This window comes from Poeciliopsis prolifica, unplaced genomic scaffold (genome assembly GCF_027474105.1).
Source record: "Poeciliopsis prolifica strain line A6 unplaced genomic scaffold, Auburn_PproV2 SCAFFOLD008, whole genome shotgun sequence".
NCBI classification, from domain to species: Eukaryota; Metazoa; Chordata; class Actinopteri; order Cyprinodontiformes; family Poeciliidae; genus Poeciliopsis; species Poeciliopsis prolifica.
In genome coordinates this window covers 9,592,853-9,664,941 of record NW_026562383.1, presented here as the reverse complement: position 1 = coordinate 9,664,941, position 72,089 = coordinate 9,592,853, and the positions used below count along the sequence as shown (strand labels likewise).

Sequence of the window (72,089 nt, the reverse complement as noted above, 5' to 3'; positions counted from 1 at the left end):
TTTTTTGTTATTTTGACTATTTCTAATTTTTTGCAATTAAGTACTAGAGTTTCGCTTGGAATTTCGGAGACACGTTGTGCATAGTTCATAGAATAAACGGACAATGTTCATTTTACTCAAACATATTCCTATAAAAAACAAAATCAGAGAAACTGATCATTTTAAGGGCTCGCTTATTTTTTTTCCAGAGCAGTTTGTTGTGGTTGACACATGTTTGGGAGCATAGACAAGACCAGAGCATACTTACTTACTTATACTTATCTACCAACCCTGAATAGGAGTATCTAGTTTATTTAGTTTGGACCAACATTATTAGCTTTTTCTTCTTTTGCTCTTTCCTTTGGTTTGTTATTTTGCTTGTATTTCCTTTTAATTTCTGTAAAGAACTTTGTACTACCTTGTTGCTGAAAATGAGCTATAGAAATAAAATTACCTTTTCCATTCACCTTTACTTTTACCATAGAGTAAAGCACGTCTAGGAGACTCCATGCTATTTATTTACTGAGCAAACATAAGCAAAAAGTGAACGATCAATAAAGCACCAACCTACAACTTAAAGTCACAACAGAAATTGGTACTTTCCGCTGAGTATCAACATTTTATTTGACATAATGACCAAAACTGACACATAATATCACCTGTTGGCTGCTCAGTCAGCTCAATCTTCCTGTTGTGGCTCATACAGCTGCTGCTTCACAGCTCATGAGACTTAATGACAGCATTCATGTTCTCCTCGGTACTCCATACAAATCATGTCGGTATTCTGCCCGGGATTCTCCTCCTGGCTATCTTCATCACAGGAAGTCAATCATATCGCTGTGTTTGTCTTTCCATCACAATGTTCAGAAATTTCTGTACCCAAGTCAATTTTTTTTTAAATCCACCACACTAATTGTTCAATTAGTTCCAAGGTCTTATTCAGAACTGGAAAATGAACAAAGCGTTGAGAAGAGATGTGTGGCGATGGGGCCTGTCACACCAGACCGAAGATTTTGAGTAGAGTTGCAATCAAGTCTATAAAATATTTAGAACCCCAAAATGTAAACGTGTGTCTGACCATGTTAAGAGACACATTATCTTTCTTTTTATTAGGGGAGTTTTCATTTCCTGCTTTGGTTTCACATTAATTTCTATTACACGTTTACCAGAATCTTTCAAATCATGATGAGATCACAGTAACGAAGCTTGGTTTCTCCTTGCATATCATACGCAGGGTTGTATGATATGCAATTTTAGAGCTTGTGCATGATATACCTATAATGTACTGAAGGAATTAAAGTGCAAAGAAACAAGAATAATAACACTGATTAAAGTGCAATCATTTACAGAAAAGCCTGCAGCCAGTAGGCTTCCCGGCTTCACTTGGCCGAGCGTCCCAGCAGTGTACCGCAGGATTAGTTTTCTTCTCTAAAATCTTTCAATAAAATCATTACCAAACAGGAGGACAAGTGTTGAGGGGTTGTGAAGTGCACTGAATGAACCGTTCATCATAAGTATCTGCAGCAGAGCGTGGCTCTGGTATAATAAACTGCACTGTGGTGGAATAATCTCCCTATTTTTCAGGCCTGATTTCACTTCAGCTAAAGAGGGAGGACAGGGGTTAGTCAAAGACACAGAGGCAAAGAGTGATGCCACAGACTTCACGCTGGAATCGAGAGCCAAAGCGTTTCTATCGTTGCTTAGAGATAAGCAACGACAGAAATTTCCTTTGTTTCTCATCATGACCTTGCCATTTTTTTGCACATTTCTTTCAATTTCTGGTTTTGCAAACATCATGTTTCTACCTTCACTCTGTTCCACACCAATTTCATACCACATCTCTCCCAAAGCCTCCATTTTCTCATCACTTCTACCCACTCACTTGTCAATCCTCTTCTATTTCTCACTTTATATGTTCCTATTTCGCCCTCCCTCTTTCGGCGCAGTTAATCTCTTCCTCCCCTGTACCAATCTATGTTTTTTTTCCACACTCCTCCTCTTCTCTCATCATCCCTCCTTGCCCTTCTTCCTAACCCATTTGAACTTGCCTCTAAGCTTTCCTTCAGTAAACCCTGAGACTTGCCACAAGTGCAAATAGCAAAGAAATGTAGCGCTTATCAGAGGGCTGGCAGAGCTTCAGGGTGTGTGAGGTTTAGTACTCCCATTTTTGTTTGCATTTCAGAGACTGTCTGGTTGGGTTGGGAGGAGTATTGATCGTGGAGCTGTGGGAAGTGGGACAGCAGGGAGGAGAAAGTAAGATATAGCAGAATTATTTCTGCAAATTTTAGATAAGGATTGTGAGGGTGTATCACTGATAAATCCTTCCTGCACCTCACTTTGATCGTTATGGCAGGGCATGCCAGGATCACAAGCACAACACACAAACACATTTATAAAGAACAAACCAAGCTTGTTTATCTTGTTAAATAAGAAAGAGTTGTGTTAATTAGAATAACTTTGAATTTCACACTTTAAACCGTGTTGCCAAGAAAGCATTTATAGCTTTACAGAAACCCAATTCAAGCATCTTTTTGAAATTTCTTAAATGAGAGAAAAATACTGGGAATTACAAACTAAACTTTCTCATTTGGTTACGTTACATCAAGACATATCCGCTTTTTTAATTCGCTTTAAACCTCTAAACACTTCTCAATTCATTTTTTACAACCTGATGGGCTCATTAAGAATAAACACTGTTCACCTGTGAAGTCTTTCCACAGGTAACTCACTTACATTCAGGTCCCTACTTTGACTGGGCCATTCTAACTCACTACTGTGCTTTGAATAAAAACTTTTAATTGTAGCTCTGGTCATCAGGAGGGTATGGTCATGGAGTTAGTTAACAGCAGGGCTACATGATATCAGAAAAAATATGTGACGGTGATAATACTGCTAAATACTGAGGAGATGATACCCTGATGGTTGATGCACATTTTAGGACTTTTTTCCTTTTCTTTTTCTTTTTCCTTTTCAATGTCCCCGCCTTTTTGTTTTAGCTTCAGTGTCTCATCCACTGGAACTATATTTGTTGTAGGAATCAAGGGGAGTTTGAGCCCTTCCAACATGCCAGGTTTTGATCACATAGTTTAATATTCTCACCAACAGTGCACCCAATTAGCTGACTTGGCATCTAATTGAAATGCCAAGTCAAATTACAACAACAAGTGTAATTTGATATTGCTCTTCTCTAGTTCACAGCCATGCAATGTCTTGCATTCAGGCTAAACAGTTTAGTTTTGGTGTCATCTGTAACCATAGCTCCAACTTCCACATGCTTGCTGTTTCCCCTACTCCATTCCAGGTGATTTTCTTTCTTGTAATATAAAAATAATGCTCTAGATGCATTAAATAACTGTAAAAGAAAGTCCAGCTGCGTGTTGGTAAGCAGATTATTTTCTCACATACGCAGACGAGTGAAAAGATTTGAGGGTTTTTACATCCAGTGCGTCCGATCATCATTTTTTAGTAGAAGACAATAAATGGAGCAGACTGAACGGCTGGATATGGTCTAAGAAAGGGCCACTGAGGAGGTAATTGCATCTGTCCTGAAATGAAAGCTTATGTTTGACTCCAGGGTACATCCTGTCTGCTTGAATTGGGGAGCAGGTGGACACAGAGAAATATGGATATGGAAATTAATTAAAATTCCCCATCCTCTTCCTTTGTCTTTTGGTGCAACTCTGTGCTTGTGACCACAGGGTTGAAAGATGGCCACCTGAGAGGAGAGCAGACCATGACAAGCTAGGAAATAGGATTTGGGAGAAACGATAGTAATGACATTGTTATGCCCTAAAAAGCTGTATTTTACAAAGTCGTGATTATTTGTGCACAAACGGAGGACACTCAAGCTGTGGCTATATTTTATGGAGAAAATCGGATATCATTTTGCTTAATTATTAGACATGGTTTTTACAAGAGACATGGACGTGTGTTTGTTTTCCAGCACTTGATCTTGATTCACAATCAGAAAAATGAATTATGAGCTCATACACTGAATCCCTCTGTGGCAAATGAAATTATCCTTGCTTTGCAGACAAAGTAATGTGATCAGTCAACTGCAGCAGAGCATCTCTGTCTCTGGCTGCGAGTGCACGCAGGCAGGTTAATAACCGTGGAACCTCCATCTGATCCGAACCAGCATCCAGAAGAAAGGAAGGGAAGAAGTCCAACGCTGAGCATCGCTTGGGGGGGAATAACATGCAGGCAGTAAAAGCAGGTCTGTGGCCAGGTTCAAAATAGAAATGTTGCTTCGGATCACTTGAAAAGTGTCGCATTTTGCAGCGGCTTGAAACACCTGATGCCACAGATCATCCTAAATCACGTGGGGTGTATTTGTAATGTGACAACAAACAAAAGTTTTTGCAAATCAGGGCCAAATTAATTTAACTGAAGCAATACGAGCAATCAACCAACACTCACCATTTTACCAGACCACTTTACTCTAAATGGTATGTGTTTTAGTCAATTCAAAAATACTGTATTATTCCAAAAGAGAAATTAGAAATCAATATGCTAATTCGCTAATTAGCATTTGTATTTCCAATTTCTCTTTTAAATAATATTAACATTTTATTGAGGTCTGATATAAATTTTATGTTTTATTTGGTGCGTGTTATTTGTTAATACACAGCCAACACTACACTATTTTCTTCCTGTGTCACAACGTTCAAAAAGCTTTTTATCCAATTCTTCCAGCAATGACACCAAAGACACAGTTTTTGTTGTATTCAGCAGAAACACATCTTCAGGTGTTTTGATCCTCGATACATAATGAAGACCACTAACATGGACAGGCTGAAAAAAAACAGAGCCCTCTTTTATTCAGGTTGTTTTTTACAAAAGCAAAAAAAAAAAAATTTCATGTATTTGAAAAAAATCCAAACAAAAACATGCATGTTCATTTAAGAAAAAAAAGGGCTTTCTAAATATTGCTAATCAATGGTCAGAATGCATAAAAAGGCTATTTCCAACTTCCCACAACAGAACTGCAGACGCACAGATGCTTGGCGCTTTCTGAGGTCATTGGACAAAAGACAGGATACATCCTGGTCAGTGCGCCACTCCATCACACATCCATGGATGCACACACTCACTCCTAAGGGTAATTAAGAAAAATCAATTGATCTAAAATTCATCATGGGAGGAAGGATGCACACCCTTAAATATGCATATCTTATTAATTCTACATTTATTTCCGTTCCTCATTCTTTTTAGTTCAACTTACAATATCAAGAGTTTTTGTACGATAAATTAAAGACAGAAATCATGTGAAACACCAGGATATATAATTTTTTTTTCAGAGTGCACATGTGCCACATGTGTGTGCGTGTGTGGGCGTGTATTTGCGTGTTCGCGTGTGTGTGTATGTGTGTGTGTGTTAGAGAGCTTTCATTGGGTTCTTAATCAGGACGTCACGCTCTCAGTTTCGATTAAGGACAGCAGGCAAGGCTCTCCAGCCAGCTGCTGCTGAACATTGCCTCTAAAAAGCAGATAATGCCTCCACACTCACAGGCTCAAAGAAAATGAACAACTGTGCCACTTTCATTCTTTCATTTCCCCCCCTGCACATTAGCCGTCCAAATCAGATCAATGCTGAGAGAAAATGAAACTACAAAGCAGAAGGAAGGTGTGAATGGCCCAAGGTATGTCGCTTGTCATGTGGTAAAAAAAGAAAAAAAGAAAAGAAAAAGGAAAACAAGAACATCTAATATGAGGAGCAACCAATATGATTCACTGTTTTATCCTCTGGGCCTTCACATGTCATGAACCATTTCAAAGATCATCAGATGCGAAGGCAAAAACACTCACACACACACAAACGAGCACACGCAGGCGCTCAAACGACCAAACAACAAGCTACAAGAGATGCACAGCCATAATGACTGTTTTTGTGTTTGTGCATCTGCAGTGACAATATGTGATCCTCACAGTTAATTCCACATGTCAAAAGACATTATTCTTGTTGCCTCTCATTAATTGACTCATCTTTCCTTCATTTAGTCTTTGAGCCAGTGAGCGTAGATCGGTCTGTGGGCCCTTTGGACAAAACAAGGAACAGAAATAGGGGAGTAATGAGGGTAAATATGTGCATATCTCACCGTTCCTCGCATGTGTCTTTTACAAATCCAAACATAAAAACACTGACAGCCCTGCTCTGTGAGCAGCTTTTTACCAGGTGAAACTGGTCAAACGACATGCAGGAGTGTCCCATTTAGGAGCAGAGAGCAGGTGACTGGTTTACTGGTGCTCCATTGTCTTCACAGTATGATGACATTCATGAATAAAATTCAGCAGCAGCCACAATAGGGGCCCCCTGCACCTGGCCACCCACACAGCCCCACACAGCACAATCAGTCCTGCTTTGAAAAGAATAATGTAAGAGTGGGATTCATGTAAATTCATGGATGAACCGCTGTTCTTTTTCTCTTTTTTTGCCATCTTATTACACAGATTTATTTTAAGTATGCTTAATTTATGCTTAATCAATGACCTATTTTCACTCATAATTATTGACAGTACCCTCTACATTCTGCTGCCAGTGGAAAAGAAGAAGCCATGAAATAAATAAATAAAAATTTAGCAGTAGCGTGATCACACATCCAATCCCAGCCTGGGGTGTTTCTGCATGTATTTTGCATGTTCTCACCATGGATGAGAGGATCCTCTCTGGGTACTCTGGCTTCCTTTTGTTTGAAAAGCACGAGTTACTCTCAATCGCCCTTCCCTGTGCGTGTGTGTATGTGGTTGCTTATCCTGTGTGTTTCTGCGTTGATTGATTCAGGATGTAAAGTCATGGCTTATTTATACTTCAGCTATGTGTTTTAGCGTCTTGTTTCAGCATTGTCAAGCAGCTTCATTTTTGCATTTTTGGGCTGTGAGGAATCCATAATCTAATTTTACACCAAGATTAAAATTTTAAAGAATGTTCTTCTTACAATGATAAATTATTTCCAACAGCTTTTCGGGGAGTGATGACATTCACTTTTTCTTTATTTATGAGAGAGCTGGCCTCTCCGAGCTGCTCTTATTTCACAGCTCTGCTGCTATGTAACTTAATTGACTGTGAGATGTGGGAGGGTGTTTTGTACATGAATCCAAAACATATATGCAAACATACATATGAAACGACACATTTGGAATAGTTACTATTGCTTAAATCTCAAGGCGAGTGTGGTTTTGTAGAGAAGCTACTTGCAAATAATTACACTTTATTTAAATGTTGAGGCACAACACTGGACCACCAGCACCGTTACTTCTGTTTCAGACCCGATGCACTGCAACAAAATGCTTTGTCACAACCCCAGGTCCTCCTGTCTCCCATATGCACCACAGCAATTATGCGATGGAGTACTGCACAAGAAACTATGGCAGCTGTCCCACTGTTCACTCTGAATTGAAACTTTTGCACAGTGCGAGGCTCCTGTTTATCACGCTTCGTTTATAGAGATGATGCACCAGAAGGCGATGCTTGGCAGTCAGTCATAGCTTTACAACTTGGTTTTTCACACCCACATTTTAAATGTCATGGAGGTTGTTTCATTCTCAGGACTTGCGAGGTGAAACATGACGCAAGCACTATTCTCTCTTTGGCTCCACCAGTTGGACTCGCCGATTAAATCTGGAAACATATCAGATAACACCTCTTTCTGCTGCGGCCTCGAGAGAGTTATCGGTTTGATAGCCAAGTTTTAATTATCCCATAAAAACCTTCAGAGGAAGCGGGAGCTGTCTCGGTTTCTGAGCTGCTGTGTCCTTATCTCAGTCAGACGGGTCTTGGTTCTCTGCAGGAGTCCCGACCATTACGGCCGACATTGAAGCCAGGACACTGCTGCGTCGTTCTCTTTGGGTCTGGAACTAATAGAGGCTGTAAACTTTTGTGTTAGAGGCGAAATGAAGTGATTGAACCAAAGAGTGTATTTGTTTATATCTCAGTTGTAAGTATATGAGCACCCTATCACATTTCACTAGTAGATCAAGAAATATATCTTACCTCTGGCTGGAGCACAATTATAACAATATTTACTGAGTTGACATCAGGACTTTCTGCAGCAGGCAGTTGCTGTTATGAAGGAAACACTTTTCATTATCAGTATGCACTGATACTTTACATTGTAGATGATGGTATACTGAGGCTGTGTAACCTCTGAAGTTTACCTGATAGCATGTCTCTTTGTGGGAAAAGATTACATGAAAAGAACCATTGAAATGAAATAAGAGACAGAGAAAATTCTTTTTCAAGTTGTCCTGAGATTCTATTGAAATACTTCTAATATGCGTCATATGCCGCATTCTTTCTATCTGTGTCAGAGAGAAAGGAAAAATGATGTGATTGACACCACTTTGAGCTAAAAAAATTCAAATTTAAACACAAATTACACGTCAAAAGACGCCTCATGATTTTTGGAAAACATTATGTTTGATCATACTGCCTTGATTATCAAAATCGGTTTCAAATACAGATTCATGAAACCAGTAATTAATTGGCCAATCCCAGTGTATGAAGAATAAGGTTTCCCTTCTTGAAATGCAGTTCTTGACTAATTTGCATTCCATAATAACATACTTAAGATGAAAATCTGTGCATTTTCTGCATAAAAATGTTTGCTCCAGAAAGTTCTTCCCTCCCACGTGCAATTATTCATGACAGGAGTGGAGCCGCAGATTGTTTACAGCTCCTTACAAACCGGTCATGCTCTTTTGGTATTTAATGTTCTACTAATATGGTCAGCAATTAATCACATTCAGTCCAGACTTACACAATAACAAAATTCCTCCTTCAGAAACTAAATGCTCCAGCATCCACAGCCCTGTCAAGATACGTAAACAAGTATATTATTCATATTTTCTGCAACTTTTAGATCTGAATTGCTATGTAAAGTCCTGTTAATGACCTCATTGATTGATTCAGGTGTGTTGAGGCAGAAAGCTGTCTACAAGTTGCAGGATAGCAGTCCTGGAGGACTGGAGTTGAACGTTTCACACCATTTTGGTCTAAATATTCTTGGACACGGCTTCCTGTTCGGCACGTCAAATTCACACTGATATAAACCTGTTTTAAGGTTTTCCAGCAAGGTGTAAGATAAAAATGAACCTTTCGCTCACTGCTAAACACGTTCTCCAATGAATGCTAAAATGGTTGTTATGACTGAAGAACCAATATTTGTCTCATTTGAAATAATAAAATCAGTCATTAAGTTTATTTTCTTTCTTTCCGAAAAGTACACGCATAAGGCTCAACAGGAAGTAAGCTTTTCAAAATAAAGCCAAGTTTTATAATAAAGCTGACATGAACTAATATTAAACTTACTTGCTAAAAATGACAAAAAGTAAAGACAAAAACCTTTTCACAAATAATCTAAATAATCACATAAACCAAATACTTCTTATTTATGGCTGTAACAATGGTCAGTTTCGGCTTCTTGCATTCCAGTCAGTGTTGTAGATAGTTTACCCTGGCCCCTTTTTGGATGCCATAATTCCAGCTCATTAGTTAACCTGGCCCAGAACTGCTAAAACACCACAGCACATGTTGGATAGTAGACGGCCACAACCACCTGCTGTGGATGACCCAAACAAATATAAAATTAAAGAAAGTTAAATGAAGAAGACAAAGATGAAATAAAGAGAATCATTTGAGAAGTGAGAGACGAGTGAAATTTAAAAGGACAACACCATTATTTGCTCACAGAGCACAGTTGGAAAAAGAGAAAATACCCCAGGAGTTGCAGTTGTATGAATAAAAATGCCTTCTTGATCTCAGAAATCAAGGAAGATATGTACAATCAGTAGTCAATACAAGCACAAATCGATCAATCAAGTTTATTTGTATGTCACATTTAAGCAGCAAAACAGTTCAAGGTGCTTCATGTCATAAAAATACAAAGCCATGGAAGACACAATCAACAATTGAGAAATCAAAGAAACATTACATTTTGCCAAGCGCATCAAAATGTTAGTCAGTGTTTTATTTATTTGGTTCAAACAGGTGGGTTTTCAGTCTAGATTTAAACAAACTCAGTGTCTCAGCTGCTTTGCATCTTTCTTTGTTCCAGATTTGTGATAAATAAATAACCCCTCCACTATAACTATGAAAAGTAAAGTAACATCTTTGAAAGTTCACATTGGATGAAACCCTGGCCAGATAAGAACAAGGAACTGGGGCAGAGACTCACCAAACTGAACAATCTCAGATTTGAAAAACATTGGCTGATCTGATGAGTCTTGACTTCAGCAAGCAGCTCAGATGGTTGCGTCCTAATTTATCTGAAACAAGACATGTCTTCATCCTGCCATGTGTCAGTGATCAAGGATCCAATGGTTTGCTGGATACTTGATTAGCAGACTAAACACCTTATCCTAGCTGAGTATTGATGCTCTTTATGACAGAGCATCATAAAGTGTATCTGTCTTTTGACAGCATCTTCAAGCAGCATGTTGAAACATGTCACAGAGCTCAGATCATCTCAAAATGGTTTTCATTAATGTCCAGGCATCAAATCTGCACCAGCATGTTATGCAGTCATGTTAATGTAGACCAAAATCTTTGAAGAATGTTTCTGACTACTAACTGGGTATATGAAATGAACAATTAAGGCATTTTTGAAGACAAAAGTGGTCTAACTTAGTTGGCTGATAAATGTGAGTCAAGTTGGATTGGGGATGTCATCATTCTTTTAGCTGGTAGTTTGATGCTGGAGCTGAATAAGCATCAGTTTGCAGATTATGCACAACCAAAGTAGAATTTTCTTATTACAGTGAACATTAAATGAACTAAAAAAATAAAAATAAAAAAAAAAACAAGCCAGCAAGGTAATCTATCTGCAGAAAATTTATGTATGGAAGATTGAAGCTGTTACATGACAAAAAAACTGAACAAGATGTGCATGCAAATTAAGCTCCAGTGAAATGCAGGCCCTCTCCTGCCTCATTAAAATGGCTTGTCAGTCAAATCAGAGCAGGCAGTCAAGCAAGTAACACTTCCAGATACACCTCAGCAAGGACTAACATACGCTCACTGATCAAATTAGTAGCTAAACCACGAGCGCTAAACTGATCAGAGACAGGGTGTTTAGTACTTGAGCTGAAAATTAATTGTGGGGAAAAAATATATCCCTTGGTGGAAGTGAAGTCCAGTCACAATCTTGTAACTCTTAGCTTCATTCAATTTCAAGCATCAGTGCCCTCCACAATAACTGGCACCCTAATGATGGTGAAATAACCTAAAAACAAATTTATTTTGTTGCAGTCATTTTTATTGAAAATAATGCCTCCAGATTTCCAACAGTAATATTTTGCCTCTTTTTTACCTCCCAACATTTGTCAGGGCGCTAATCCAGTCTTTACTGCAATACCTGCCATCTTAAACTTTTTAAAAAACTGAAACAGATTTTTGTTCGTACTCTAGTCACGTTTGTATGATATAAATTGTTTTTGGATGATCTGAAACATTTCAGTGCAACCAAACACAAAACAAAGCCTCCAAATTTGGAGAAGTAAATACTTTATCCTGCCACTGTCTCTCTGCATGGATCACTTTTATGGTCTATATTTTGTTGATGCCAGTGTTTGTTGCTTCGCATTAAGCTAATGTTCTTAAAATTTCATTTAGGCATCCCTTTCTATGTGGTGTGTTTTATTTAAATGCAGATTTAATGCAGCAGCTGTTCTCAGATCTGCCTCAGTATGCAAAGCCCACTCAAACTGTATCTCAGTAAACTTAGAAAACTTTCATTACCAATGTCTTGTGGGTTGCTTCAAGACTCTGCATGCTAATGCTGAAGAGTCTGTTAAATGAAGATTAAATATTTAGTCACTTGGTTGATGCCCACAGACAAGGTGGGGATGAGCACAGAGCTTTAAAGTGCAGATAATCCTGTAGCTACACATCTATTTTAGAAGAAACTAAAACTAAGAATCTGACTGGTTGAAAATAAAATAAAAACAGGTGTTGTTCGGGCCCAGTTTAGCCCTTTGTGGGGGGGAAACAGCAAATGAGACTACATCCTCTCTAACTCCCTCTCATCCCAATCTAAGCTGAAAATCCAGACAGTCATCGACGGCTCGTGTCTGTTATTTGGAAGTGAGGGAGTCATCTGGAACAGTGACCCACATGCTCTGATCTTCTGTCCGTCATGGCTGCGTTTCGGGCCTCAAAATACGCTCATCGCCCGAAAGCTACACCCTCGCTGTCTGCGCTCCCGTCAGGAATTTCTGACTAAGAGCCTCGCAGGCTGCTGTGGCACGATAACAAACATCTCTGCTAAAGGCTGCGAGCTTTTTCTCCCTGCAAATGGTAAAAATAACATTGGCGTGGATCACTGAGTGCAGATTCTTTTTTTTCCTTTCTTTTGTGAATTATTACCATTTGAAAAAAACATATCTGCAATCTTACCACCACACCTGATGTCCTCTGTTCTTCCCAGGTGTGAGCAGTGACTGACTGCCACTTGAGAGTCCTAGTTTCCATGGTTTCATGTGTTTTGATCATTCTTATATAATGTTATTGGTGACTGGTTGCTGTGAGGAACGAGCGCACGCACGCGCGCGTTCGCGTCCGCTTACAGTTTGTGTCAGTAAATGTTGCTAACCACCCCCATGTTCCTGTCCTTCCTCGAAGAGAGCAGCCTAAGGACAAACAACAGCTCTTCTCACATCATCTCTCACTGTATATTCATCACGCCCTCTTCTTCTTATCACTCTCTCCTCCTCTGTGTCGACCCTTTCCCTCCTTCGCCCTTCTTCCAGGTTTATTGTCGCCTCTCTCCTCCCCTGGCCCAGTTCTCCTCGATCCACTTTGTCTCCCACCAGTCAGAGTCGTATTGATTCTCACAAAGCTTCCCTTGTCATATCTCCATATCTCTTAATTCACTTGCACTCCCATCTCTCTCACACCTTGCAAAGCTATCTTTTCCATTCTCCATCCTCTATTGTTTTCCTTTAACCAGGAATCTCAGACTATATGCACTCCTTGCATATCCAGATAATGACGTGATTATTAAAAATCTTTCTTTCAACCCGCTTGTCCTCTAAAACAAATAGCATCTCCACCCTCCTAAGCTGTTGTTCCACTCACACCTGAAATTCATTTGACACCCTTTCTTGTCTCTTGTCTTATATACCTGAGCTGCTTTTTGCTGTGACTTTCCTTTTGAAGTCACTCTCTGTCTTTGACTGCCTGCTGTGTCTCCTGAGTGAGGCAATGTGTGTTTGCACTGCCTTCAGGGCACTTCGTAGCTGCAGAATGATTGCAGAGCAAATTGCTGAAAATGTCCCTTTTCTTTGCGATAGCATCAGTAAGAAACACTTTATGTGTATTGCGTAAGCAGTTCATATTTAAATGCACTGTTTCCTGGTGTGACGGAGTACTGTGGAGGAAATATACTTCGGGACGACACGGAGGCCACATGTGGATCTATAGTTATACAGTTATGGTTTAACTTTCTCCTTTGCTTTCCCATCAAAGAAAAACTGTTAAGAAGTTGTGTTAGTGATGTACTAGCTTAAGGTAAAGTCTTTGTCTAAATTGGTAAACCATTTCTTCTTTAAGTTTGCTTAAGCTGCCATCTTGTGAGTCCCAAAAAATGAAATGATATCCGTCGCTGTCCTCTGTCAGTAGATATAGAATCAATTTTCCAAAAGGTTATTGACTTCCAATTCAGCACATTTATGAAGCATTACTTTCTCAAGATGTTTTGTTTTCACTTCTGCTTTGCACTGCTGAGTTAATCTAAGCTAATTGTAATTAGCTTGGAGCCAATCTGGCCTCATTTCAAAATTCCTCTGACATAAACTTGGTTTCTCAACATCATTTCATGATTTCCTTTTTATGTTTTTCTTGTGACTTAGATGATTCAGTTCAATGTTTTCTCTCATTGATTGATTTTTCCCTCAGTCAAATAGTAGCACCATACACACAGTATATAACAAAAACTGCAGAGAATAATGAATTTAAAAGTGTCGGCTGCTTTTCTAGGAACAAAGTGTGGAGATTTTTTCTGTTTTCACGTCTGAATAATTTATCTCTGTAGGAGAACAAACATTTTACCGATTTGCTGAATAAATCCATTTACGCTTTCTTTTCAGTTCGTCTATTCATCTCATCTTCAAGGTAGATGACTTTTTAAACCAGCGAACAATCATTGCTACTTTAATTCTTCTGTCCTGTCTTGCAATGTATGTTGGTGTTTTATAAATCTCTGATATGTAGGTCTACACATGAGGAAACTGAGGAGATTTTCTGGAACATCAAGTCCTGTGATGTCTTTGAAGTATGTGAAAACTTAACTTATCTGAACCTCAATTTGGGTGAAACTTACAGTGTCCTCCTCAGTTATTGCTGTGTAAGTTTCTTTTCCACAGATTATTGAACTTCTCTTGTTTTTTTTCTCATGATAAGGATCAGCTGAGAATTAAATTACAGTAAGAGCCTCTGAGTGGTTAAATAATTAATTGAGTCAACAACAACAGCATGTGATGGCACAGATTTCACTTTTGCTTTCTCCGTCCCAGGTTCTGCAAGTTTGTAAAGTACATTGAAGAAGTAGTTACTGTTATTGTAGAGTCTCTACTCACACCGTTTCATTTCGGTTCAGTGCTGCACATTTGCATCATGTAAAAGAGCTGTTTCTGGTTTATCTGGTGATCATTTGTCAGATGCCAAAGTAGCACAAGCATAAAAAGTTTTTCAAATGGAATCAAATCCTCCAACTCCCTTGGAACAAAATACTGATAAACAGGGTTATTAAAAAGAGCTGAATTTTTGTGCATTGGCTTCCACAAAAGGTCTTGATCCCAATATGATTGCAGTTTTTGGTGAATTATGTTTAAAAGCCTCTTCTGTGCCAAGTAGTTTGAATATGCTCTGCTAATTCTGCCAGGGAGTGTGGTCAACTAGCCAGAGAGGAAAATTACAGAGCCTGTGAACGAAGCGCAACATGTAAGGGACATTTGAGTCCATATGAATATTTTGTCCAGAAATGAATTAACACAAAATTCACAATAAATTTAAATTGCACCTTTTGATTTGATTGATTGTGTAAATATTCAAGCAGAAAACTTCCGACCACAATTGTGTCTGCACTGACGCTCAGTTGAACCAGAGTCTGAAAAGTAAACTTATGTTAGCATTTTTGAACATCAGCAAACTTAAGAAACTGTAGATAAAAATATATGTACTTATTGAGAACTATTTCCAGAGAAGCTGTCCACAACTCCAGTTTTCTGCACTGGTTTGTGTGATACCTTTAAGTGACTGAAGGGCTAAGAGGCGGTACTGGGACCTCATGTGAAACGTGGAAGCAGGTCATTTTTAGGCTACATTGCATAATTTTCTATGCTGACATTTATGGGTCTGCTCAATGACAGCTGACACTGCCGCATTGCAGAGTATAAAAACAGGCTGATAAATAGTAATTTGCAGGCTGGATAATTTTGCGGAAATGTAGCCGCTGTAAAAAAGGTTGATAATGTCATACTGGAATAAGGATGTGTGTTAGACACAGTGTGGGACACACTCAACCACCGGCACACACACAGCAGATACCAGCAGCTCAGTTAGGCAGTTAAATCATAAAGAAACTATTCTGTAATAAAGTAATTAAATTAAAAGATATAAAACTGCAACATAAAACTGTGTATTCATCACATAAAGATGCCACAGTTTTTCATTTTGTGTTGAAATGTTGAGTTCCAGCTTTATGGGTTTTCATACACTGAACTGAAGTCAAGTGCCGGCAGTGGTGACAGGTCCCCTGCTGAGTCTTCTCACTTTGCCAGCGTCTAGGGAAAAAATAGCACTGCAAAGGCAACCTCCAATGGCCAACTCTGATATACAGTCTTTGTCTGAACAACAGCACTTACTGTAAGTTTGCAGCTCCGAATGGAGCATGGGTCTTTAAATATAATAAATGTGAAAGATAAATACATGTTTGAGCACAACTAGGTTCTCTGTTGCTTATTTTTTTTTATGTTTCTGGTTATGTCCGGTTTAATTCTTATTTAAATTTTGGATAGAGGAAAGAATATAAAAACAAATATCTTAAATATATTCATTTTCTTTTCCTTCAGGTTTGAGAGTAAGGTATGGATTGCTGGGAAGACAGAGAGATGAAAATAACAATGGAGCTGAATTCCTCCTTCTCTCAGACAGACTGAACCTGTGAGCTTTGCCAGGAAGAGGTGGTGTTGTCACCAACACCTTATGCAGAGTCCATCACCCTGGTAACTGAGCAGACTGGGCAGACAGACGGAGCATGAGTTTGACTTTGTACTGGTGCCAGTGGTTAAGAGCGGGCAAAATCTTACAACATTAGGGGCCTGATCTTCAAATTGGTTCCAATACAGACATGGGCGCAAACCTTATAACAACCTCGTCTACAAACAACATACAGGATTGCATCAGAAAATTAGGAGGATATTTATAACATTAAAACAAAAGGGAGGGAAAGGTACGGCTTTTTATTGTCTGTGCGATTTTCAGTAGCTGTGTGAAACACAATGAAAATGTGTTTCATATGAGTCCTCATCTCTTCCTTTCAACATTATTTGGGACAAAAAAAAAAAGAAGTAAGAAAGTGTTAATCAGTTCCTCAATCTAAAAATAAGAATGGATAAAATATTATTTTGTACAGCACGGTTTAGAAGAAATACAAACTACACAACAGAGTTCACAGAAGAGTCATTATCAGAATCAATAATCAGAGTTGACTTGCTGGTCCCTGATCCCCAAGAAGCAACAGCTGACATTTACGACAAAACAACAGTGGTGAAAACAGAGCAGCCTCTTTAATCTGCTTCAATGTCAGAGCAGAGCAGTGTTTTTGTATTCTTTCACTGCATGCATCAAAAGTTTTGCACTAACACTTCATTCATCAGAATACTTCTCAAATAATACTTCTGCAATTACCTCCTAACTAGAACAAATGATTGTAAGACTTGGCTGTGTACGTTTTTTGTTGTTGTTGTTGTTAATTATTGATTTAATTTATTTTGTTTCTCAATATGTCAGTTTTTACCACAGACGGTACAGTAAATTGCACATAAAAATTATGCTACTCAGATCACAACAAATACAGTAACAAGCATGATGATAAAAATGTTAATTTGTAGAACCAAGTAAATTTGCCAACACAAACAGCTGGTAAAAAGCTGCCAATTTGGAGTGGAGTTCTCATCATTGAATACCAATTTTGGAAGCATAACAAGTTTGTTATCATGTAATAAAGGAATGTAACTGCAGTTGCCTCTAGTGACCAAACTCATTACGTTTTCTTAGGAGTGTAACTTGGGAGCCTTCAGTTCCTATATTTGAGATTTTTAAAACTTTTATTCTACTGGTGAAAACACAAACGGGATGCTTTTTTTTAATGATCTGAAAGGGCATTGCAAAACTTTTATTTAAGAAAATCATAAAAACCCCAATATATTTGCCAAACAAGTCTGCACTGACTTATATTAATGGTTCTTCATAATGTGATATACGTTTACGGGCATATCCAAATATGATTTGATGTGCGTACGCAATATTTTAAGAGACAGCTATCCAATCTGAAATTACTCTGCACAGCAGTGGCAACTGGGAGAGCTGGGGGCAGCTGATCCTTTCACAGCATACAGCCTCATTTCTGCCTCACTTTTTATTATTAGCATATTTTGAGCCCCTCAGCAAATCTCTTCACCCAAACAGTGATTTTTTTTTCTATTAAACAAAACCCAACTCTTTCCATTTTCTCCTCAAAGTTTCTTCCCATTCTTGTCTTCTTCTCCACACATTATTATCACATTATCCCTTCAAACATCTTTCCAACATGCTAGCTCAGCCTGCTTAAAATCTCCTATTTATTTATTTTTTTGATTTCTTATCCTCCATTTTTGCTGCTGCCTTCCTTCCCCCAATAGCCTCCCTCTGCTCACCATCCTGCTCACGTCCAGGTCTGTTTTCGCTGATAAGAACTGCACTTACACACACGCCGACACACGCACACACCGCACATTGTTGCACTGCACTGCCATCCTACTGTAGTTATCATCACAGTTAACTGCGTTCTCTCTCTTCTCTCTTATTGTTGCTAATGAATGTGTCATCAGCAATCTGTCTCACACAGTGAAACAGTGGCAAATCCACAAGAAAGAGAGCGGAGGATGAAGCAGAAAGGACAAAGAGTTCCCTTTATTTAGTTAGTCTCTTTCGTTTGGTCTGCTCAGAAAACAGAGCTGTTACCTGACATGTTTTTACCGGCTTCATTTGGAGAGGGCAGGATGAGCTCCGAAACGGGCTGTTCGTCGGGTCGGACAGGTTATTGTTGTCAGGCACAGATAAAGTGTTTGGCTCAGGCACATAAAAGGTGACTCCATCCATCACCAATAACAGCAGGCGAATGTGACTGTGAGACTCAGATGATCTTACGGTGGTTGTTGGAGACCAGGAATAATTAATGACATTTTAATTGTGTTTTCCATAAATAATAGTGATCAAGCTACTGACATTTTGTGATACAACCACAAAACAAAGGCTAACTTAGCATGTCAGAGAAAACACGGGTGAAATCACCTGCAGATGTTTGGAAAACATCTGCAGGTGATAGAAATGTTAATAAGGACTGAAAAACATGGCATTGCTATTTAATCCGACTCTATTCTATGTCTTGTGACAATTGAAATCATGTTTAAGACTTGGCCACATCATCCACTACTGTCTGACACCCCACATACACTCAGAACCTAAATGCCATCCCATTCTGTCCTAAATGTCACTTCAGTTGAAAGTCCCCCCTGCCTCAGGCTAAAAGTATTGGCTGAAAAAAGATGTCTATCATTTTTAGTGACCTGCAGTTCTTACATTTGAATACATAATCCAGAGACTCTCCACCTGCTGTGAAAATGCATCCTTAGTCACTCTTCGCCCACATAAATGCACCTACAAACTTTCAGGAGGCGTTGCACAAACTTTTCATGACATTAAGATGAAATATTTTTTTAAATATTTCATCTTTTTGCCTCCTTCTGCATGAATTAGCAGTATAAATGTGCTGGTAAAGTATGATTAAATCATATAGAATGACAATTAATGCTTTTAACTTATTTATGGAAATGAAATACTGTTTATTTCTTTTTCTTCTGTGAAATTTGGCTCATGATGTAAAAAGGAAGCATTTCAGGAGTTTCAGCCAAAGTGTTATGCGTCTTTTAAATAAAACATAAAAGCCCATCAAGAGTGAAATGTTTTCAAAAATTTATATGCAAAACCAATTTCAAAATCGAGTATCACATTGCTGACGTGATGATGTGGAGGAAAAGAAAACAGTTAACAATTCAGAGAAAATATGGATTTAGAAGAAGTCTAAATACTTTTTCACAGTCAAATGTTTATATACACACATGAATGCAGAACCTGACCAATTTATTTTCACCCTTTGTAAAAATTGAAGTATATCAGGACTGAAATGATCATGGGAGAAGGTGCATGTTTTGCTTGGTGAATTGTTTCTAAATCCACATCATCACAGGTTTTAGTCCTATTGACTCATTGTCCAGCTACTCAGGCTTTCACCAGATTTTAATTTAAGATATCCTGGTATTTCAGGATGCCATGCATTCAAGCAATGTTACTTACAGCTTTTAGAAGAGAAACAGGCCCACAGCATTGATGGATCCTGAAGTGCATGAAGTGCTTTCCAACATATTCATTCTTTTCACATCAAACCCTCCTGGAGTGTCCGTGGCTGAAAAGCTCAGTGTTAGTCTCATGCAGCAGCATTTAGCTCCACATGTTTAAGGTCGTGGTGGGAGAGGAGAAAAATCTCTTTCTCTGGCCTTTAGATAGCATGGTTGAGACTTGGTGACCCCAAGATATGCAGTGGTTTTTACTCTCCTTACCAAAGTTAGCTTGAAATGTTGGCAAGATAATCACCGGAAACACTTTATTTGAAGGGATAAGACTGACATTACATTGTCATAAACATAAAAGGGTTTTTATGAATGTTTTATGAATGTTTTTACCAAAGTGTCATTCGGTAAATAACGACACTTTTAATGCAAAGTTGCACTAAAACTTGCACTAAACATTAACTCGAATTGAAAGAGTTAACTTTGCATTAAAAGTGTCATTGTTTACCAAATGGCACTTCATGACTACAGTCACAACCATTCATGAAAACTCCTTCATACTCATAACAAGTGTTACATCGCTCTTATGACAGTATTATGTTCATCTACATTCCTACAACTTTACTTGTAACCTTACATTCTCCGACAAAGTTTTGGTATTTCCATGGTCCACCACACCTCTATCAAATGATTGAATTAGCCATTAACTTGAAGTGAAGATGTAGTCCTGCTATTTTCGTGTCGTTGGAAAGTTGGGAAACATCAGCCCTCAAGACTTGGTTTTGAAGCCCTCTCTCTTAAAGTGAGTGATTACGCCACCAAAAATTGTTCAACTGGTGATTTTGTTTGAATAAACCTACTCAAAATGAAGGTTAAATAGTATTTTTTTTTACAATATTGCTTCTATAAACTGTACACTGTGTAGATGTTAGTCAATATTTAGTAAACCATAAATACATGCAGAGATGATTAATGATCTCATCTGTTGCTAAAAATATTCTTAACTCAACATAATGATCAGACACCCAATGAATCCCAAGCACCATGTTAAATGAGAAGAGCACCCAGCCTTAATTAAAAGCCCAATTTTTAACTGTCATCAGATAAGAGCGACTTTAATCCGTCACTTGCCGCTGCAGTGGATTCATCCTTTGATGAACTGCCTCTAATTGACAGCTCAGTTGCTCGGGCGCACATTTGGCTATTTCTAAACGTAATCCAGTGAGTCAAAGCTGAGTTTGGAGATAAAACAGCAATGCCACTTTGTTTGATGGTCACAGCCCTCCATCAGCACCAGCAACAGAGTCACGTCAGGATAAAAGCAACATCTTCTCCTTAAGTGTCATAATAAGCAGAGCAAAAGTAAATCTAGTGCTCTTATGTTTGACTCAGAAGGCACTTTTTTAAAAAACAGGGTAGATAATATGATTATGTTACACATTACTGATGGAAAAGAGAAGATTTGATTGACTAAAAACAAGAAATCGGCTGAGCTGAGCATTGAACATAAACTACATTCAGGCATTAGGAGCAGAGCATGTGTTTTGGGGCGTTGTGTCCGAACGTGGGCGGCTAAGAGGTTGGCATGGCAGGTGTTTGTTGGACGAGCCGCCTTGGCGGTTTTGCCTCGTGGCCTTGGGGTCACAGGACAGACTTCTCCTCTCCTGCAATGATCTGTTTCTGACCTTGGGGAAGTCAGTCAGGCCAGAGTTTTTCAGTGCTTTTCAGTGTGCGTGTGTGTGATTAAACCTCAGTGGTCTTTGATCTGATCTACTCTGACAAGGCAACAGGACCGAACAATGAAAATGTCTATTTTCCTTCACGCTCCTCCGGTCCTTCTCTCTCTGGATGCTTTGGGCAAAACGGTTTAGATGGTTAAAAAGAAAAAATGACAAAACACAGAAGGATTAAAATGATAAAAAGCTAGATTTGTGAACCTTACGTTTTCTTTTGACATGTTTTTCTTACTTCTGTGATCAATGGAAGTTTAATATTGTTTGACTCAAAGGCTGCAACTGGAAGAGCTTTAACCTTCAAATGTATTGTCCGTGGACTGGTTACCTTTAAACACAAGACTGGTTTTCAAGACTTAAAGGTTATTTTTAAAGGTCTCCATGTTTGACAAGCTGAATTGTATTATTCTCCATTCACATAAAAAAAAGGACAAAGGAGATTAAGAGTCTGAATTTCAATGTTTGAATCTTACATTGAGCTGCCAAAGCAAAAGCTGGCTACAAAAAATACACTTTCCTTCTATCGGGGAAAAGAAGTTGAGATTTATTAATCTCTACATGTAATAAATAATGTTTGAGTGAAGCCCTCTGTCATACTATAAATATTTAGACAATATTTTTAAGTTTGCTCATACAACCTTGTAATGCATCCAATGAAATTTAGTATCAAAATTAAGCTCAGGTTAAATTATTACACCTTAACAGTAGGGTTATAATTGTTCAAAAACGTTTCAGCATGTCTCCATTGTGCTTTAATTAAGAAAAACTAATAAAAATGAGTGTGAATTGTTATATTTTTATATATATAAAAATAAAAATTCAGTAACTGATATAATTCAATTACTAAATTATATCAGTTCAGTAAATTGTATAATTATATCAATTACTGAAATTTTTAAGATTTTATTATGTTCAAAAACTTAAAGAAATTGAAAGTATGGACCTGACTGGAGATTTGGTTGGATTTTTCTTCCAGTAAAAGTATTATAAGAAGGCATATAGTAAATGGATGTTTTTTTTATTATTATTATTATTTCTAAATAAGAGGGTATCCATAATTAAGAATAAAAAAATGCTTAAATTACTTTGAAGTTCATGATATAAACTTGACAACATAGTGTCTCAGCTGTACCTGTTGGCGTACCAAAGTACAGTCTGAGGCCACCTGGATGAAAACACATAGAAAATGTAAAGATCAAAACACAATTGTAAATCTTCAGCAGAATGCTCCAAAGCAAAAGAATCGAGTCGCAGTCCAAACCCTGAACTGACTGAAATGCTGCGCCGGGAACTGAAAAGAGCTGCACAGAACCAAACACCCACAAACTTCACTGACCTCTAATCAGGTTGTAACAACGGCTGGGTCAACATTTCCCCACTACGCTGTGAGAGAATGGAAAGGTCATGTTAAAGGCAACTACTGAATCACGAGGTTTCCTGCAAAGTTAAGTCATTTTTCATCAAATCTAAAACAAAGTAATCCATCCTAAAGAGTGTTTTTACCACATTAAGACACGTCGCCTTCTCTGTGGCAGCATGATTGCTTCTTAGAAGGACGTGACAATAAATCTGAAGCCAGAATATTATTTTCACAAATTGCTATTTTTGCTTAACAGAATATAGCATGATGCAATTGTTTTTGTTTTTGTTTCTCACTGGCGGAAAAACAGTCTGGGATTCACGGTCTGCATTAATCATGATTTTCCTTGCATAATGATGCCCTTTGGCAAAACACTGTGCCAACTCCAATCAATTTATCGACTCAAACACTTTATTTTCTGATAAACAGAGAAACTACTTCAGCCTGTTTACAATTCTTTCAATCTATTGCAGATGAGAAAGCTGGAATATTATCTTTCCAAATAGAAACATTTAACTTTATGTCCTTTTGACTTTCATTTGAAGCATTTCCTCTCTTTATATTTAATACATAGAAAAATGCAAAACAGTATTTTTTTAGTGTTTTGGTTATTTGGTTTTGGTGTTATAATATTTTTAACTTTTTCTGTACAGATGAGGCCAGAATTATTCATACTCCATGTCTTATTTATGTTTAAAGTTATTATTTCAGTGCTCCATCTTGTTTCTTCTGACTGGACAGAAAAATAAATAAATAAATAAATAAATAAATAAATAAATAAATAAATAATCTGTAGGGGGAGCCAGAGATTAGGGTGATGGTAAGAAGGCTTTCCAACCTCAAAGACATGAAGCTCATTGCCAAAGAAAAATCTTAAAACTTCAAATATGCTGTTTGAAAATTGTAAGAGCATTTCAAAATCTTTCCTTTTTTTACGATATTTTCAAGAAAACATTTCTCTTTTTTCTTATAATATCTGTGTGGTTTTCAATCAGAAGCAAAATCTACATTTAGTAAAAATAGCATTCAACCCTCATCTGTAAGGAGTATGACTACATACTGGCTGCAGCAAAAGGTAATTTTGCAAATCAGTGATCCAGGAAGGGTGGAACAGACATTCACACAACACTTACTTAAGGGTTGATATGTAAACCATTTTTGAGCTCAAAGGTCATTATTCCTCCATTAATTTCACAATTATCTGCTGCTATATGTTGGTTTTTTTCTGAAAATCCCAATGAAATGCATTAATGGCAACATATGACAAAATTATTAAGTGTCAGGGACATAAAATCATTTCCATGGCACTGTCTAAATGTCTTAATGTAAATCACTTATGTTTTTATTTAATCCTAGTCAATAATTTTTCCTTGTTTTCTGTTTTTTACATCTTTTTCTTCTAGTTTCCCGTCTCCCCTGCTCCTGTTTTCTTCATTTCTCTTCCCGTAAGAGAGACTCGCTCCAGCACGCCGTCAACAGCATCCAGTGACTGAGGGAACAAGAGAGGGGGTGGTGCAAGATAAAGAGTGAGTGAGCAGAGAGAGAGAGATGAAAAGAATGCCAAGCGAGAGAGAGGCACTCATACAGAAGGAGGCAGAGGCAACAGCTACAGCAACAACTCGCTCCTTCCCCATCCTTCCTCTCCTTTCCCTTAATTCCACATCCACATCGTTGGGAGACGGATGGATCCCTGAACAGCGCTGGCTGAAGGAGAGGAGGGTCTCACGTTAGCCTCCTTAATGCAACGGGCTTTCATTTTCACCGGGGTCACAATAAGCAACAAGGAGTAGCTGGAGGTGTGAAGTGTGCACATAAGCCTGTCGGCAGGAGGGAGGGCAGGAAGGAGAGCTGGGAAGAAGAGAGGAGTCAGAGGCATGTTTGGAACGCCGAGGAGTGAGAGCGACTGAGGGAAAAGATCAGAAGATCACACCGGCGAGCTTCCCGAGCGGCGACGGCCACTTGTGGGCCAAGAGGAGAGGAAATAAGATCTGCATTCACACACAGCCGGACAGATGAGGAGGCATCAGGGACCACGCTTCTGTCCTGGGTATGTTTACTCACACACGCATGCCAGCATGGGCATGAATATTTAACCCTCGTTAGTTGGAGTATTTTCACAAGCAGAGCTCAGACACACTTGAAACAAAACTGCGTGTTTGCTGATCTTCTACACTGACGACTACCTACACTGACAAGACTTCCTTACTCGTCCTCCCAGCAAAGCAAAGAAAAGAAGATGATGAGGCTGACGGGTTGCATGTATGTATGTGTCTGTGTGCGTCCATTCATTGTCATGCTTCCGTTTTTCTCAATGCTTATTTCTGCAACCAGGGTGAATTTTTCAGCCGTTTTTGAGTGATGCATGTAAATAAGCCTCCACTGGTGGAATGTTATATTTCATGTCTCTGGGCAGAGATCTTTTTCTGGCTCATTACATTAACTTTGTGCCTGAGTTATGTGTTCGGCACACAGTGTGCAGCTGTGGGCTGTGGCAAATAGAAAACGGATGAAAGTCAGGGCTTACATTCTGCCCTGCGGGACGCCACATGGTAGAACATGACATGAACAACCCTGTTTAAGGTGACCGATAGTGTTTAGTGACCGCTTACCTACTGGCCTGTAACGCGTAGAGGGCTGCATGGGGTGTTTCAGCATTGCACTGAGTCCCACTATCTCTCTTTCGCCAATCCTTTTTCACGGTCTTCTTTCTTTCACCATTTCCAATTACCGACTGTCACCTCCCCTCTGATCCTATCTCCTGTTGCATTAGCTTTGTAAGCAATTACCTACACCAGAATCTTTCCCTTTGGACGCCATGCCCGCCTAGTTTCCTCTCTGCCTCTTCAACAATGAATGCAAAGGATGAGAAAGGAGTTGATGGTCCATCAGTTTTAGCAAAAAGTATCAGAAAAAGGAATATCAATCATTTTCGTTCCCCACAAATGACCCCAATACCAGCAGAAAATTTAAAGGTTCAGAATAAACAAGCCTGTAATGATGTTTTTTGCAGCTCGTCATTAACTTGTTTGGGTTTCTGTCTTTATCTTTGGTCACAGCGTTCTCTTCCTGTCTGCAAATCGAAACAAAGCAAACTTCCCTTCACTGACTAAACGACTTGTCAGAGCTGAAACCTCCTTATTCTATACGTCTTTTGGTACAGAGGTTTTCATAAATGTCCTTACAACTTGTTAAATTCTTCATCTGTTCCAACAGAGACCAATATATAATTGTACTTTCACCAGCATTTAGTAAGGTTCATTTTGACGGTATGTGATCGTACCTCCTTACCTTTCAAAATGTCTTAATTCTCACTGGTAGCTTCAATAAGGTGTCAGAAATATTTCCCAGAGATTCTAGTACTTAGAAGAAGAAAAAAATGTTGATGGAACGTTTGTGTGGATTTCTATTAAGATTGGTTCTTGTGCATAGTTAGTAATCAACAGTGGAAGCATAAATAACACTGCTGTTTGGATACTTGTGATGAAGTTGATCTATTATTAAAGTTTCATATGGAGTGAAATTAGATGTTTGAGAGAAATGACGATGCGGTGTGGCTTCAGTTCCCCACCTTACCATCTGCTCCGTAAGTTTCCCCCGTCTCCACATACGGGTGAGAAACCGCACACTCCAGTTTGTTTTTTTATAGATCACAACTTTTGCATGGACAGTGAAGTGATGTAAGTTTCAGGCTTAGCGTTTTGTGCGGCCGCTAGTTTAAAAATAAAACAATTACTTTCCATTTTCAGTCAGAAGGGAATACTCAGAAAGTATTATTCCAATAGTCTGGATATTTGTCTATTGTCTCTTCATGGTTATTTTCTAAAGAGAAGAAGATATACCTTCCTGTAGATATTTTATACCTACAATCAGAAGTCTTCTCCTTTGTTTGAAGACTTCTGATAGTACAGACAAAACACCTTCTTATTAACTGTTGCAAGAACCTGTTGGAGTTCATTCATTTTTGTAATTGTAGCCACTTTAAACAGAAATTACAAAAAACAACTTTTTTAAAACCTATTTATTTTATATTTTGTTTGATTTTATTTGCTGCATTTTACAGTAAATTTATTGTTAGTTTACAATTTTTTTCATCATTTTTAATATTAATATTGAATTAAATTTGATATCAAACATTTATGTGAGAGAAAATCATCAAATCAAATTTCATTCGTATAGCACATTCCAGTAATAAAGCATTTCAAAGTGCTTTACATCATGCAAACACAAAAATAACAAGGTTAGAGAACGCACAGTCAACAACATTGGACATCAGATTGCTGATTAATGCGTCATTGATTATGAATGATGCTAATACTGGATTTTTCTAATCCAGTATTAGGTCTTTATTGGGTTTACAAACTTTCAGGATCTCTTTGCATTATAACTGATCTACTAGATGTTTAACCTAATTGAAATTTAAAACAAACGTCTAAGAGCTAAGGGGGTTCATAGGATACAGATTCTTTAAAAAAAGTTTAGAAATACTTAATCTGATTGGATGTTTTCAGATCTTGTTTTTACCAGCCTTTTATCTAAAACGCTGCCACACAAATGATTTAGTGAAAGCTTCTTCAGCGTTTCTATAACAAAGTTTGTTAGCAACGCAAGAGCTGCAAAATTAGCCAACACTAATTCCTTTTCTATTTCAAAATAAGAGTCTCAACCAGATCGATATAAACAAGGGCTGTCAAGCTTCAAGCACTCAGTATCATATCTTATGTACTTTCTTCACTCAATGAAATCATATATTAAGTATATTACACATTCATTAAAACTCATGTGAGTATTACTGTTTCAGTAGCAATACGACAAATTGGGAAAGCTCAGGAAATGATATTCAGGTGGTACGCCACTTCTCCACAGGGTTTAAAAGCCAACATGGCAAGATGATAAAGTGAACACAGCAGGTCAGACGGCCAAAAATGAAAAAGTAATAATCTTTTTTTTTTTTTTACTGTGGGGAGGTGTGAGAAAAGAAAGAAACAATCCAAGCAGAGCTTTACTGAGAAGATTTGAAGGCAAGGCGAATAGGTGGTTGTCGAAGGCGCTTTTGATCTCAGCAAGCGCTTTATGTGTGTAAGTAAAGATTATGACCAACCTTGAGCAATGCATCGTGGGTTTTCAGACGTCCTGCATGGAGGATTGCTCCCATTAGCTCTCTGGAGTGTGATTGAGATGATTTCACAGACAAGGACAACGTCTCCTAACCCCAGAGATCTGCGGACAACCACACTCACACACTTTGTATTAATCCACACACAAAACAAGAAAAATGTGATGAAGCACAAGGCTTTATTACAAAGAGGATGAGGTGTGGAGTTGTGTGTTGCTGTTTTCAGGGTTACTCACCTTGGGTGGGAGTGTGCTTGTGACTCTGTTATTTTGTGAGTCCATAAAGGTTATAATGTTTTGGTGTAAAATATATGGTGTGAAATAAAGGGCATGATCTCAGTCTGTAATAAAGAAGCAGACCTTTTCCTTGGGTCAACTAACATGGAGTTAGTGCCTCCCTGCAGCCTCAGCCTCCTTCACTCTATTACAGCCTCCTGGCCTTGACACCTCCTCTTCCTCCTCCTGCTTCTCTGTTTTTCATTGCCTCCTTTATGAAAAAATCATTCTCTCACAAACAGCATTCCCCCATGCAACCCTTTCCGCTTTCTATTTCGCTTACTTTAATTTACTTTCCCGCTGCAGTCTTTTTTCTTTTCTTTTTTTTTTTTTCGGAAGTGACCTCAGGGCTTCAAGTTCTGTTGTTCCGCTCCGCACTCGGTTTCTATCCGTCTGTCTGCCTGCTGCACTTCACCGCTGTCTCTTTCAATCTCAGCCGGGGAAAGTTTTAAGGTCACCTGCTGTCTTGCACTTTTAATGAATTTTTATTGAGCTACGAGCATTGAGCTCTGCGCCGTTATTTGGTCTGACAAATATCCACTAAGTGATTTTTAATGTATTTAAAAGGAAATGCTCACACTGAATTTAGCGATCATTAAATCTTTCCTTTTCTAATTACAGAAAGCTTTTCTCCTGGGACGTGTTCCACAACGCTTCTGTAACATCCAGCATCTTGTTCAGGAGGCGGCTTCATGCTTCACTCGCACCCTGTTCTCTCTGTTCTCTCTGTCCTCCCCAGGAGATTAGCTTGAACACAGAAAGCAGAAAAATGAAGTGCTTGATTCCAGCAGCCATTTGCCACAAGGTTACATCACTGTTATGAATGTCACACTCCACCAGCAGTCAATGTTTTCACACTACATATGAAAACACTCTCGGTTTTTTTGTGACCATACGAAACAAAAGCTGCTACTACAAGAAAGACTAAAATGGCCGATTCTAAGCAACCCCTTCAGAAAACAATTAGCTTCACAACAAGACTTTAATTAGCATTAAATGTACAGTTCATTCTGACTCCATGTTCCGACTTCACAGCTAATTTGTTTCAAGGGTTCCTTCTGGTTTTATGTTTTTGCTTGAAAAGAGATGATGAAGGAATTAATTCATAAGCAAAACATTATTATATGTTTTATTCATATTATAGATTATTATATTTCAAACATGGGAAAACTTTCACAGACTTCAGATTTCCCATTTTCACACATCACCTTACAGCATCTTTCCAAAAAAGCTGGAAGTACAAACTTACATGACTCCATTTAATAACTAGTTCACCAACTATTTATTCATATTACACAACTAATTATAGCTTCAAAACAATATTAGGTTTTCTGACAAAAGCAAATGAGTAGATGAGTAAGTTGTCGTCATGTATTCTTTATTTGTGAGAAATAAGAAAACATCATTGTACAAATATTGATTCAAATGGTTAGTATTGGAGTTAATAATCAGAAATGTTTTTCAGGATTTTTTTTGGTTTCTGACATTATTGCATGATTAAACACTCCCACGTCAGATTGACTCATGAACATCATTGCTGTACCTCAGAAACAAACATAACAGGAGGGTCAATAATTTTTACTTTAAGTCATTTGTGCTTTGAGGCATTTAGGTCAGCCCTGAAATAATAAAGAATAAACTCAGAAAAATAAGAAACAACAGAACATAAACACACCAAAGCACAGGAATAAATATATGCAGTGAAGCAAGAAGGCAAATTATACATATATGTTTTATATCTTATTTTAATTTGACTTGCAATATAGAATTGAAAACATTAGTCAGAGTGAGCAATGGAAAGTTGTTTTTTTATTATTATTATTTTCAGTATTTTGCACAAACAGGCTGTCATTGTCCCTGCATGAATAAGGTCACCGTGTTTCTCACACTTCATTAAATGTTTATCAGGCGTCATGGAGTTCGGACGTCTGCTCACCTGTGCTTCCTGAATGTTTGTAAGTTCAGTTACTTAGTGCATCTGTGCACCATTTGTTCTGCGGTTAATTTGATGTTAATGCAGGTTAAATAGTATCACTTTACCTTTTAATTATGCAGCCCAGTTAATGAGCAGCTGCAAGACGAAGGAGGTCCCCTGTGTTCTCACCTATCTCTGTTCTCTCGTGTGTTTGGGAATGTGTGTGACTGAGAGAGACGAATAAGGGCAGGGACAGAGCGATCGAGACAATACATTACTGTTGTTTTCTAGATAAGTTTTGAATTTAGTACTCTTTGGAGTAATTTGCTTTTGCTGTATTTTTATTTAGTTTTAGTGGTGTTATTTGTATATTGCCATCTATTATCTTCAGTGTTAATGTTAGTTTTAATGTCAGGGCACAAATGGCTCTTGTGTGTGTGTGTGTGTGGGGAGGAGGGGGGGAGGTGTGTATGCCTGTGTGTGCATTTGTGCTTCGGCATGGAGCTTGTACTATACTCACACATTTCTTCTCTTTTGCCATTTGTTGTTTCGTTAGTGATTTTCTCAGGCTCGGCGGCGCTCTGATCCATAAGAACTCTCTTAAAGAACGTTGTATTGCTATCGATTCTTTCCCTGATCCCCTCAGTTTGTCTAGGCACAACACAAACCACATTTTCCTGTTTAGAAAAGGGACTCGGCTGATAGCCGTGATGGAGTGTTGTGCTACTTTCTCACAAAATTGGATTCTTATGACTCAGGTATCAAGCGTTGAGCACGGAGCTCACTACACGAACTGCTAGGCGGCAGACTAAGGAGCCTTTTTTTACGTTTACCCCTCCTCTATCCATAGATTTAAAAATTCAAACAAAAGGAGGTTTTTGATATGCATAAAAACATATTATGTATGCACTGAACAGTCTAGAATACTAAATTACTTGGAGACAATTCTTCCACATACAGTAGTTTGAATAAGTATTCATACCCAGTGAAGATTTAGCCACAAACTCTGAGAAGACGAAGCCTTTACGCCTTACTGGACACAATGTCCTCATCACCATGAGACATGGCTGTGGGGTGAAAGTGTTGCAATGTTTTCCAAATCATATGAAAGCTCATGATTTTTGATAGGAAGACCAGACAGAGGTCAATAAAGACATTCAAGATATACATTTTAAAAAGCCTTTTTTTTCATTCTACATGAAAGAAATAAAACTTGATCCTTTTCCTTCCCACTTCCATTTAACATTTACTGCTTCCAGGAAATCAATCACATCACAGAATGTTGCACTTGACCGTCACAAATCTCATTGTGTTTTATTGTGAATTCATATGAAAGATCAGTGAAAGAATGAAATAATGTGATTTAAAAATGTTTTACAAATACAAGTCTGGATAGAGTGGCATTAAATATATTTCATCTTCAATTGTAGAAGCAAGTCTGTACTGTGCCTTTGTCAGCTTTGCACAACTATATAAGTTTTTTTATTTGTCAAAATTGTAATCAAGTAGTTGATGGTGGGCTATGGTGTCAGGAACTCTCCGGCCAATTTCTCTCCAGAGTCCGTCCCTTGCATAATATATAAATCACTATGTATGCACAGATTGCAAGATATTCAAAATGTCTCTGTTAGGACAACTTGACATAAACCAAAAAATCCTGATCTGAAATAAATTTATAAAAGTATTACTGTTTAAACTTCAGCTTTAATAACATGAAAGCTAGGTGGTCAGAAGACACCCAAATGGGTCCAACTTTTAAGATAACTGGGAGTTCAATTAGTTTACATTGACAACAAAATCAAAGTACTGTGCATTATAATCTAAATGTGCTGTCAGAATATGTTAAACCGGATTTTGTCATGGTCGTTGAGTCAATGAACATTTTTTGCATACAACTAAAATGTTCATTTAGAAATAAGCAAAAGGCAACCAAAGAATACAGCATGTCAGACTTGTGACAATGAAATATTTTAACTCCTAAATGGGTTTGTGTTTCACTTTGCATTGAAATATATTTAACACCTATTGGTACTAAAGGAGGATAAAGAGGACTCTCAAGATCTAGTAAAATAAAAACAAAAATTTTGTGATGAGATTCAGTCATAGTGTAAATACTGGAGGAGACCTTTCAGAGGCTTTAAAGGGACGGTGCTTCTAGTGGTCAAAGTAAGGGCAAATATTAAATATTTAGCACTGTTGAAAGAACATCAGCACCCAGTAGGAATCAGCGTAACATTAAAAGAGTTCACCAGCTTCAAGTTAAATGCATTTAGATGTCTGACAGGTCCTTCAAAACTTTGAGACGGGACAGTTTCAATCCCTCCGAATGTGTCACACTTGTCTCCACTGTGTTTGGTTTCCACTCTGTCTGCTGTCACACTGGCTGCCCAGGTCCTCACACATGACTCACACCTGTCCTGCATCGGTCCCTGGGTGCTCATACCTGCCATCAAGCCTTCATTGCTTCCTGTCAGCACGTTGAAAGTTCATGCCTTCTGTTGTCCTGCTCCTGTTGTGTGATCCTGGGCTGTTTCCGTTTGCCGTCCTGTGAGCAAAATTTGCACTTTAATAAACCACGAAACCTGGCCCTGCCTGCTTGCTCGTGTCTGCCCTTAGGTTTTCCATACTCTTCGTGCCATACAATGACTGGCTGTTCATGAGGAGACACATTATCTCAACGTCAGAGTTCAAATATAGGACAAGAGCATGTTGGATTTCCAAACTTGGTTAACTGGATTATTTAGTTTCTCGTTGCTGTTAAAGACGCAACTATTTTTGTTAATATAAGATAAATCTTTTGATTTGATATCTTCTACTTTCATAGTAGCAGTAGCTTTTATTTCCTCAGGCAAAGTAGATTGTTAAAATACAAAGATTTCTCTAATTGGTGTCCAAATTTCTCATTCTCATTAATAAAAACTGCTCCAAGGGATGTTTGTTCTGGGTGAATATAGACAGACAGACAGACAGACTCTTTGTACCGTCCTTTAGCAGTGACCCCCTGTTTTTTATACAAACACACACGCATGCACACAGACACACACGTGCATGCATTTTGCTCTGAGGAAGCACAGATTCAGACATTACTTCTGCCTCACTGCCACACAAACAGGCCTGCAGAAGCTGGAGGCCTTTTCACCATTGGATGTTCACACACACACGCACACGCACATTTGTGCAGTGTCCATCCCTGCAGGAATGGAGACATGTGGGAATCAGTTGGGAATGCCAGCACATATGTGTTGCTTTGTCCTTAATATGTGTCACAGATGACAGAGAAGCCAGCAGTTAAAGAAACGACTAAATCTGTATTCAGTTTGTGTGTTTTCTTCTTCTGCATCTAAAGGTTAGCTGCCTCCTTAAATTGAAACGTGGCTCTGCTTGGCCTCTGCTCGCAATCACACAATAAAACCCACCTTGAATCATGCGCTCCATTGCAGGTTGAACTATTTGTGTTTTTCACCAGCTTTAAATTGGTGTGAGTCTTGTTGCCTTGTGGCAAAGCAGCCAGGCTCTTCTGAACAGAAAATGCCTGACAAGAAGGACTGCTTGAATAAAAAGCCATCAGGTCCAGACAGAAGAGCAGTCTCATGAGAGAGATGGTCACATTTCTTTACTTCTCTGCTCTTTTTCATGTACATGTCCATGTTTGATTTTACATTGTAATTTTCTTTCAACCAATTTCTTGTGGCGGAATAGTAATATTTTCTTATTGAATTTTCATATTTCTGAAGTATTTTCATGTTAAATGAACACATCAAAAAGTGAAGCTGGGCACCTTAAAGCATCTGTCAGTCTCCTCTTCTGAGCCTCCTTTCTGTTTTAATTCATCACTGCGACATCCGAAATCTGGTCCAGAGCTGACAGTGTAAAAGAAAGTCTGCGGATTCAAACCTCTACTTCTGTTAAAAGGAATAACATACCACTTTAGTTTTATAACCCAATGAATCCACTGCCCCAAGTCTCAAATAATCTCTTTCTCAAAACACGCAAATGTGTTAACAATTTCCCGATTCATATCGTAAGGACTAAGGCTCTACTGAGGCTACCTGCTGCCTGGTTTAAAAATCAGTGGTTATCTTACCTTACCATTCAGGACAGTCCAAATGTAGAATCTAGTCAAAAGTCATTTTAGATATCTGGAATAAAATTCCAGATGGAGACTGACTTTATGGTATAATAGCCTGCCATACATGGCCTGGGGACCGCAGTAGGATACCAGCTTTAAATAATAATAAAAAATTTAAAAAATCAGAGAGAAACCTGGCCCGGGAAAATTCCAAATGGGCCGCTTTGATGTAACTTTTATATTTACATTTTAGAACGTGGACATTTCTGATATCATCGATATCACCCTGTGAAGCCCTCTGTATTGTGATCTTATGTGAAATAGAAAACGTAACCCCAGAGGCTAAAAAAACTACAGATTCATAAAATGAAAACTACATTATAACAACATAAAGCGAGATAAAACAATGATACACACTCAAATTGAACTTTAGATGAAAGCCAGTGTAAAAGAAAAAGAGGTTTTAGACAGGACCATAAAATCTGAAGACTCCCGGGTGAAAATATTGAGTAGTAGTTCACATCGTAAAGTCTGCCACTGCATCTATGATTTAATTTGGACCTCAGTTGCACTGAAAACTTCTTGGCTGGATGATCTAAGTGCTCCTTTGGGGCTATATAAATTGAACACCTTGGATAAAATGCCTGATTATCAAACTTTTTTCAACTTTTGGGTAAAAGAACCCTTAAGAAATGCATCCAGTATGAACCCGCTAACACTGGAGGAACATGAACATGCCTGCTAATATCTGTGAAAAGAAATGGACCTGGATTGTTTCTACTTACATTAAAAACAAAAACTGTAAACTGCGTAAAAAAAAATTATGAAAAGGTCAAGTTGGCGAAATGACAAAACTGAACTTTACATAAAATATATAGAAATATATATTTTTAATATCTGTTTGACTGTATCAGCAAAATTTGTACAAATCCAATCATTGAATATCTTTGAAAAATTAAGGCAAGCATTTGATGTTTGTCACATCAAATCCAGTCAGATATGAGATTTTGCCTCCTCTGTTTGGTTCTCGGTGTAAAAGCCCCACACTCAGCTGATGACGGGTTAATGATCTGTGATGCTGATTTTATGCAGAATTTCTTATCTTGCATTTCCCTCTTTGCTTTGTTTTCATCTCGGTTGTGTTTTCCTCCAAATGGCTCTCGCCGTGTCCTCCACACCTCCACTGTTTCTTTCTACTTTTGCACATCCAGTCATGAATTTATTATGTGAATAGAAAATGGAGCAATGACTTTTCATCCCTTTTTCTGCTTGCCATTGCTCTAGAATGAATAATTCAGGCATTGGAGTTGAAATTAGGATAAGGGTTTATATATATTTATATATAAATATTTTGAAGCTGAAGTATTCTCAGGTTGGTTTGGAGCGGCGAGCTGTCAGCACCTCTTCTTTGCTCCTTGTGATTCCTTATCTTTCTCTTCGTGCCGCCTGTCAGTCCTCCCATCGTTTCACTCACTATCACATGGAGATGGAGCAGATCTGTCGCTGTCTCCTTCGTCCTTGGGAAGGACGGTTTAAGGATGGGAATGTTTCTGTTCTCCTGTTTTACGAAGCTTGAGCGTCCTCGAGTGTTGATCCTGAGGGCTGTTTGTTGCCATGATAATGATGATCACGCATGCTGTTTTACAGATTTCTGCTGCATTACTTTGATGGTGTAAAATGCAACCGACAGTTTATTCCCCCAGCTGTCACCCTCAGAGAGCACCACTGATCTCATTACCAAGCACTTGCTTGTTTGAAATGCTAGAGATGTGCTGCGATTGAGGTGGCAGTTCTTGAACTCCCAGAAACGAGTCCCTCTAACTCCCACTTTCACTTGTACGGCATTTTATGTGAGGACTTCACGTGGCGAGGGGATGGAATGACCCTCTCTTGTCTCCACTTTGTCGACCTCCATCATTTGCCTGCAAGGACAGTGGAGATTCTCCCTGTCCAAAGATGATCTGTGCATTGACAAACACATGGGCTTCACATGCACACGAGGTCAATCGTGCACTTGGAAACTTCCCAGCCTCCCAGGGTATCACTGAGACATCTCAGCCGTGACCTCAGTAAGAGACGAGGAGGGAGCAAGATGAGCATTAGACGCAGCTAATGTGAGAGATGAAGAGAGTCCTTGAATTTTAACTGGATGCTCCCCGGGGGAGGAGTCCAAACATTTCTTTGTGTCTCCTTTGCTTCCTCTTGGAGCCCAAGGGCCCCGATGGCTTCAGTATTCTGTCCAAGAGGAGTCTCTCTTCATTTTTGGAGAGAAATCATTTGATTAATTAGCAGCAAATGATTTATGCTATCTGTTTTCAGCAAAGGATAATGACTCTTCCTCCAGCAGGAACTAAGTTCTCCGTGGGGTAAATGTCACTATCGCCTATCAGGAATGTGATCTGGGTCTCAACAATGTCAACCCTCTGGTGCTGTGAGATTTTTTTAAATGAAACTTTCTGTAACAAAGCTTTTAGTTTTCAGATTATGAATACAGCAGGATCTTTTCCTCAAGTATTTCAGAAGCACAGCTAATGAGTCGAGAAAGCTTTTACCAAGTTGATAAATCACCGTCTGTGGACAGAATTGCATTGACCTTTGAATCGCTTCCATCAATTTCATATTTCTAACATTTTGTACAGACAAACACCAGTGACTTAGATAACAGACACTTTTAAATAAGTCTGCATATTCTAATCCTTATTTAATGTTTTATTACTCAAATCTACCAAGATTAAGTTGCTTGGAGTTATGCCAGCTGGATCACAACAACTCATATTTTCTGACAGTAAATTGGTTCAAATAGGGATCAGAACCAAAGCAAGTTGAGAATGGTCTTATATGTTGCAGTAGTTTAAGTACATGGAATGGTTGGTTTTGCATAAAATGTTCCAGTGTGAATATGAACAGTGGGTAGAAAATGAGTAAATTTATATTTCACTTCGATAACCTTTTTAATCTTAGTGATTCTTTCTGTTCATTGTACCATTGTTATCAGGAGTTATATGCTTGGCCTGTAGAAATGGGACACATACAATCCTTTTTCATTTTGCACGTAAATATATTTTTTGACTTTACAGATATACACAATCAGACCCTGTGATACCTTAAACCTTTCCCAAGCTTCAGGACCTGCTTTGCACCTGCGTCTTCACCGTCTTTTATTTACTCACCCACTTTTCTGACCTTTCCAGACGCTTCGTCCCCTGCGAATTCCCTTCTTCTCCCTGGCAGTGATCTGTTTCTTTACACTAGCTTGCTCTGCAGCATTTACAAAGCCCTCACAGACAGATGTGTGTATAGAGATGTGTGCGCTCAGGACTATTGTAGATTTTCCTGTGGGATCTCTGGTGAGAAGAAGGGCCAGAAGGTGTGATGATCACCTACTGTTTTTGCCAAGCACTGCCTTCACACACAAACACACACACACACACAGACAGACAACTCTTCTGCACAAAACACACACAAGTGCTTTGTTGGTGTGCAACCACAAGCCAAACAGCTTTGCCAGTGCTCAGGGATTGCTGTCTTTGTTTCCGTACAGCGGAGGATTCGGCTCTCTCCTCAACATCGTCTGCTTTCTTTCATCCCACATCTCCATCCTTGTCACTCTCCATTTTCTGTCTTCCCTCTCCACCCGTCAACATCATCCAGCTATGTCTTCGTTTTTTTTTTTTAACCTTCACCTCTATTTCACCGTCCTTCTCGCCCGCTTCGTTCTGTTCTTTCATCCCCAAATCTGAAATGGTGGTGACAGCTCCCATTGGTTGCAGCAGCCGAATCAGAGAAACAGGCAGCCAATAAGCTTTTGGGCTAACAGGGTCACTGTTATCCATGAAGCCATGCAATTACTCTGCTGTCTGCAACCCTGCTATGTATGCATATGCACTGCTTTCCACATCCATGCACACTTGCAGGATGCATGAACATCCTTTTTTGGGTGCATGGTTAATTTACCACACCTTGACTGAAAAAGGGGAAGGTCATGTTCTTTATGTTGGAAGATCTCAAGTCAATGATGTTTTGACATTTCTTTTTTGTAAAAAAAAAAAAAAAACAAGACAACAGATCAACAATCGAATAAAATTGAAGTCTTCTCCAATCAGTTTATGCATGCGTGTCAAAGCCACAAACATTTCCATGATAGATTCTCTCCTCATATTAATCCAGAATCATGCTGCTGTTCAAAGACTGCAGAAGGAAAACTGTCACACTGCTCCCTTCCCCCCATCTTTCTCCTTCTAACTTGCTTATTTTCCTGCCACGTAGTCGTCGTATGTAGTCTTCTTTTCAGCGTTTCGGGTCACTTCCTCTAGGAGAATTTGTAGCCATTTTTCTTGACATTGAGATGTTTAATATGCTAAATTGCTGTTCATATTGTGGTGTAACATGCTTCATGTTTGGCCTCTCTTGTGGCATTCAGCGCAGCATCAGCCCTAATTTGCATCATTAGAGTCTCGCTGTTGACCTTCCTTCATCCTCAGTGACACAAAGCTGCAGCGTCCCTCTTACCTCCCTCCCTCCAATTTTTCCACTTTCTCTTTCATTCATCACATTCACCTCTTTCCTGTTCTCAGTGGCTGTCATCTCCTTCCTCTGACGCCCAGCTCCGTTGCCTTGTCTTCTCATTGTGCGCCAGTTGCGCAGCTCCTTACTTAACGACATCGTTTCAGTCTCTTCCAATCTGTTCACAGCTCTTTGTGCAATTATCACATTTGCAGAGGCATTTCAAGGTTTTAGCTGCCTTAATTCTTAATTCTCTGTCTGCCTGCTTAAAAAGCCAGAGAACTGAATTAATTTCTTTTTTTCTTTTCTTTTTTTTTTTTTAGACCAAAGGCATTTAATGACAGACACTCTAAAACACACACACACACACTCGTACACACAGTTTTGTGCATTTCAGGGGAAATGTCTCCAGGGAAATGCTTTAAGTCGCCTGGTTATCATCTCAATCTCTAACTCCTCCGCTGTTGCACAGAGGAAAGACGTGATTTCATTTCCCAATGACCAATTCACAGGATAACCTTACTGGTTTCTTATCAGGAAGCTAATTAGCCTTTTGAAAGGAAACGGCAGAAGAAATGAATTCTCTTTACATCCCATCCAGACTGGGGTAATCAGAGCTCTGATGACAGTCTCCTGTTTGCATGGCAGAGGTTTCCATTAGCAAACAGTGAAAGATGTTCACTGTTTCAGATAGCGAGTTGGATTTTTTTTTTTTTACATGTCAGAAACACAAACTTCAGTGTATTTTGGAGTCATTTTGTGTCATGAACCAACACAAAAACTGCAAAAATAATGAAATGAAAGAAAAACGATGCTTGTTTATCTACATTTTGACTGGCTTTATTTATCCTGTTGTCTAATGGGTGACTGCTATGACAGAGCCCACAAGTCACAACAACAGTGAGACACAACACGAATACGAGTTTCTGAACATAAATTTATTTAACACAAATATCAAACGTTATAATATGAAGTGTGAAAGTCAGTGAAATCATTGGTGTCTGTTGTGCCTGAGAGGGGGATGTATGTGGAAGTCTCAAAATGATCTACAAAGCAAAAGGCAGCGGCAAGCACTGGAGGAGAGTAGAATGGGTGAAATCAGGTTCCCCAAATGAACCTGATTGTTGCAAAGGAGAGATAAATATCCAACCCAATCACAAGGTTCATAACAGTGACCTGTTACCAGATCTCCCCCACCTGAACAGTGGACCTCTGCAGCTGCTCCAAAGAAACCACGCACTTCTTGGCTGCTCCTCTGATTAACTCCTTTCTGTCGGATGACCATGTCTCATTGGTTGCAATGGTGCCGTATTTTTATTCTTTCTAGAGATTGGTTCGGCAATCCCCCAGGAAGTGTTTAACGCTTAAAACATTGCTTTATAATCCAACGCTACCTCTGACCTATTTAATGTCTGATGTCTATGATGCTATTTGATGATAAACTTTTCTTTATGAAGTCTTCACAACCCCTCTGGAATTATTAAATCACACAGACACTAGTTATGATTTAGGTAACGTCTGAAGGAACTTGGTTAAAAATATTTTGTTTTGTTTTGTTTTGTTTTTGTAAAAGAAATTTGCACTGAAGTTCTTGATTGTACCATGACAAGCTGCAAAAAGCAAGGGTGTGAATACTTTTTCAAGGAACTGTAAGTTTCCTTGAAAACCAAACGTTGTCTTTGGACCTACAGAAAACATCAAACGAGCTTGATGGTAGCGACAGCTACTCTTTTGGAGCTTGTTTGAGATAATTAATGACTCATTTCGATGCACAGCAGTAATAAGGCCACAGATCCCCAGAGGCTATGGCTAATTCAAAGCAGTGTTGACAGTTGTCACAATGGGTGTCATTCAGAATGATCAGTGTCTATATATGTAAGGTCAAGTTTTAATAAATGATTTTATCTCGCTGCAATTCTTAAAATTTTATCTTCAAGTGGCTGTTTCGCTAATAGTGCAGTAATCTCTGAGTTTGCTAATTAATTACATCCCAGAATAAACAATTGCCTCGCTAAATCCTTTTGTGCAATACACTAAAAAAATAACACTGGCTTAACAGCCATAAATTGTGCAGCTCGCTGTAGCTTTCGCAGCACACATACCAGGCTTAATGACTTGTGTCTGGCATGTGGCCAGACCTCTGATTTTCAGAGCGAGCGAGGCTCTTCATCTATTCTGCATAAAAATAAAAAAAAAACAGCAGAAAAACTGCAGTGGTTCACATGCAGCTCAACAGACTGGCACACGCGCCTCTTCAGCATGTCATAGCCATCCTGCTCGGGTCTGATAACAGAAGAAACAGGTGAACTCATGCATCCGTCAGCAGAAGGTCGGCTCCGCCTGAGCTAAATCCGTCTCAGTAATGAGGAGGCAACTTTTTTGTGACCAACTTGCTACAAAAGAGAAAAAAGTATTTAAATTTGTTAGATTTTTCACAATTTGTATTCATTTTTTAAAAAACAATTGTTGAACCTGTTAATTATTCCATTAGTTCTCCCTTTCAAGGTGAAATTGGAACAAGTGCAGCAGGTTTTTAGGATATGTGCTCTGAGCACATGAGCAATATTTGCCATGAACATGAGGAGCTTAAGCGGTGAGTTGAGCAATTGTTTTTCAGCGACTGACTGATCAGGATGTAAACCAATCTGCTCCCTTTATAGCGCTGACCTGCTACTAATAACGTCTTGAAAGAGAGGAAGTGGCCTCCGACCTCAGGACTTATGATTGCCCTGTGGTCCCTGAACTTTGTGTGACTTCATCAGGACTAGAAATGGCGGGAAATTTGATGTCATACAATGAAAATAGTCTACAGTGTGAGAGCGTGTCTGACTTAATTTGAATGGACTGGAAACCTGAAGATGCAGCACCTGAGTGGAGACTGTGTGGATCTGGGCAAGGTTACAGCCGAATCAGACAGACTCTCAGGCTGCCCTCTGTTGTTTGTTTACCACACGATATGGTACAGTGCGTATCCACCAGTGTGTCTGTTTGCATGTGCATGAGAGCATGCTGTGCCTGTTATTTTATGTGTCTGTGCGCTCAGTAGGCAGAACTATGGGTTTGTATCAGAGCCAGAAAAAAAGCAGGTCAAAACACCGTGGGGTGCGAGAATCGTCAAAATGGTTGCAACTAATTAAAACTGTCGTGGCTTTAAGGAAAAAAAAAAAAAAAAACTTCATCGAAAGTGGTTACTGGTAGAAATGTTCTTCGTTTTCTAAACCTTTCAAGGCAGTAATGTCTCCAGTGGAATAAGCTGGCTACTCTACCGACAGCGACTGACTCAGAGCGTGAATATTTACTCGTCTCAGACAGATTCTGAAAATCCTCTTCTCACCATTAAAAATTAATAAACCGGTTTCAGTGAAGACCGACTTGGGAATTTGTTAAAATATGTATTTTTTTTTTTTCATTCCGGGATTAAGACTGGCTGTGTGATGTATAATACATCTGAATTATCCGTAATTACTGACAAACACACACAAAAAATGATCTATTGTTTTGTTTTCATTACACTTTATATTGCATTTACAAAAAGGTAATCAAAAAAAACAAAAAAAATCTAAGTATTTTTTACTTTTAGAAAATACAAATTTGTTTGTATTTTGCTTTCAAATAAACTTCTTACCTTTTGCTTTTTTAAAATCAAATCTATCATTCATTTATCTCTCAAGTTGCCTTCTATTGTCTTTATAATGTGATTCTGCTGTGAGATAGGAACACATTCATTTATTTAAAAAGATCAGAAAGAGTTCAATTGGGATTAAGCAAAATATAAATGGATAATGTGAAAAGTGTAGTTTGTTTTTGAAGAAAATAAAACAGGCATTTATTTTACAAATTAAGACTTTAACGTAAAATTACCTGCTTTCACATTTTAGCTTCTTATCGATCCATGCTATTCTCATCAATCAATCAATCAATCAATCAAATTTTATTTGCATAGCACATTTCAGCAGCAAGGCATTTCAAAGTGCTTTACATCATAACAAACACAAAAACACAATCAAAATGACATTAAGTCAAATTCCATCATTAAATTTGAAATTGATTACATTTCAAATACAATTGTAAACAGGTGGGCTTTTAGTAAATATTTAAAGGAAGTCAGTGTTTCAACTGACTTCCTTTCCTCATCAATAAGTTGAAAAATATTTATTGGTGTTACAGCGGTCAAATGACCGGCCGCCTTCAAACGTTATTTGGTGTAAATTTAAAAAGAAGCCCAGGCCAGCCGGTGTACCAGAATCATGCAACAGACATTGATTAAAGTAGACACCGTGAATGGAAACTATTATTCAAAGTTGGTTCAATCTTTGCTAGCCACTAAAATGTGACATGTGATAGATGAACATGACATAAACATCACGATGGGCTCAAATCTGGGTGTCTTATAAACTTGTCCTTGAGTAATAAGTACCTCGGATGTTGCAAATGTCCTATAAATGTGGGTCGGGTCCAAATGTTTTATTTTTGCACTCAGAAATGCAACAGATGGGACACAACAGGTTTACAGAGGAATTCTTCATTTGTTCTACTTCTGAAAGGAACAAACAGCAGCTGAAGTGAGTCACCGCATGCCGCTACGTTTTATTTTTATTTTTCTCTTTAATTCTATCATCCCTCTGTGTATATTTATCAGAACTGTCAGACAGGACTGTCTTCAGCTGTCAGCTCACAGCCGCAGAGAAGAGGAGGAAACAAACACAGGCAGAAAATGAGATGGAATCAGAGTGTGTGTCTGTATATAGGTTTACATGCAAGATTCCATCGTAAGATATTCTGGGAGGAGGATTTCACACCAGGCAGACACTGAAAGGCCTTTTTATTTTGAGGCTGTAAGTTTTTTGGGTTTTTTTTAGCATTTTGTATTGTTAAAAACTGATAAACAACGATGTAATCTTCTAGTGCGTTATAATTTGTATTGCAGTTGCATAGGTCGTCTTATTAAAGGGTTATTAACAATTGCATACAGATTCAAAAACATTTGTGGTTCACAGTAAAATTTGAAGTGGATCAAAGTGGAAAGAGTGTCAGAGTGCTGAGCATCAGGAAGAAGGGAATCTGAGATGGCAGAGTGGCTGAAAGCTCCGGCCCTCATGGTCACCAGATGGAAACAGGAGAAGATCATTTGAGAAAGAAGATTTAAGAGTGCGGATGGGTGCACTGATGAGTGGGCCATCATAAAGATACACAGAAGCAATGTAAACAATAGCCTTTGAAATGACAAGATGAATTTTGTAAATCAGTATGAAACTTATCCGGTAGCCAATGGAGAAGTTGGACGGCAAGAGTGATGTGGTAAATCTTGAAAGTGTATTGCAGCAAGTTTCTGAATAAGCTGAAGATTAATGAATCGCTGCCACTGAGACTTTTTTTTGTTCCAGCTAAGTTTGGAAGAAATTGGTGGAAAACCAGGAATTGGCTTTGTTTAATCCATTACAAAGAGAAGTGGGAAGAAGAATGAGAAACGTTTGGCACAAATATTCATCAGTCATCTTGCACTGTCTTTACAGAGGATCATTTGAATTACAAATAAAATATAACCCAAGCGTGCTCATGCAGTACACCATATATAAGTAGAAATGGGCCATCAGTGTGGTCATAGAGATACGACTAAAACCAGTTTAAGGATGTGTTTCTATATCTATTTTTCACCAGCGCCAATTCAACTCATTTCAGTTCTTGCTGATCATCATCAACAATCTCACAATACATGATTTTCCAACATCATGTAGATGTTTGAAACTGTATTAACTTTACCAGGCAACAAGATAATAAAATAACTTTTCACCATAAATATGCCTACTGCTGACATAACCCAGCAGATATTGCAGACATTGAGCTCTTTCAAGGAACATGATGGAAATAAAAAAACAGACCTAGAGAAACTAGAGTTTTTCTTTCAAGTTTTATTTGCAGCAAATGCGAAGAGTTAATCGTACCAACAGAAAACGCCAATGCACTGTTGAAAATACTTTAGAGGATGGAAGCACTCTTCACCATCTCTCTTACCTTCACAACCACATGCACCTACCTCATTGATGTGTGTAATGAATTTGATGATGTGAACTGCTCTGCTGCTCATTATGATGAAGAAGAAAACAGCAAAGTCACAGCGAGACTCCGAACAGAGTAACAAAAAACCTCAAAGATCTGAAGCAGAAGAAAATAGTATTCCTTTAATGATATGTTTTGAGGGACATGTTTGTGCAGAGGAAGCTAAACTAACAGAATGTCGACAAATCCTGTCTTAGCAAGAGAGGACAAAACTCAAAACGCCAAAGACATTCAAAACCATTAGAAAGTTATCTTGCTTTGCTTTATTGCACAGAGAGCCTTTTCTCTTCTGAGGCTCCATTAAAAGATGAAGTGAAAGCAAATTCATCAAGTTAAGCTGCATAAATACAAATGCTTTGTTCAAGTTATGATTTAACTGAATGAGGGGACGAAATTACTGAAAACAACTCGGTCGTATGTGAAAAAATAATCGCAATGTATGTATGTATATATATATATATATATATATATATATATATATATATATATATATATATATATATATATATATATATAGAAATTCTGCAATATAATACTGCAATATATATATATATTTGTGTTAACAGTCTGGCATTTCACAAACAGAAAACATAAACCAGGAAATGTGTAATGGTTTTAGCTGAAAGTTTGACAGGAAAGTAAAAACAGAATCCGTCTTTATGGGTTCTTCTTTTCTTTTCCTCGTCACTGAATTGTCTTTTGACAAAGAAACTAGATTTCCTTGGTTTCCTCATTTTTTGCTCTGCGTTTCATCAGCTGCTTCATATGCAGCTCACCTGTTTCCAATCAGTAATCACCTCTATATGTACATATATGTGTGTGTGTGTGTGTGTGTGTGTGTGTGTGTGTGTGTGTGTGTGTGTGTGTGTGTGTGTGTGTGTGTGTATGTACACTTTATCAGATCCTCTGTCATGTTTCATTTTGTGCTTTATTTGTTTTGATCTCTTCTCATCCTGAGTCTGCCCTCTGCTTACTTTGGCAATGAGCTTTTTAGCACAGGTGGAACATGTAGCATGTGTGCTGGTGTGGTTGTTCATTACTCTAATGGCAAAATATTGTATGGATTAAGCTGTGTGAGCACCTTCTGCTGCCCTGGGTGAAACAGATACAGATTAAAGCTATCAGTGTGGCAGGATTATCCAGTCTGACTCCCTGCTGTGCCTGAAGCCCCTCGCTGAGGTTTTAGTGTCAGCGAAGTTCAAAGTGAAGAAGTGACACATATTCATGGATACTCACACCCACACAGAAAAGAAACGACCTTTCGGACTAATCTCCCCATCTAACCCACTTACCATTGTCTACTTTCTGCCTACACACTGACCCAGACAGCTCATGTTTGAATCCAGGGACATTTATAGTGTGGGCATAACAGTGTGAACCTCTTTCACCGTTTAAATTATTTATAGCATTGTAGCAGTAAATGGTTTTAAGGTGAGTGTAAACCGCTCTCCGAGGTTTGGAGAACACTCTTTAGTAAATAAGCTGGATATATGTTCTTATTTATGTTGTTGTCTCTTAGGGGGGGTTTTAATCGCTGTTTGTTTCAGCTCTGCTGCATACATTGTTCTTTCTCTGTGACTGTCAGGAACTGCATTCGTTGCACCGTGTATGTTTGGTTTCAGCTGGATTCCCGGCTGACTGTGATCCGGTTGAAAACTGAGGCCAGATGTTGGCATCAGCAGTTTGTGGGAAACGGCACATAAGAAAAATGAACTGATAAATCTTTGAAGTCTGAGACATTTTGGAGATCACTTTGGAAGAAAAACAGTGGCTTGCTTTTGCATGGGAACAATTCCTTTGTTTCCTCTCTGTTGCGAAGGTAATTCCCAATGAGACTCCAAAAGTAAAGTGTGTGTCGCTCATCTTTCACTGTACTGGAGTTTCATGTTCTTGACACTGTGTGTGAGCTTTGAAACTGCCAAAGTCGATGTGGTAGCTTGCATCCTGAGCTCAGCAGCCTGTCTGCAAAGTGTACATGCAAACTGTGAGAGTTGAAGTGTGTGACCATGTGCGGGAGCAACAATCTCACTGGGATTGAAAGACAAGGGCACTCAACCCCCAGGCAACTCACAGGTCATAAATAGGCATGCCAAAAATTTGAATTATGTCTGAATAAACTTCATTAATAGATGGAATAGTAATTTTACAGTTCTTAGGAGCACATGTTATCTTGCTCATTTGATCAATTAGTGGTGCATTGCAGAAATACTGCAAGGTCTTTATGTAGGAATAAGAAGAAAACTATTTCTTTATGTTGCGGTTTGCCATAAACCATAAGGCAACACAACAAACGTGGAAGAATGTGCTCTAGTAAGTTGAGGTTTGCACAAAACATGTGTGGTGTTTCCAATTTCTAATTTTATTTTTGCTATTTCACATAAAATATTATTAAAATATGTTGCAGTTTGTGGTTGTAATAAGACAAAACTAGAAAAAGCTCATCGGAAACAAGGAAACAAGGTGAGGTGGACCATGCTGTTCTTGGAGAAACTAGTTCAAAGAGTCCCCTCTGCTCCTTATCTTTAAGTTTCTGTTTTATGACCGACCCCCACCTGCTTTCAATAAAACCTGGCTGCTGCAGGGGGACAAGCTGGCGTTGTAGCTGGCGTTGTCCTGAGGCACCACTGAGACTCTTCTCCCTTTGCAAAGGCTGAAGTGAAACTACTCTCTGTGTGGTTCTTTATGTGAACAGGTTAAAATATCCAACATACTATTCAAACTTTTTCTGAAAAACTCCTGAAAATAAACAAGCTGTTCCCTGCAGCAGTCATAGCTTGACTTTAAATTTGGCCGTGTGCTGCCAGTAGAGCATTACTGCTGCATTCAAGAAAAAGGTTTGTGGGGTTGTTTTGTTTTGTTTTTGGCTCCTATCAGCTGAAGGTCACACAAAGCAGCATGTCAGTCTTAATCATTTTGCTCTTACTGCTTCAGTGACTCAGATTACTTACAATAGGAGGACTGAGCTGCTACAGTAGGATTTCATCATGGGCATCTTCTCTCTGTGAAAAGCATCTCATCACTACATAAAATAAGGGTCACATCAGTTGTAGTCTGTCACATGAGTTTGCTGCAGTGGCTTCCACCATGAAAGCAAATAAGGTACCAAGAATGTGTCAGACAGATTCATGTCTCCTTGGTGTTCATACTTGTCTCTGTACAGTTGAAATGCTGTCAGGTAATTGACTGTATCAAAAGTTTATAAAGTTATGACATCCTCATTTCGACCTTCCCCAATTTATTTATGTAAAGAATTTAAATTCCCCAATTTATTTCAATAACTGGCATTGAGTAAGTAGAAATAATTTTGATAAACCCAACACATCTAAAACACAAAGTCTTTCTTTTGATTTAAAGCCAAACAGGAAGATAAAACATTGTGGGTTTTATACAATGGTTTTACATTTAGGTCTGCTCCTTGTTTTTTTAATGCAGACGTTTGTCTGTTTCATCCTGCCTTGCACCTCTACAGTGCTGTTAATCCATATTCCACACTTGACTTGGGCTTAAAGGCAGTGACTAAGCACATATTCAGTGTAGGACTTACAGCTACTTAGCCATGGAAAGTACAAACTGTCAGCTTTTCCGTGAAATGTAAAAACCTGTCAAGTTTGCAACAATGTAAAGCATCCTGTAATAACCTGCTGACTGCTTGGCTGCCTAAAACTGTCTATGATTTCAGGAGAGCTTCACATTGCATTTATTGCTCTGTGTGAATCACAGTGTTTGTATGAGACTGCCAAAGACAGACAGATAAAAACTCAGGAAATGGTTCCAACAAAAAACAGGTATTTGGTTGCTTTGTTGGTCAAATATGATGCTCTCCAACTATTTGACTGACATATGGTGCTTTCTGAACAATGCCATGTTTTTATCCAGGTGAGGTAGCAGGTGAAACAGCTGTTGTGCAAGACATCTGTCAGTGCTTTCACCTGCGCAGGCTGCTGATGTATTATACATGGAGCGGCAGGAATCTTACTGCACACATCTGCTCATTAGGTCAGCTCACTAAAATTGAGTTATTTTTAGATTTTGGGCTGATTTTCCTTACATTTCTTATGCTTTCCCTCCTGCACAGCTGGCTCATGGCAGACTGTGCCTTCATCTCTGTCTGGATGGCTGTTAGATTTGCCCCTGATGCAGCTTTAACATCTGGCCCATGGTAATTTGCAGCTTGTAGCACAGATACGAAGGTTTCTAGTGTGTCTGTTGCTGAGGTGCAGGACCAGAGACGAAAGGTTAATGCTTTGAAGATGGAAGAGAATATTTTGTTTTTATCATTGCGTTTTCACTGATACGTTTAGAAAGTATTTTCCCAATTAATTGATAAAAATATTTTACAACATCATGCTGTCATGTGCAATGATCAAATATTGTGAATTTTTTTTTTGGTTTGAAGGTAATTATCAGAGAATAATTTATGAAAAGAATAAAAATTATCATTCTAGCTGGTTATCTTTCACATGAAGATTTTTTTTTTTTTTTTAATGAAATTTATTTTCAGTCAGTGCCAGTTGACGAACATGAAGCAGGAAGAGTATTGTTCTTAAAACAGAGCTCTGACGGATTTTATGAAATATGCTGAACATTTTTTTATACTTTTGGGTATAAAAAGCTGACAGAAGATAAAACAGTGACAGTCAATTCTGCAGTCAGTCAACAAAAGATCATTTAATACTCTAAGCTGAGACCAATCAGTAAGAAGGTTGTTTAAAACCTAATTGAAGTGATATTTTCCAGAATCCTGCAAAATAGTTACTTGAAAGGAAGGTAAGGAATGAGAACAGAAGATGAAAATATTACAGGTTATACTCTTAAAGAAACCAGGAATCTGTGTAGTGTGATAAATAGGAGGAAAAACGTCACTATTTGTCTGGCGAACAAGAGTAAATGTGTATCGTTTTTATGTGTCTGTTCAGTAGATGATGCACAGACGCCCCCAGCTCTGTGTGTTTGGAGTAGTTTGTGTACGCGTGTGTGGAAGCAAAAAGGGAGGTTCAGGATCACTTCCTGTTCTTGAGTCAAGCACTGAGGACGTTGTCTGCCTTGACAATGTCAGCTCACTGATTCGTGCCGTGGCTCTGCTGTTGACCCGTAGGATGACTGTCAGGGAGGGTGGAGTGTGAAGACAGGTTGCATCTATCAAATGGCCAAAGAACAGAGAGGGTGGATGCGCACACACACACACGCGCACACACACACACCCACACACTCACAGACCTTTTAAACTCAGATTGGTTGTTAGATTAAAGTCCCTGAAAAGCAAAGTGTGCAAAATTGATTATCCCATCACAATGTAATGCTTTGCATGTCACAGGGCCATCTTTAGCTGCAGTTTTGAAAGAAGGATTTAGTTTCTAGCATTAAACGGGTCAGTGAAACTGTACTCAGAATGCTTAAATACTGCAGTGATGCTTCACAAGCCAGGAAGTGTTTGTACCAGGCTTGTAGCAAAAAATTTTGCAGGCTGAAAATTTGCAAAACAACAGAGAATATGCTCCTGGTAACCTTAAACCAGAGCTGTCACAGCATGTTAATTTGTTGATTAAGCTGTTTGAGAGGTCTTCATGCAAGGTTGTGAATGATTCACACATTAAAGCAATATTTGTCATATTTTATGCCAACAGTCTGTGCTATTGATTTTTTTTTCTTCTAGCACCCACTCTGGATGGTTCTGTTTGGTTGTTTTTTTCAATGCATGATGGATGACAAATTACAATTGTAGCAATTGAGAAAAAGGGGGAAATAAACACAAAAATGAGCCATGGTAATGACACACCATTTAAAACCCATATTTACATGTGGAACATTAAAATAAATGCACAAATATATTCAGGTTGCAGCTGACGTTGACACCACCACTATTTATTTTCCCTAATGGTTTACTTTGCGGCAAAACTTTCTTTAGACTTTCTCTGTTTTTGAGAACAATATGTCTTTTCTATCAGTCATTAACCTTTGGAACTGACGCTTGAAGCCAGAAAAAGAAATAAATGGGGATAAAAACATGTAATGACTCAAGTATTTTTGCCAACTGCATTGAACAGACACCAATGGAAAAATGCAAACCATTTTTCCACATCTTTATTTTCAAAAATGAGGCACATCAATTCCACAAACGCACTCTATTCAGCTGATTGATAACAAAGATTTTGTAAGTTGACCACAAAGGTGAAATTAAATCTTTGAGATCTTTGATTGACATGTGAATATATTCCATTTTCCCCCTTTGACTTCTGAAATAGTCTCTACCTGCTCCTGTCGAAAGAGTTGAATGAATCATTTAAATTACTGAATTTCTTCCAAGCCAGTGAGAGTAAGTACATTTAATATTACATGCAAATATTTCAAGATACTTGCTTAGCCACCATTTGAGTCACGAGCCTACTCAGCCCCACAACAAATAAAAGAAAATGATGAAGGCATTAAAGTGGATAGGTAGAAAGAGATGCAAATTCAAGAAGATAGCTGGCAAGCAGGATATCATTGCAGTACTCTTGTTGCATTAGGACAAACAGAAACAAACTAGAAATGCAGCTCAAAGAACTCCATGGTAAAATAACAACAACAACAACAAAATCTGAACAAGCAGTGGATAATGATAAATGCGTGGCAGCTTCACTCACTGATCAATGTGAGTCAAGTGAAAGTCAGAAACAAAATGATTCTGAGCCACAACATTAAATGGAAACCTTTAGCAGAACGAAGCGCTCAGTGTTGGAGATAATGAAACCCAGACAAACACAAGAGATGAACACAAAATCTAACAACCACTAACAAAACCGAAAACTGAAACATAGGAAACATCCACCCTGATTTATAGTCAGACTGTTAGTAATATTTAGCAACATTAAAAATATACTTTCTTTGCAAACTGGCAACTCCATCCCCTTCAGCAAAACGCACACCGAAGCAACACCTCCTGTGTTACTGAAAAAGACCTGTTATTTCATTATGACAATAATACCTTAACGTTAAAACATTTGAGAAAAAAACTGTGATAGCACAAGAAGAACATTTACAATTCTAAAAACTAAAAATAATGAAATATATAAACATGGAAATAACTATTCCCGTATTCAGTATGTATAAAAGCTGTATACATATATACAGTTTGCATCTTAATTTGAACCCATGAAATGGAAGTACGTTGGATTCATACTTACCTTTACATGACAGTTGTTGTGGATTGATCCTATATATGTACAAAAAATAACTTCAATGAATTAAACTGAACAGTGTTTAGATGTTTAACATGATTTTATTTGAAATAGAAATGCAATAATTATTCTTAGAGATTAAATAAAATTCAGTTTATTCATATTCAGCCACTTTACATCAAATGTCTAAAGAGATTACACAAAAAAGTCAAACAGTTGCTAAAATAATGGTACATATTACTTATTACAGTCATATTAATGTTACTGAAGCGTTAATTGTCATTTTGATCTGAACACAAACAAGTGTGTTATACATCTTCACCTTTCTACTATAACTGACTATATAACAAGCTGACTGACTCATTTAAAGGACTTTAAACTGGGGAAACAGTAGAACAAAAAACATCTGTGATTTCAAAGTCATAACTTGATTAAGCATTGATATCTTAACGCCAGTCACCAGTGAACGCTCCTCTTTGTGGAGCACTTGCCCTAATTCTTTTTAGTTTCTCTTTTTTCTTTTCTTTTTGTACAGCTGTTAGTTTTTCAGATCTGTCCGTTTGTCTCCTGAGCCCCGTCCCACTGAGACAATGAGGTTTGCTGCTCAGTTGTTGTGGTCATGGTGAGTTGCAGCCGACTGACAGCACAAGTCTGAGTTGCGGATGAGAAGTGGGTCAGTCTGTGCAACAGTCTGCGCAGAGGACTCGCTGTGTCTGAGTTTTGTCTCCGAATGAAAGAAAAGCTTGTGCCAGATTTCTATCAGATTCTCCAGGATGTGAAAAGGCACATCTAAAAAAACAAACAACAAAAACAGAGGGACGTATCCCGTCTCAGAGAGACCAAATCTTTGAGCAAGTGTGAAAAATATGAGAGAAATGTGCACATGTACACACAATTTATATGGCATTGCGTAAATTTGGTTTAAGTCTTGTTTCATCTTCATTGAAGCCATTAATACCACCACTATGAAACCGTTTGATATAATTAGGCATTCAATGAGCTTTTCTCTTTTTTTTGTAGCTAATATGGGGGAAGAAGGAACTCAAAGTAAAGCCTGCAGCGTCTGGGGAAGCTAGCAACTTTTGCTTCTTTCAACTGCCTGGCTTATTCCTTGGACGCTGCCCATTCAGCACAAACTAACCTCTGTATTATTCATTGCTTGGCTCTTTCTCCCTCAAAAGCCAGCATCAGAGAGCATTTTACACATGATCTTCTTTCGTTATGATGAAATATTCCTTCTCATTTCCTCTCTGAAAAATAAATGAACAAGCTAATCGTTGAGAGTTTAATGTGTAGCCCTGCAGGAGGACCGTTTGTGTTTGGAAGGAAACAAGTTTTTCTCCTTCGCGCTGTACTTATGCTTTGGAATCAGCACGCCTAACTGAGATATGTTGAAGATCCGATGCCAGGTGCTCTTTGACATTTTCCATGTTGAAAACAGTAAGTGGGAGTAATTAACGGTTGCCTAAAAGTGTTAAAGGACAAGTGATTCATCTTATCTTTGTGCTGGGAGGACTAAAATGATTTAATTCTTAGCCAGCAAACTGCCAAACCTACGCAACCATCCATCAGCCTTATCAAACACTTTATACGATTTTACACTGATGTCTTTCTCCCCTCATTTCAAAGCACTGGCGTGCAGGACTTGAAGGCGCAACTTGCCTGTTGAGAATCTCATCATGTGCATATGTGGGGTGATAATAAATGCATTGTGTTTGTCAGAAATGGAGCAGACGGTCTCAGTGCTGCAAGGAAGACAGAGCAGATGCAAGACACACGACTTCAGCTGGAGCAACAATCTCCCTCTCACATGGCTCTCAGCGTCCCAGTCTCCAAGCAGGATCCTCCGATAAATTAGTGAAAAAAAAATATTTTAAACATCTTTAAACATCTATCTCTGATGGGATCTCACTGGATGTAGTGTAATGCTGGGTGATTATGTGGCTCATAGATCTACTTGCTTTGCCGAAGATTATTAACATCCTGTGTGGATATGTTTTCTGTTTTTGTTTACAGTATTCACAATTTAAGATGAACAAAATGGGAAAAAATATGTATCTTTTTCTTTCACTTTACAATTAGGCACTACTTTGTGCTCTATCTCCCAGAATGTTGCAATAAAAAACATTTATGTTTGTGTTTGTAACGTGACAACATGCCAAATGCTGAAGGACTATTTTATGGCACTATTTTACGTTGTCTTTCTTTTACAATTAACCTTGATGGATTTCTTCTCATACATTTTTCCTACTTTTCTGTCTCTCTTCTGTATTGCAGGTGTCTGGTGCACTGACCCTGCCTGTATCAGGCGAGGAGTCAGAGGACCAGCGCCATGACTGACTCTCCTGGTCCTGGTGGTCGTGCCTTAGTGCCATGGCCGAGGGTGTGGAAATGGGTTCTGGCTTCCTCGCTGGTCTCTGTCATAGCTTTGACTTTGCCAGAGAGCAGTAAGGCCTGTCCTCCACGATGCGAGTGTTCAGCTCAGCTGAGGTCTGTGTCATGTCAGCGACGGCGGCTCACAAACATCCCAGAAGGCATTCCAACCGAGACACGGGTCTTGGACCTCAGCAAGAACCGGCTCCGTTGGGTACAGTCAGGTGATCTGGCACCGTACCCCCGGCTGGAGGAAGTGGATCTTAGTGAAAACCTCATCGCCACATTAGAGCCAAATGCCTTTGCCGCTCTTCAGAATCTTAAAGTCCTAAAGTTGAGGGGGAATCAGCTGAAGTTAGTACCTATGGGGGCATTTGCCAAGCTAGGCAATCTTACCAGCCTGGATCTAAGTGAGAATAAGATGGTGATTTTATTGGACTACACTTTCCAAGATATGAGGAATCTTAAACAGCTGGAGGTCGGAGACAATGATCTGGTCTATATTTCCCACAAGGTAAGCTTTCCTGACAGTGCAACAGAAATGCTAACAAATTTGCTTGAGTGCCTCCTTTCAGTTTTTTTTTCTTTTTGCACAAAACAAACATTCTTGCCTTTGTGTATGTTTTGTAATGATTATTCTCCAATCCCATGTTTCTCACCACAGGCATTCTCTGGACTTCTGGGACTAGAAGATCTCACAATTGAGCGTTGTAACCTCACATCCATCTCTGGCCAGACGCTGTCATACCTCCACAGCCTGGTCACTCTTCGCCTTCGTCACCTTGGCATCACTGCCCTGGAGGATCAAAACTTTCGCAAGTTGTCTAATTTGCGGGGTCTGGATATCGATCACTGGCCATACCTTGAGTATATCTCTCCACTTAGTTTCCAGGGCCTTGATCTTCACTGGCTCTTCATCACCAACACCAACATCACCACTGTCCCTTCTAATTCATTCAAGAACCTGGTGCACCTCACCCATCTCAACTTGTCCTACAATCCCATCACCACACTAGAGCCTTGGGCCTTCAAGGACTTGCTGAGGCTAAAGGAGCTCATCATGGTAAGCACAGGGTTGCTGACAGTGGAGCCTCATGCCCTTGGAGGTCTCAGACAGATTCGAGTACTCAACTTCTCCTCCAACGACCTGCAGACTCTGGAAGAGGGGTCCTTCCACTCTGTTAACAGTCTGGAGACCCTCAGAGTGGACGGCAATCCCTTGTTGTGTGACTGCCGTCTGTTGTGGATCCTGCAAAGACGCAAGACCCTCAACTTTGACGGCAGAGTGCCAGTGTGTGCAGGCCCGGTGGAGGTGCAAGGAGTCAGCCTCAGCGCCTTCTCTGACTCTGCCCTCTTCGATCACTTTACATGCCAGAAACCTAAGATCCGCAACCGTAAGATGCAACAGGTAATCTTTTGAAGAAGCTAAAATATTCTTTAATGTTTGTGAGATGTTTATGTTTCATCCTGCATATGTTGAATTTTCTTTGTATTGTCAATCGTGTGCCCTATCACCCCTCCTAGGTGGTTGCTCGGGAAGGTCAGCCAGTGAGCTTTGTATGTCGAGCTGACGGAGATCCTACACCTGCCATCATCTGGATCTCACCGCAGCGTAGACGAATTACAGCAAAGAATTCGGGTCGCATCACTGTTCTCCCCAGTGGTACTCTGGAGATCCGCTACGCTCAACTCACTGACAGTGGGACGTACATCTGCATTGCCACAAACGCTGGAGGCAATGATACCTACTTTGCCACTCTCACAGTAAGAGGCCAGCCACTAGACTCTGCCTCCGCCTTCTTTCTGAACCGCTCTCTGTACAGCGGGGAGTACTTCAACGACACAAATCTAAACAGCACACGAGTTTTCCTCAAGTTCACCTTGGACCTGACCACCATTTTGGTCTCAACAGCCATGGGTTGCATCACATTTCTCGGAGTTGTTCTCTTCTGCTTCCTGTTGTTATTTGTGTGGAGCCGTGGACGCGGCCAACGCAGGAACAACTTCACAGTGGAGTACTCGTTCCGGAAATCTGAACCCACTACAGGGAGCTCTACAGGAGGGACCAGGAAGTTTAACATGAAAATGATATGAAACAACGCAGCCAGGGGTCCCTCGGGGGAGGCATGAGCACGTCCCAAAGACGTGTTTGACACACGCAAACACACACAGCCACTAACTCACAAAGAAGTTTGAGAGCACAATATTAGCTTGTCTCTATAGCTCTGCTCCAAATTGGATGCCCACCTCAAAACTAGAGTTGTGATTTAATTTGGCCTATGCTTGAAATTTTAATTATTTTGATGTCTCCACTTTGCAATGCTTTTCTTTAGATTGTGGTGTTGAATGCTGCTGTACGTAATAGCAGTAGAATTTAACTAATCAGTTATGCTTGCCAATAATGGTGTGAAATAGAAATCAATGATTAGTTAGATTTGCAACATGAACAGCACTTTCCTGATTATTTCAACAAATAAAAAGAAAAGGTTAGTAATTGGTAAAGGATGTCACGGAGGCCATCGATTTAAGCGCTCATTTGATCTTTACTTCTTTGTGAGATTCTGCCCAAACATGAGCTGTGTGAGTTTGGGACGAGTGTACCGGTCAAGCGGTGCTGCGGTTGCCTGTGACTCAGACAATTAAATTATGAACACCAAACACAGGCCACCGCAGGAACCAAATGAACCAATGCAAGAGAGCAAATGGTCCAGGTTGACAGGAACAGAGGGTATACTGGGTAGTACGAGCGAGAATACATAAGCCTTTTAGACCTGTGTTTCGCTCCCCTACACAAACCCCTGAACCCTGGTCTCTGCTGCATTGGTAGCCACCAAACCTTCCCGGTGCTGCCCGGGGGGAGCAGCCTGGAGAGTTGGGTCACACTCAGAGGCAGAGACAGGACACGTAGTTTCACAAGACAAACACTTCTCCAAATTGGGGATGACACACGGTAGATAACATATTGCACCTTTTCTCAGGAAGAGCGAAGTAACAAACCAACAGAAAAAGAGTTCATTGAACACATTTATTTGCTAATTGTAACATTCCAGCAATACGTATAGCCATAAAGCCAATACTGGAAATTTGTGACTGAAGAAACAAAGCCATAATTTATGTAGGTTGAATTTTTATAGAGAGTGTGCATAATTTAGTCATACAATTATCACTACTGCCATTTTACAAGCTGTCCTGGTATTCACAAGATTATCCGGTGTCACTGGGTTTGTTGTACGTTCCACAGAATAACACAAAACAAACACAAAGGAACAACAGTCATAGTTGCACAAAAGCAAACAAACCCAACATGGCACACACAAGCACAACATGAGTCCATAATTGTGACGCTGACTTCTCTTTCTGTCTCTGAAACGACCGGTGCATGAATGTCTCTGCCCCCCTAGCCCAGTGCATCCCCCCCTCAAACCCCACCCCCACACACTCCCACTGGGTCCTCCTTTGGGAGGGGTCCCTGGCTGGAGACTGAGGATTAAAATGTAAATGAAGTTGTGTTCACCCTACCCACACCATGTGCATCGTATAGTGGAGAGTAGTACTGTGGTCTTACTGACAAAAAAATAACAAAAAGGTTTTGTTATGTTTTTATTGTTTTTTTTTTTAAGTGTTACGTTGCATATTTGTTTGTCCCTTATTTTTATTCTGTTCAGTTGTTGTCTGTGAGCTTCTGAATGTTCACTGTGTTGAAGCACGTCATCCACCATGAGACGTTATTCTGTTCTCAACACCTCATAAAGTAAACTAAATGGAGCCTGCGAACAAACTACAAACTGCTCAGAAACTTGAGTTAATATAAACTGATGGTTTTTGTTGATGGCAAAAAAAGAAAAACTGTAGTTCTGATAACCTGAGCAAGGTGTTAAACTCAAGACATTGAGGGTCTGTAATTTGCAAGTCTTAGACGAAAAGTCACATAATTATGCCAATAGTAGAATGTCGTAGGACTTGACTGGATCAATTCAGCCATTTAGTTCAGGTGCATTGGTCCAGGAAGACATCCAAAAGTTGCAGAATGTCTGTACTGATGGTCTGGAGTCCAACACCCAGGAAGTAGATCATCAAGATTATATTGTTCATTATTTCAACAGGCAAAATTGTTTTGTTCGGGTGAAAAGCTCAGTGCCCACCGAGTTTTCTTTCAGTCTGAACAAACTACATTAATACGTATCAGTCTCATGCAATCAACGTTGAAGCTATATTCCAAGTTCATCAGAACTTAAACCACCTGAGTTGAGCACATTCTAGGTGAAGATCTAAAAACCAGTGGGATTTGCGAGTTCTGATTTGATTATAGCCGCAGATGCCAAAATTAAAATCTCAGAATGCTGTCATACCTAATCAGTCAGAAAACTAGGAAAATGTCCTTTAGTTTGACAGACTAAATGCTGTTAACATCACAAGCCCAAAACAAACTATTTCTCAATATTTTCAACTGGGTAAATGAAACAGAAATGTTATACATGTAAATGAGCAGTTTATTCCAGTCCGTTTCCCTTTTATATCAGACTTGAACTCAAGGGGATGAATGGGGCCCTTCAACTTAGTCACAAAATTAAGACATTTTCAACTTGAACCTATAAAAATTAAAGGCGCTGAAAGTAATGAGCTCATATGTCTGTGCCGGTTGCCACAGGTGTTAAACTTCACTCCATTTCAGCAGTTAGCAGTAATGGTCATTTGTCTCTTGGGTGGATAATTTACACCTCTTCTATGGTGCCTTACTTTTACCACTTTCAATAGATGTAATAGTGACTTCAAAAATCTGCATGCTACTTCTGTGACTTTCTTTGCAAAAAAAACCATCAAATTTGATCAGTAAGTAATTAATAGATGCAACCAAGTTGATTAGTATTGCTAGGATTAGCTTGTTAATAATTTGTCTAAGTAGTAGACAGAATGTTTTTTGAGAAAAGGTTTTAAATGTGGTTCACAGACAAAATACAGTGGTAGTTGAAAATTGTGTTCCAGTGACAAAAATACATGAAAGGGTTTTGAATCAAAATCTAAGTGCTAGCTTCAAAAACCAATTCTCATGTCCAGCACAATCTGGGCTTTCTCCCCTTGATTCAGATTGTCTCCGGTCTATTTTAGAACAGGCCAATCAGCAAACAGAAAGAGAATCATGAATGATGACATCAGTTTTTTAATCAACACTAGCAGCCACTTCGTTCGGATGAGCACTTCTCTCTCTTTGCAGTGGAGGATGTTTTTTTACAATGCAGGCGATTTAGTTAGCCTTGAATTGGCGCATCTCCTACGTCATGAGCAAACATTAGCAATTGGGTAAAATTTAAAACCTCAACACAGTCCACACCTCCAGGAAGCGTTCGTTTCTGAACATCTCAGAATCCAGACCATCTGTACGAACCAAAGTGTAGTTAGTGCAAGGGAGTGGTTGTTACCAGGCCGGGGAGCGCAAAATGTCAGGTTTTTTATGTTTCTGTGTTAATGAAGCCGTCCTGTTAAAAAGTTGCAACTCTGATCAAAAGAAAGGCCCTCTGTATTAGAACAAATTCATGGTTTGGGTATAATTTGCTGCAGGAAAGAGAACTCTCTTGTTCCTTTAAGATGATTTATGCAAACTCCGTTTTTGTCCCTTGTCAGGGATGACGAAGCCACAGATTCTTTGTCAAGATGAATAACTAAACAGCTGTTAAAAGATTCATGAGACAAAATGAGACTAGATGGCAAAGCTGGCCTGATTTCTACCACTACTGTTAATTGCAGCCATGTCGACTCCCGTGGTGTTGAGAACAGGACGTTGCCTCCATGGATGTCACTTCTCCCTAAACCATCCCTCTGGTGTTTCCATTTCCTGGTATTTCTCAGTGGAAATTAGGTTTAGAAGACAGTAAGAATGTCTGTAGTGATTGTTGATGGTGTTATTGTGTAAACATCATGCAGAATTGTAAGTGTAGATGACTGTTTCATTTCGTTTCTTTCTCCTGCCTCTAACTCCTTTCCTCCCCTGGTCGTCTGCCCCTTTTCTTTCTGTCGTCTTCTTAGCATTTCTGATCTCCGTTGTCCCTGTTCACAGTATTAGGCCGGAGTATGGTTGTGTGGTAGTAGATGCGTGTCCTGTGTGGTTGGTGAGTCGGTGTTGTAATGTAATGATTCGTCGCTACTCGTGATGCCACCAAACACAGAGCAGTGATTGGATCAGCGACTAAGATGAAAGGGGTGACCCAGGTTCCCTGAAAAAAAAAAAAAAAAAAAAACTAGTTCCCATGTCACACCCAACCATTTCTTTCAAACCTCACCTTTAGCAGACTGCACCAAGCTGTTCTGGGAACTATTTTGGATATGAGAACCAATGGACTGGACTGTATGTATGTTCTCAAGATGATACGTTCGTTATCTGATACTATTACAAATGTAAGAAGGGAGACTGAGTTTTCTTTTTTTTTTCTTTTCACACGTTTTCACCTTGCAGATTTAAGCTGCTCATTTCTAAAAAAAAAAAAAAAAAAGGAATGAAAAGAAGAAATTTTCTCTGTTCAGCCCTCATCTAAACCTTGAAGACTGGAGAAGCCATTTTTACACGTGATTTAAAAAAATCTGTGATGTGGCTTTTACTTGAAATGTCCTTGCAGAGGTTGGAACAGATTTGAGTTGTATGTAAAATATTTTTAGTTGATCATAATTTGTAGCATGCAATTATTTTAACAGTTCTCCCTAAAAAGGCACATTTGCTTAATATCTTGCTCTAAAGTCTTTACGGTAGCTGGCAGTGTTTCATGTGGGGTTTTTCTATTGGAAAGCAGCTTTATTAATCTGCTGCTGCAGTTGTTTTAAAAGTAGGTTGAGAGAATCCTGTGCTGTCTCCTTTGGTTTATCCTGGCCACAGCTCAGTGACATGTTGCCTACATGCATTTCCCTGCAAAAGTATTCAAACGCCTTGAACTTTTTTATATTGTCCCACCAAACACTTCTGTGAACCTCTGGCATAATCTCAAGTCTTTTTGAAACCTTGAAAACGTGACCTGTTCACCAATTTTCCCCAACAAATTCACGAGGCTTTCAAAGAATAGTTGTCTTCACACTGAAATTAAATGACACACCGATGGACCATTTGCCAATTAGGCAACCATTTAGTTTTACTTAAGGGAATCAAAGTGAATTTGACTTTCAACAAATATAAGTCGCAATTTTCCACTATTTATTTTCATTTTCCTTCCATTTTACAGTTTTGTTTTGGTCAATAACATCAAGCCCGAATGACTATGTAGATGTTAATGGTTGGAAAATGTTGAAAGCGTATGAATACTTTTACAAGGTACTGCACAAATCTTCTACAGCTGCAGAAACTTAACCTAAACCACAACAAGACAATTTCCCTTTGGGAACTCCTTATTAACACAAACAGTGTAAAATCCCAGACACTATAATTATACCATTATTTGTTGCAAATAATGGTATAATTATTCCATTTTTGCTTTGTTACACTTTCCATGCAGCTCCAGATTACAGACGACTTTCTTTTCATTATGTTAAACCGTGCTCTTACTATTATTATGTTTAATCTAACCTTTATAGCAGTAATTTCTGCAGCATTTCTCACCACCTCTGTCATTTCTGATTCTGCTTTGGCTCTGGATAAATCCATCTCTCTCTGTGCCCCACAGCTGCTTTTTTTTTGTTGATTGGATTAGACTGGAGCAGAATTTATCTGAGCTGAAACGAGGAGTAATGGGATGACGGAGGAGTGAGCTCTTCTGATTGGGTGTTTATTTGGCTTATTAGTTTCATTTCCTCTAAGAACACTGTACCGCCGAAACCCTAGATGAAATATTTTAGTCGTAGAATAATAATTTGGACATAAATTATATCTGCTGTCACGATTTTCTGGAGGCAAACTGTCACAGCGAGCAGGAATATTTCAGCAGATCACTGCTAAAGCACATTGGACAGATAATTGCTTCATCTTAACCTTGACCAGAGGACTGCAAGAATTCTCTGCGTTTTATAAGGTTACACTGCCACCAAGTGGTCAAAACGGGCAACAGCAGCATCTACAACCTTGCTGATGGGCCAGTATTTTTGTTTTGTCGTTTATTTTTTTGTAAGACACAAATAAGCAGATAGGTTAGAAACAAAGAAAGCAGACGGACTGTTACATTTATTCATCTGATATTTTTAGCAATACCAGTGGGTGTGTGTGGTAGGATTCATTCTGCCACACAATGCAAAATGGAGCAAAAGTCATGAGGATTGAGCTTAATTCGATTAAAAGCTGCAGGTCAGCCGGTGGAAATCGGTCTGTAAATTACATTCAGAACAGAAAGGCCAACAATCTGACATCTCTGTTCTTTTTCCGGTCAACAAATTTATTGGTCCCCCCTGGAGAGCAAAGAGACGCTCCAGCTTGTGGTCTCAACAGGCTGAATCTATGCATGCCTTTTGTATAAAGTGATTGGTAGTGCCAAACTCACACCTGCACCTGGACCGAGAGCCAGAGGTGCCATTTGTTGCTGCTCGTGAACAAAAGCAAACGTGCTGAATCCAACTGAAGCGAGGGGAGATGAGTCATGATGCATTCACGGATATTCAAACGGAGGGTGCGTCTTGAAGGAGAAACAAGTGTTTACTTGGGATGATTGTACTTTTACACATATCTTGTCACAAACAAATGATATGCTCTGATGTTCAAGCTGTAGATAGAGCGATTGATATTCCAGGCAGGTGGCTGGGACTGATCAATTCTGTATGGGGATAAGATTATTCATGGCATACTTTTACTGATTTTTATTCAATATTGTCACTCTCTTAAAGATCCTGTGGGGTTTGCACAAGGCGTGGAGAGCTCATGTAGATGTGGCCGGCACTTGTTCCCAGGTTTGCACTTTGATGAAGAGTTTTTTTGTTTTATTTTTGTCTTCTAAAAGCGAGAAAGTGCCAGATTTCTGCTTGTTTTATAAAAAATCTGAGTCAACTCTTCAATTTTCCCCACATTTTGGATGAATCTATTACACCAGATTTCTATTGCACAAGAGAGCAAATACTTGAAAACACATTTAATTCATTCCCTCACTTTGTTTTTTGACTCTTTGGCCTTTTCTCTTTATGGCGCCAGCCTCTTTAAGAATGTGTTTATTTTCTCTCTTTTTCTCTAATTGCCGTAATGCTTTTGTGTTTTTGTCAAACACAGTTGTTCCGAGCTCATAAACCTAGGAATGAGTGCCTGGATTTAATATGCCTTTAAAACGCATTCGTACCTTTTAACTTTTTCACATTCTTCCTAAATACGACCACAAACTTCATTATGTTTTCTATGATAGGATGACACAAAATAACACATTATGGTTAAGTTGACTGAAATTATAGAAATGTTTTTTAGAAATACAAATCTGAAAAGTGTGGAAAAAAATTGCATTCTGCCCCTCAGTCAGTCTTTTTTAGCACCATTTGTTGCTACGTTCAAGGCTACAAAGGTTTTGAGGTATTTCTCTACCAGCTTTGTGCTTCTAGAGATCGAAGGTGTTTCTTTTTCTTCTTTTCAACATAAGTCACCAAAAGTGATAAATCAAATAAAATCCATTAAAGTTTGTGGTTGTAAGATGACTAATGTGAGAAAGGATCAATGGACTCTAGAAATTAGTTTGAATTGTCTGATTAAATAGTGCATGGTGAGCCGTCACAACTAGAGATGAATGACAAATTAAGCTGACTGTTATACATCAAGTACCAAATTTAGACTCTGATCCTCTTTAGCATCATCACCATCTGACTGTACATTTTTAAAATGCACTTTTTTATGCCAGAATAATTTGATCCTTGGATGACAGGAACAGACCATGTAAATATTAGCTCTATTAGCCATATCATGTCATCAAATCTGTAGACTTCCTTGCCATGTCTGACAGAGGAAAATGACTGTTGAACTGTAAATAGTGTAGCTAGAGTAACATAGGATTTAACTGCTGCTTCTTTCCTCCAGGGATCACCCAGGTTTTGTTCAGTCCCATGGCTGTTTGGTCTCAAAGGGAAGGGTAATAATGTACTATGTCTATAAAGAACATATGGTTTCTTTTTTATTTCACTGTATGTTTTATATACTGTTTGTCTTGTAAATTAACTCCTCTTTCGTCATAAAAGCATGATGTGACTAACTGGAACCCATGTTTCTTTTTTTGTAATCCAAAAATCTGATTCAAGTAATAATCTGACTTGAATTATTTTTGCTAACTCAGTCCTGATATATACATATAAATATATAAGAATAGGAAACTGGAAGAAGTGAGTAAAGGTCATTAGCAAAAAAGGTCAAAAAGGTCGATAACATCTTAAGTGACCAAACTCCTTTTGAAGTCACTGAGATAACCCATTTTAATTAATGCTATTATGCAGCACAGGAACTTAATTTTACAATCTTCTCATTTTCTATTTTATTCTGTTCAGCTCGTTAAATGTTTCTGTGAAGGATGATGAAGCTCCTACTTCATCAAAGTCGGTCCACAAATTCTGTTTCACGTCATTTATATTTCAGAAACTTGGATCTTGATGATCCTTTCAAGTTCTGGAGAAGTTTTCTGGGGACTGATATTACAAAAATACAACCTTTTGGAAGGTGTGCGTCTCATGTAAAACTATCACAACATATCAGCTAAATAACATTGCACAAGCAGCTGAACACGATGGATGCAGTACGATGCATCAGTGCTAATCTGCAGCTGCTTGGCCTGAACGACTACCAAAACATCATGAAGGACAATGTCCAGCCATCGGTTCAAATCCCTAAGCGCACTTTAAGTTATGCATCAGGACAGTAATCCATACAACACCAGAGTGTCTGTCTATCTGTCTGTAAACTCATTTTCTCAATTATTCAAGCAAACAAGGAATGAATAACTAAATAAAGCTTTCAGGTTAGCCTTGTCAAGTATGGACTTAACCATGACTGAGATAGAAAAATAAATGCTAATCTTTGTTTTCGTCGTTAAACTGGGATTCTTTTCTAAATCTTTTATTGAACTTGGATGCGTTTATATTACAAATACCATTTAGAGGACATAATAAGAAGAAAACAAATCAGGACCAGTTTAATATACAAAAGCCTTGCCATATTTTGAAGCCTCCATGAGTCCAGTAATATCTAAGAATCTGTATCCAGTCTCTGCTTCGACATCAAATCACACTCCACTGAAGTAACAAAGCATATTGTTTGACTAATCTGTTAATTGTTCAGTGTTTTATGTCACATCTTAACATCTATTCTTTTAATTGAAGTCCAAACCTAGTTTTAGTCTAGTGGAGCCATTTCTTGTCACATTATTGCAAAACTAAACATTCCTTAAACTTTGCCTATAAATGACCTAATGTTATCACATTATCTTAAAAACAAAAAACAAAAAAAAACGCTTTTTGTTGAAAAAATAATTTCAAAATTCCTTCAATGTGTTAGGAGGCACATTCAGACGAGCTACATCAGATGCCAACAAAGAAAAACATTTTAAGCTTATACCACTAGGTGGCAGCAAAGCGCCACAGTAAGAATTTGTGAAAGGAAAAATGAAAAGCCAAATGGTCAATTGCTTATTTCGTTTTATTTGTTTTGGTCAAAACACATCATTTTCATCCGCATTGGTTTTCACTCGCTGCACCATTTGTTCAAGTCATAACTTGGCTGTTTGATCTCAGGCTGATTGCAACGCGACCGGCAGACTCTCTGCATCTCTAAGATAAGCAGCAGAAGAAAGGCTCTGCATTGTGGCTCCAAGTAGTATAGTGCGTATGCATATGCTTCCAGGCATTTGATCAACATCTTCGATTAGATGTCCACTTAACAAGGCAGATCCCCACCACTATCTGCCTCGTAGCTGAGGGACGGTCCTGACTGCCCCGGACCCCTGCGTAAAGGTCACTCTGCAGAGGTTAAAGGTGATGCCGCACACACTCACAGACATATATAGAAATATATACATAATCTGAGAACTGTCCTCCTCCCATCTTCTCTGTCTACTCAGGTTCATCTCCATTCTCCATTACTCTTATTTTTCTTTCTCCATTCATCTTTTTTTTTGTCTCTCTTCCATTTGAAATTGATTGTCTCCACCATCACAAAGACACTTGGTTCCGATTGATTGATCGGTTGGTAAGCGATGAGGGAGAAGACGTTGACACTGAGCTCAGAAGGAGAAAGCAAATGACACCTCCTGCGTGATTCTGTTTCCTTCAATATCTCTTTGCGCAACAAAAGCACAATGAGGAAATCCACATGAGTTCAAAACAACCAAAACGCTGACACAAATTCATGTTTGCACCTGAAACAAAGAAATGTGCAAACACTTACACGCAAAGAGAAAGGAAAGTCACAAATATAAAACCTGAGACACACACATAAATACATGTACTTTATACAAATACACAAACAACACAAAAAGAGACAGAGGACTAACAAAGATTATCAAATGCAGCTATTGGGTCCCGTCCCCAGTTTCTCTCCCATATGTCTGCCTGAGCAGAGTTTATTCTGATTATTATATACGATTAAAATTCATGCAAAAAAAAAAATGAAAATAAAAAATATAATACAGTATTTTAGTAAATAGGAATATTATCTAAAAATGAAGTTTAGTAATCCAGTACAAAATTAATGTTATGTTTCACATAGATTCATTCCACACACTGAGGTGGACTGGAGACCAGTCCAGGGTTCACTTCGCGTCTCACCTTGTATCTGTCGCAAAAAGGCACCAAACCCAAGCCCCGCTATCCCCTGTGTACAAACATACACAGTTCTAAACAATGGATGAATGGATGGATTATTACACAGAGAGTGACGAATTTAAATTGTTAGGCTTTGTTCATTTTGTTAATTATTGCTTATTGCATTACATTACCCCAAATTGGTTTTCATTTAGAAAATTACAAGACACAGGAAAAAAACACAGAAATTTCTATCATTTGGAAATTACTCCAAAGAACTACTGTACAGTACATGTAGTCAGAACTTTGGGGCTTCTTTTGCATGGACTGCATCATCAATCCATTCAGGTAGGGCGATGTGGTTCTGCTAAAGTCATGTAGGTCAACATTAGTAGATGATGTCTGGTTCAGAAGTGGCTTACCAGAAGAAATGCAACAGTCGTGGCTCTTGTCCTGGTTACATCTGTGTGAGGTGAGTCTTGATGCACGGACTCCAGCTGCAGGTCACGCTTTCATTTTATGACAAAAAAAAATGCTTGTGCACATTTTTGAGCCATAGTTTTTTCTTCCACTCAACTTTTATAATCTGCTTGTGGACACGGACACAACAACCAGCTTCTTTAACCACCAATTACTCTCTACTGGGCATCTATTGAGACTCCAGTCTTCCAAATAAACATGCAGACTATGATATATCTGCAGTGAGAATCCACTTTTCATTTGTTGATTGTAATATTCTTATGTTCTCATATTTTCATTAACTGTAAGTAATAATCATTAAATTTAACAGAAATATATAACTCCGTATGTAATGAATTTATGTCATGAACTTTTCCAACTATATTTATGTGTTTTGATATGCTACTATCCCCCCCTATTGACAGGGGTTATTGTTGATTTGTCCTATTTTTTCATTTTTTTATTGGGGTTCATTTTTGAAACACACTGGATGCAATCTTCAAACAAAAATTCTGGCAAAAACTATCAACTTTCAAAAACTGATGCAAACAAAGGTTATTGTGTGATTCGTGTATTGTTTCTGCTCCCCGTTTTTGGTTTAATAATTCCTGTTTTTCTTGTCGTATACAAATGTGTTACACAAGTTATTCTCTCTAGGTCTTGCTTTTTTATAATAAAAGACAACAGTGCAAATCTACAAACAATAAATAAATTCAAACACATCAAATCATGTAGCTGCTTGAATTTCACACACTAAGAAAGTTGATAAGTAAAAAAAAAAAAACGAGAACAATCATTTTGCTGTGACTTTAATGTCACATTTGTTGCTAAACAGTGTTTGTATTGTTTCACTACATGAACCTTTACAAGAAAGATTTGAGGTATATCGAGATGAATTGTCAACACATGCCTGCCTTGTTGTAAAGCTACCCTGGTGGGAGGAACCAGCGAGGAGGATTCAGACGGGCAGCGAGCTTCACCGGTGGGTTTGAAAATTAAATTCCCTAATGAGACAGGAAAGTGGGTGGAAAATACTTTTGAAAAGTGGAATACACACACACACACACACACACACACACACACACACACGCACACCCCCATCCCCACACACACACACACACACACACACACACACACACACACTTGGACTTTGAAGTTTAGCCAGAATGTGTGTTGGGGAAGTGCTGCACGTTTTAGCTGAGGTAAAAATAAATTTAGTGACGCATTTTTGAATGAAAAGATAAAACATTTCGCTTGTCATCTTCTTAAAGAGACCAAGCTTTTGCATGTACTCCAAATTGTTCAAGAACAGCAGCTGATTTAATTTGGGTACCCCTTTTCAGACATTTTTGGTAATTTTGGTACAGCCAGTAAAGGGGTTAAAAACACACATCCATTTTCTGTACACCCTTCTCCCTAATGGGGTAAGGACCAGTGCTGGTGCCCATCTCCAGAGAACATTTCAGACGAGAGGCGGGGTACATCCCTGGAGAGGTTGCCAGTCTGTCACAGGACAGCATTCAAAAACCATTTCATGTAATAAATCCCTATTTGAAATGGCCAAGCAAACTTTGAATTTGTGTAGAATATGTTGACAAATGTGACATTTGCAAGTCAGAAAACCTTCTTGAATTTCTATCATAATTTAGAGCTTATTGAATCATTTCTGCTATCTGAGCAGGGAAAAGCAACATTGAACTTAGCATCTCCTTCAACATGTCGGACTGGGCTTAGGAAGGCTTCACAATACATAATCAGCCAGACCACTGTGGTGACTGCTGGTCTTTTTCATGAGGGCAAAGTTGCCAGGTAAGAAAACGATTATTTTTTGTGTCCTCTGTCATTCCAGAACCTCTGCAGATGTCAGCAGATCACAGTCAATCAATAACGTCTCCCTCCAATCGATCCTTCTGCATGTTCAGACGTGATCATCAGCTTCAGCTGCTGCCTTTTGTCTTAGTTCCTGAGTCAAATGAACAACAACAACAACTACAGCTTGGTTGTGTATCAGTGTTTTTAGCTTGCTTGCCATTCCTCACACAAAAACCATATAGTCTTTTTTTCTTTTTTTTTCTTTTTTTACATATTTTCCAATTTTCCATGAATAATCTATCTTTGATGAGTTTGTAAGCCTGTGGACAATTGAGAAGCAGCTCATCCAATGTGACATTTGCATTCAAACACTGACATAACAGAAGTGACATTCGTGCAGAACGTATTTTCTCAAAAACTTAATTTAATTGTCAGTACCCTGGGTTAATGTAAAGCAAGTTTGCAAAACTAGTCAAGCATGGAAAAGATAAATGTGAGTCAGTGGAACTCCCATTTATCACTGTATGAGTTTCACCCCAACTGAAATGCTGCTTGGTGCTTCACACAGCCTTGGGATGGATCTGGTGGCTCCTCTTTTGGATGGTGTGTGTACCCCAGTTATTTTAGAAATCTTTCCAATTATATATGAGAGAAAGATTAGAGCAGTGTCACCATCTGGTTGAAGGAACAAGGCACTCAACTCTTCCCACATAATAAACAACTGCTCTGTGGGATCTCTACACCACATTGGGGTTTTTTGCATGCATGTATATGTGTGTGTGTGTGTGTGTGTGTCGAAGGGGGAGTGTATGCATTTGTTTCTGCAAGTCCATGATCGTAACACACACAGTGGGCTTGATGCATCTTTGGTATCGGCGGCCGTGTCACAGTCTACCTGATTCTGCAACAAAGACCACGCACAGAAATGTTTTGATTCCTCCGTCTCATTGCCTCAGGTGTGAACTACAAATGTCTGTTTGTGGAGCAAATAGGCTCCACAAACTGTTAGGAAACCACGAGGCCATGAAGGAATATAATCCAATTATTTCTTTCGATCATCAGACGCTGGTGCCTCCACTGCCTTGCCCTTTTTCCTCCTCTCTGTACCTCCTCTCTTTTATGATTATCTCCCGCTTGAAGATGCTACACAACAAGTGGCTTTGCCCACAAAAGAAAATGTAAAAAGACACATAAAAAAATAAGCCAAAGAACACCAACAGCAGAGGAATGCAGCGACAGTCCAGTTCAAAGAGGATTAGAGATCAAGGAAGAGGTCCTTCACATCCAGATAGTCCACAGATATTCACAAATATGCACAGTCTTTTCCCTTGTGATATCCCTTCCTTGTCTGTGCATAGCATCAGTTTATGACATGTTGATTTGTCTTTTTTCTTTTCTCCTAATCTAAAAGTTGTTTTTTTTTCTTTTTTTTTTTACATTTTGTCAAGAAGGTGCATCTTTACATATAGTTTCAGCACAACATAGCACAATAGTCACAAGAGAGAAACCATGTGTCTATGGTACTAATTTTACCCGCATCAGTAGTTGAGGAGGAGGGAGAAATGAAAGAAAGACACGTCGAGGTTGGGAGGAGTCGAAGGAGAGTAGATAAATAGAGAATAGATAACACAGAGAGAAGGATGAAATCAAAAGATTATTTACAGTGTTTCATGTTCGTCTGTGTTGTTCTGAGGTATGGAGCGGGCAACGGGCCCGTAGTAGTGCTCGCAAATCGAAGGTTGTAATGACACAGAGCTTACAGGACGGGGCGTGCGCGACGAAGGAGCGGAGCTGTATCTGTTCTCTGATTATCATGAAAGAGGCAAACATCATTGGCACTCTGAATTCTGTATTTTGACATTTGACCTCTGTGTTTGGCCACTAGAACAGAGCTGACCCGTCCTCCGTCCCACCTGCACCCCACTGCACACCGGGAGCAAACCTTTTTCTCTCTTTCTTTTGGTTAAGTGTGTGGAGTGCCGTCCCCTCTTTGATTGTTCTCCTTTTGGTAACCTGAATATAACCTCTCATATGGCAGCATGGCCGCACAATGAGCACTTGGAAGCAAACATTCAAATAGTATCAAAGGGTGTGTTGTAAGAGCAATAATAGTATAGATCCATCATATAAGTGTGTGTTGAATTTAAACGGTAGGGTCAAAATGGTTCCTGTGGATGGAAACGAACTGCGCATGTTCTTAAAATGAACAGCAGGTGGCACTGTTACTTCTGTATAGATCAAATTAGGTTTATGCAGGGAAATTACACCTCCTGTCCCATAAAAACCTTGTGGACATTTTACACTGGCACCACCATGACACACACATGCTAATATGTTGGTCAAAGTGCCAAGACAAACAGTTTTACCTGACTATAAAAAACAAGTATCTTTGGCAAAAAGTATTTCTAAGGTAAAGATACAGCACCTAGCAAAGTAATGTTCCCCCTTGAAATTTTCCACATTTTATCATATTAAAATTTTAATTTGTATTAATTTCATTTGGGTTTAATGTTATGTTGTGATGTAATATACAAACACAAAGCATTTAAGTGAGTAATCTGTCTGCTTGACAATCAGGTCACAAATCTGGACTTTCTGGAGGAGTAGCAGATCATTGTTGATAGAGATTTATGCAAATTTAGGTTTAAAATTGTTTAAATTCACAGAAACTAGTTGGCCTACATGGATAACTGCTCTGCATGGCAGACATCCACCAAAAAATGGTGCATGCTGCATCATGCTGTGTGCATTCTTCTCTTTAGCAATGACGAGACAGCTGATTGGAGCTGATGGAAAAGTAAATGGAGTCACTTGGAGTCAAATGGAGAAACTGAGGAGGAGGTTATAAACAACTGTAGCCAGAGTTATAATGAAATGGTTTGGATGCATATTTCTGTGTTAAAATGGACCAGTCAAAGTCCAGATTGAAATCCAAATAAGAGTCTTTTGCAAGATTTCACGTATTCTCTCGGTGCGTTTGCAATTTGCAAAGAATAATATACAAACTTTGCTGATTCTACAT

At 38.8% G+C, this 72,089-nt stretch overlaps 1 protein-coding gene across 1 annotated transcript; it reads left to right on the top strand.

Moving 5' to 3' along the window:
- The first annotated feature begins 24,272 nt into the window (after positions 1 to 24,272).
- On the top strand, positions 24,273 to 64,260 carry LOC129361948 (leucine-rich repeat and immunoglobulin-like domain-containing nogo receptor-interacting protein 3). The gene is made up of 4 exons (XM_055033204.1): positions 24,273 to 24,721; positions 54,041 to 54,650; positions 54,801 to 55,544; positions 55,661 to 64,260. Exons 2-4 carry the CDS (start codon positions 54,096 to 54,098, stop codon positions 56,228 to 56,230), a joined length of 1,869 nt encoding a protein of 622 aa, XP_054889179.1. The 5' UTR covers positions 24,273 to 24,721; positions 54,041 to 54,095; the 3' UTR covers positions 56,231 to 64,260.
- The last annotated feature ends 7,829 nt before the right edge of the window (positions 64,261 to 72,089 follow it).

Coding starts and splice junctions, on each gene's coding strand:
- LOC129361948 (XM_055033204.1), top strand. CDS start 54,096: ATGACTGACTCTCCTGGTCCTGGTGGTCGTGCCTTAGTGCCATGGCCG. Junction 54,651..54,800: donor TGGTCTATATTTCCCACAAG/GTAAGCTTTCCT, acceptor TTCTCACCACAG/GCATTCTCTGGACTTCTGGG. Junction 55,545..55,660: donor GCAACCGTAAGATGCAACAG/GTAATCTTTTGA, acceptor CACCCCTCCTAG/GTGGTTGCTCGGGAAGGTCA.